The following is a 72089-nucleotide window of genomic DNA, read 5'->3' as shown; positions in this document are numbered from 1 at the left end:
GGCATTCCCTCACACTCCAATCTCTCTGAGTAGCTTGGATGTTGAAGTGGCTATGAACCTCTCTGCAGCTTACTTCCACTGGGGTATTCCAGCCTTCTTGTTGTGCATTGGCTGCTAGTTCAGCACTTGTACTTAAGCCTCGCAAAGGAACAGGCTCTGAGTTTACTAGTACTTCTAGCTTGTGCGCAAACATGCACGGAGCACAAACAAGAGGTGCAGTGATGTTAGCTTTGCCTCTTGCAACAGAAGCACTTGATTTACATTCATATTTTTTCTGAATTTCTCAAAACCAGCTCTAACACAACCATCGTAGTAAAAACAGCATTGCTGTGTTTATGTTGAAGGCCAGATTACTGCACTGGAGAGGATTTTTATAGGTTACTGATTCAGGATTATACTTGAAAAACAGTTAAGTAGATAAAAGATAAAGTTTCCTTCATAGGAGTCCTAGTAATGGCAGGGAACCGATTACTCTTGCCATCTCTAGAAAGTAGATTGTGAACATATTGCCCAGCCTTAACAGAAAGGTTACATGAAGGCCAACTGGACTTGGGGTAGGCCTTTCAAGATGTTTGACCCCTTCCAAGAGAATCTGTCACTTCCAGTTGTTCTTGATTAAACCCTCCAGGTCTATCATGGCTGGAGTGACTAAGAGACTCCACAGATGTACTTTTTTCTTTGTTTTCTCTCTGGGCTGTCTCAGCTACATCATCATTCTTCCGTCATGTTGCTGTTATTAACATAACATTCTTCTACTCTTCACTTGCTCCAGCCCCCCTAGCCGAAGACGCTACTACTATAATAGATCGGATGAAGAAGAAGAGGAAGAAGAAAAAGAAGAGGGTGGAACAACCCAGGGTTCTTACCAATCTCGATACAGATATGGCAGCAATTTGAAAGATGACGATGGGGAAGAAAGGCCATATGAGACGACATCATAGTCTTGGCTGGGTTCACACACACACACACACACACACACACACACACACACACACAGCACCCGCATTCAGAAACACACCGTAATTCACCTGTGACTGTCTTGCATGCACAGTTGACCAAAACACAAAGACACACACACACCTAGAGGTAAACAATGCAGATCCTTTGAGGATTTTTGTCAGATTGATAACTACATGTTATCTGTGACTCAGAACTCATCAGTCTAACCTCACTGCACACACTATAGCACGTCATCAAAACAGACTTTTCTGGTTGCATGCAACCAGCAGTTGCTTGACTTGCGTAGCCGTTCTGTTTAACTTCCATCATGGTGGTAACTGAGCCAAAGAACACCAGGTTGTGACATTACTAGATTATTTCTTCTGTCTTCTCTTCTTTACATATAGTACACATAATAATATATATTGCCACAGTACAATGTATTGCCAAAAAGCCTTTGTTCCATGTTTTTGTGTGTAAACTGTTTTTGTTATTGCCAATTGATGCTTAATCCTGGGAAGAGTCCCAGTTCTTTTCTCTGCAGTCTTTATTTCGGGAAAAGTGCCATTCGATTCAAGTGGGCTCTTGTACAGCTGGCGTCTCTGCAGCTGTGCTGTTTCATGAACTGCTGTGCCGTCTACTAAAGTCGCTCTCATCATCATCTCCTCGCTTTTGTTTGACTGGACGTTTTTCTGCTTTTTTTTTTTTTGCTAGCAAGTTATCCCTGTGTTACAGGGGAAGAGGTGTTGCATCACTAACTGCTCCACGATTAAAGCAAGCATATCTCTCCTTTAGAGTCTTGTGTTTGGATGTTTGACAGATTTGTTTTGCAAAGGACTGCCATCAAGCAAATTAATTTCCATGAGGTTTGAACATACAGTGCCTCTGTGAAATGCCTTGTCTTATTTTTATTTCGACTTGATTTCACCAAGTACTCCCCAGAATTGCTTTTGTGATTAGAAGACCTACATTAGCTTTGTGTGTCGCTCATGTGCCCTCTGTTTTGTTTTCAGTGTGATGTGCTTTTACTTTCCAAAGGGAATGTACTTGACTTTGGGTGCCAGTCTTATGTTGGCTTCTCCCAAAAGCCACTGAACAGATGGTATCCCTAACCAGCATTTTGAAAGAAAAGCTGGCGTTACTCGATCATTTTCAGATTGTCGTCATTTCTCATGGAAAGCCAACAATCTGTTGTGTTGACCTTTGGGAACAGTATGTGTGACAATAAATCTCAATTCAATCCAGGCTTTCAGAGCTTTCAACCCCATCTTCCTCAGAGAGTGGAGCTAGCAACTGCCCAGTCTGTGGCTCTCAGTTCCAAACTCACTGGTTCTTAAGGCAGTCATGAATATTCAAAGAGAACATATGCAGGTTTTTAAAACAAATTGGTCAAGGTGTTGAGGAATAAATTGAAGACAGTGTATACAACAGTAGATTAACGTTCATTCATGTTCATCCTCTCAAGAAATTTGGTGAAACTACCTTCGGGGATAGCTTACTAACTAATGTTGCTGGTAAGCTGATTGATAACATATTAATCAGCCATGAACACAATGGTTTTTCAATCTAGTTGTAGCTAAATTGCTAAATGGACTTGTGATTAACTGGTAAATTGAATTTGAGCTGATTAAATTCTCTGCCAATAAGGTCATGTGATCCCCAGCATTAGTTTTGTTGTTTGTTAGCAGGATAACACAGAAAATTAAAGATTGATTATGATTAAATTAAGCAGGATGATCTAACAATCAACATTTGGTTGAGGAACAATCAGTTGAATATTGGAATTGATCCAAATGCTTCATATTGCTTCAGAGGAGCATGCTAGCAACTTCCCTTTAGTTCCACATTTTATTCCTTACATTCTACAGGTTTTGAAAATGACTTGGTGTTTAAAGCAAAATTAGCTGCTTTGATGTACTTTATGCTTCAAGTAAGGAGCAGCATATTACCAAAAGGCGTAACAAGGACTGAAATGCTAACTTCCTTAGCATGAGCTGTGAGTGAAATGCTCAATGGACAAGTCAGTATGTTTTACATCATTCAAAACCTTGGATCATGACTGAAAGAATACGATTCCTGCAGAGGATGGCTGGTCTCCATGGCTGCTCCACTCTCTCACTAAGCGTGACTCACTGATGCAAGATGGCAGACTGCACTAGCTTGTTCAGCTTAAAATGATCCCTTCACTAGCTGCTTTTCTCCACATATTCATGTTCTCAAAGGTCAGCACTGTCATGAGAGTTGTTGGACATTCGCATCTTTAGTATCAGTCGAACTAATTCTGCAAGTAACTGCTCTTTATGGGCGGTCCATTGAAATGAATGAACTTCATGTTTCTGTTGGATTTGTTGACAATGAGCAGATGGTCAAAGATCACCAGCCTCATCCTTTAAAGCCTCGTTGAGTTCTACAACTGGACACACTACAGCCTGTTAAACCAATACTGTGAACCTGTGTTCAGTGTCCTTGAGGCATGTTTGTCTATCAGGTTGTCTTTCATTTTTGTCTCCAAACACCAAAATAAGTGCATCGCCATCGTTGCGCAGGTATTACATCTCACATTTTAGTCGCTGGTTCTTTCTTCACTGCTATATCTGGAAGCCATTTGAAGTCCAGAGGAACTTGGCGTGGCATTTAGGGCTGAAAAGAATAAATTCTGAGAGAATGTGGTTGAGATTGTACTCTACATGCTCATGTCTTCCTTTGTATTCCCTATGCAGTCTACACACGTGTGGAAATGTGTCTTTGACCCAATAAAAGTGTCTGGCTTCATTAACAGCAGCAGAGCTGACATAACTTTTCTGACTGCACACACTATTTATATATAAATATGTGTATGATTCATGCTAGCTTTGAAAATAGTTCATGTTTATTTTCATTATTGAACGGAATTGACCACTTGTTATAAATTTTGCATTACAATTTAATATATTGTAAATAAATGATGATGATTGTTTAAGGTGAGTGGATCTATTTTTTTCGAGTGTTCTTGCGGTGTCTTTGGACTGTGGGAGGAAGCCGGAGTACCCAGAGAGAACCCATGCAGGCACAGGGGGAACATGCAAACTCCACACAGAAAGATTCTGGGCATAATCAATGGCTCAAACCCAGAACCTTTTTGCTGTGAGGCAACAGTGCTAACCACTGCACCGCCTAGCAGTAATTAGCTCTGCACATAGCAACACATTTAGACAGAGGCAGGAGGTTCATTGTTTGAGAAATCCAGTTCAGATGGAGGAATTTGGAGTCTAGTCTTTTTCATGTGGTTAAAAATTCCCTTTTCTCCTCAAAGTATCTAGATTATATTCACAACTGCTTATGAAAACAATGAAGTAACTGCTGTTGAGTGAGACCCCTATTATTAAGATCATTTTGTGGTGCCCTTCAGCTTTATGTAGCTCTATTGTGAGTTTCAGGCACTCTCTGGCTGCGATGTCTTGCTCAGCAGAAAATGGCAAGCTCTGGAGATAAAGAGTAAATGTTGGACCTCCATTCATCAGCTGAACAGAAACATGACTCAGGATGAATGATCCATGTTGCTGTGTAACTGCTCGATGTGTAGATGAGCAAACGGATCTGCTCTTTCATCTGTCAGTAAGACTAATAATGAGAACACTAGCCATGTTTAAAGTTATGTACTCTAACACCTGTTGTGAAGTTTTGCATCAGAAAAGATTAATGGGAAAAAATTACGCCTCCTCGAGGTGTTTTTAGACTTTTTCAAACTTCCGATCATAAGGGCAGTGATTGATTTTGTTTTGATCTAAAGGTGATTTGACTGAGCGGCTAAAAAATGCTGATCAAAGAAATGACTGATTCATGTAAAAGCAGCAACTTTAGACTTCTTACGTAACAAAGCAACATCTAATCAGGATTTCGATTCTGACTGAAGCTGCGCCTGTGTAGACGCTTTAATAAGCTTTGATATGGACTTAATGAATGAGGGATTGGAACAGTGAGACTCGCCTTGAAGCATCCCAGATTTTCATAGTGATGGATGGAAACATGCGCGTGGTAGTTGTTTCTCTTGCTGATTTCCTGAAAAGTTGATTTAAATGCATGATACATTTGGATTGATACTCAATGCTGTGTTAATATCATATATCCATCCTTTGCTGACAGCTACCCACCATTGCCTCATTTTTTTTTTAAGTCAAGTCAAGTCAATTTTATTTGTATAGCACCAAATCACAACAAAAGTTATCTCATGACACTTTACAGGTAGAGCAGGTCTGGTACCACACTCCTTCAATGAATTTACACCCAACAATTCTCAATGAGCAAGCACATCCTGCAACAACGGCAACGAAAACCTCCCTTTTAACAGACAAGAACGTCGGGCAGATCCAGGCTCAATGGGGACGGCCTTCTGCTTTGACCGGTTGGGGGGAAAGAGAGCAGGAGAGTGGGGCAAAGACAAGGACAGATAATGGAGGAAGACAGATATACAGAAGGAAAGAGAGGGACAGAGATAAAGAGAGAGAGAAAGGGAAGAGACTGATGGACTGACGGGGACGTGAGCAGGTGGAGCTACGGGTGGTAGCTTGAGCCTCTTCAGGTCTGTGGCCTCCTCCAGCAGCACCCAGGATCTGGAAAGCGGGGAGCCCAAAGGCTCCGGAGAAGAAGATGAGTTAGTAATATGTATGAGTATGATTTATGGATGACACATATAGGAGGACAGAGAGGAGTAGAGAGAAGCCCAGTGCACCATGGGAGATCCCCCAGCAGTCTAAGCCTATAGCAGCATATCTAAGGGCAGCCTAGCCTAAGCAGACCAACTATAAGCCTGATCCTGGTCGAGAGGGTGTCTGCATCCCGGACTGAAACTGGGAGATGGTTCCACAGGAGGGGAGCTTGATAGCTGAAGGCTTTGGCTCCCAGTCTACTTTTAGAAACTCTAGGAACCACCAGTAACCCTGCATCCTGGGAGCGAAGGGTTCTAGCTGGATAATAGAGGACTATGAGCTCTGTCAGGTATGAAGGAGCCTGATCGTTGAGGACTTCGTATGTTAGAAGAAGAATTTTGAATTCTGTTCTGAAGTTGACAGGGAGCCATGCAGAGAAGCCAGTACAGGAGAGACATGGTCTCTTCTACCAGTTCTGGTCAACGAGAAAGAAAAAGTAAATAAAGGTTTTTGAGAGGTCTGTGGAAACCATTCATATTGTTTTCAATTTTAAAGACTTGTGGCCAAATTAAGTGCTTCTTGTCTCGAGTCCCAGATTCGTAGTTCCACCACGAAAATATCAACCCTCAAATGATGCCATTGGCGGATGATCAGATATTGCTGGCTGTAGCATAGTGGAAGCCATATTTTGAAATGCAGCAGGTGCTGCAAACTAAGGTTAAGGGGTTAGTCATCATTTAAAAGTGTTAGCTGAGGGGAATATGTAACAGTTCTAGTTGACATTTCAACACTGCTTCCTACAAATTCTACAGAGCAATCTCACATTATAAAGGTGCCTATCATATTGGCATTGCAGAATTCTCAATAGTGTGTCATCTTCATTTTTTTTCAAATGCCAAATTAGATCATTTATTATTTTGATTTGGGGAAAAGAGGGACATATATTACTGAACATTTTCTAAATTTATAGATGGGTTTATGCAAGCACTCGCAGAATGTTCTTGCAATCATTTATAAATAAGAGATCTTGAATATAGATATAGTTTTGTTGAGGAATTTCATTTGTGATGAAGGAATCCGCCATAAGAAACAGGCTGGAGACTCAGAGATGACTTGCACTGGAGCACTTTACTAGACATGTCCATGACAGATGAGGTTGAGGCAGCTCCCCAGAACATCTGTGTCTGGCCTTTGTAAACAGTCATACTTAAAATGTTGGGCAACACCCAGTAATACTGAATTAGAACATTCTGTACAGATGTGACCCACGTGGTCTAAACACAGCTACGCATATAGACAGTGCTGGCACCATGATTGTCAGCTTTACTGTCAGGAAGTGTTCTGATTACAGATTTACTCTTATGAAAGGCACCACAGGTTCACCCTCCGACCAAGGTCAAGGCCCTGGGGTCAGGCCACCTATTAACCTTATGGAGGAATTTCATGGTCTTCTCAAAATAATTGCCTGTCATTTTCTTTCAAGTTTTTCAGGAAACACAAAAAACTGGTGACAAAACATCATAAGGTCCCTCCAAAAAGACAAAAAGTCCATCAATCCATTTTCTGTACCGCTTATCCATTGACACAGGTCACACGGGAGGGCTGGAGCCTATCCCAGCAGGCATCGGGCAAGAGGCAGGGTAAACCCCTGGAAGGGTCGCCAGTCAATAGCAGGGCCATCAGGAGCTCAGTGTCTTGCTCAAGGATACTTCAACATGGTCACCAGGGGAAGCAAGGATTGAACCAGCGACCCTCCGGTTGCTAGACGGCCACTCTACCTCCAAGCCATGCCGCCTCTTTTGTCAACAAATTACATAGTGAATTATTTCAAGAAGGTGACCATTTGGCAGCTGACATGCCAGAGGTAAAACAGAAGATACCAGCTTAAATTCCTTATCAGGTCAATCCACTCATATATGATGAGGAATTGAATGGAAGGTCTTGAGAAGTTTGAATTTGTTTTTATTCATGACATCACCTAAATGCAGAATGTTACATAACTGCTCAGAACCTAGAGCAGAAGGAGCAAACATAATAGGGCCTAACTATCGTGGATAGAAGAACCAGATTATAATTCTAATGTGAATTTGAGTGTATGAAGATATAATCAATGAATGAACATTTTGGTCTAATAAGTCATTACACATTCTTTCAGTGAATTAGGAAAACCAAACGCGGTATTTTTCTGGTAGCTTAAAAGAACAGTGGTTGTGTCCTGTGAGACAAAATACCAGCAGATATTCTTGACTGCACATTTTTGATTCAGTTAATCTTGACAATATATTCTAGTAGCAAATGATGCCTCGCATCTCTGGAGCTTAATTACAAAGAGAACTCTCAAGGCTGAGGCAATTCAGGTAAAAATCAGTGTGAAAACCGCAAACCCACATCTTTGTTTCACTCGTCTCTTTCACTTTGATACATCATTCATCAGTGACCGAGACTCCTGAAAATATCCATGGAAAATATCTAAATTTTCGTTCTCATCAAAACTATAGCAGCTGCTGAGCAGAGAGGCGTGTCCCTCTCATTAGCATCCATCTACCTCAGCGGGGACGTGCACAGTTATTTTGAGGGACTGTTGCTCCACCCCCTGACCCCCCAAATCACTCCTGGCCCATCAGCATGTGTCTGAGTGTTGTAAAAGATGGCCATTTATGACGCAAATGTAACAAGATGACCAGGGGCTCCTGTCTCTGGGCAGCAGCATCGAATAAATGTTTAGGTTATTTAAATGGGGGATTTATTTTTGCCTAATTTCAGCAATTATTGGACAATTTAATTCATGCAGCAACCACAGCTACAACAAGAGGTATTTTTATTTTATTATTCATTTGTCATAATGATATAATGAAGTTATCATAAATAAGAATACGGTGCACTGACCTTGGATCTATAGATGATGACTGATTGTCATAGTGTGGGTATGTGTGTGACTGAAGTGGTCTGAGCTGCAGAAGATCATCTTATAACTTGTCATAACACTGAATGTGTGTGTGTGTGTGTGTGTGTGTGTGTGTGTGTGTGTGTGTGTGTGTGTGTGTGTGTGTGTGTGTGTTCTCAGACCCTTAATTGCATGAAGTGCCCTTGAAGGACATCTGGGAAGAACCAAGATTTAATCTTTCCTGGGGATCAATACTTAATCTAATATTTGGATATTTGTGAGGAAATGTGGTCTGCATTATAACTTGTGACTCATCTCTTTGACTTCAACCATGGATGACATGACCTGATATATTTTCGAGAACATCTTTTAGATTTATTCACTCCTGAGCCTGCATTCACTAAAGATTTGATCTCAGAGTTCTTCAACACGACACAAAAACTTCCTCACTAACTTTCCTTTTCAAAGCTCAACAAAGCACCTTTTACTAATGAATTGGATGAATTCTTAAACTTAGGGGTTGACCCTTTTGCTCTAAATAAGATAATTTTTTCAGGAACAAGTCAACAGTGGCTTGGTTCTAATTTCATTGTCGGGAGAACTATTTTATTCTCACCATGATGGTAACCTTTGGATTTGACTCACGAATGTGATAGAAAACTGGCACATCTTGTGGAGAAATATGTTAACTTATAAATACCAAAAAAGCCTTACAAGCCAATGATAAATGTGTCTTATGTTATCATTAACACATAAGTCTTTATGTGAATTAGGGATGAGTCCTGAGGCCTGGTATTAATTGGTACTCGTAATGATTTGTCTGGTTTTCTGGAACTGATAAACTCCTTGACAAATGGTGCTGCTATCAGTATTTATGGGGTGTCACTTTAATTCACCCTAACCTGGCTGGCAACCTCCCCCAATGATGTTGAAGCTGCCTGTACCACACAGACCTGAGAAGCACTTGTGAAAGACATGCCCTAGCTCCTAAATCTCTCTGATCAATTAATTTATTTCTCAATGTAGCCAAAGTCACAGCACTGCTGTGTGTTTTGTGACGTCACAGCGATTAAATCAGGAGTTTTAGCATCTCCGAGCTGTAGCGTAATCTAATGAGTTAATGTGAAGAGTATTTAGCATTATTGAGCTGAGCCAGATTTAGTAGATATTTCATAAAGTAAATTGTTCCAATGCCTTGACAGATATGGACAAAATGTATCTGAGTACAGTTTTACTGTGAATTCAACTGATAAAAAGACTAACATCAGAAAAGTGCAAATCTCACACCCGCTTTAAAGGCTGCACGTGAGTGAGGGGACATTGTGCTTCGATGGAATCATAAAATGATTGTCTACTCTGCAGATAGGATCATGAAAGGCTCCAATCTAGCCACCATCTCGGACAGGTACGTTTTTGTTTTTATTTATCTATTTATTTTATCAAAGGACAGTTTAATGCTCTCAGTAAAACATTTACATTTCATGACTGACACTAATTCCATCCATCCATTTTCTTCCGCTTATTCCTGTTAAGGGTCGCGGGGGGCTGCAGCCTATCCCAGCGGCTTTTGGGCAAGAGGTGGGGTTCACCCTGGACAGGTCACCAGTCCATCGCAGGGCCAACATATATAGACAAACAACCATTCACACTCACAGTCACACCTACGGTCAATTTAGAGTATCAATCAGCCTCGTCTCCTCTTGATGTCTTTGGACTGTGGGAGGAAGCTGGAGTACCAGAGAGAACCCACACAGGCACAGGGAGAACATGGAGACTCCACACAGAAAGATCCTGTGCCCGAGCCGGGGCTCGAACCCAGAACCTTCTTGCTGTGAGGCGACAGTGCTAACCACTGCACCACCATGCCACTGGGCCGCCTTTACACTTGTTCTGTGTTGTTAACCCTATCCGAATGTAATGTCAACCGAGACTCTGAATCCTGATTCCAGTTGTTCTATGCTAACAGTGCGAACTCAGGACTGTGACTATGATAATGAAGAGCAATTCAGAAATTTACTCAGGAACTCAGATTGCAGTATTTTTTCAACGTTTCATCTGAATGGCTGTCATCCCTCTAAACATTTTGATCGATTACCTCTTAACTTGTGAACATTACACCACGAATTCTTTGTTATTGCTGTGTCAGAAACTGAGTTGTCTGATGTCTCTGTAACTTATGATGAAATCCCATTCGATACTCTAGTACTATAGTGTTGTTCATCACTGTAGAAAAGAAAGAAATGGAGGTGGAGTAAAAATCATTTAATTGAAAAAGGTGATCTGGAGTTAAAATCAGAAGGTACCTTCTTCATTTGGAAGAAAATGAGCATGGGGTGCATATATCGCCCTCCAGACACAAGCATGAGTGCTTTCTGAGATGTTCTTTCATCAACTCTGGATGTCTTAACCAAAGAGGATAAAATCTGCTTTCTATCAGCAGTTTTAATATAGATCTGTCTCGGAATGAAAGTAACTCACAAATAGCAGAGTTCCTTAGTTCTGTCTGTGCCAATTATTTTTATCCACTCATCCCCAAACTATTAAGAATAACAGATAGATCTGCTACCCTCATTGACAACATTTTTGCAAACTCTGAAGGAAATGTGACAAAAACTGGATTGCTTTTACCTGATACCTCTGTCCACTTTCCAGTAGTTCAGCTTATACTATCTATAGTTTCCTTATGAAGAAACTCTTAAATGTAAAACACAGAGTATTTAAGAAAAGTAATTCTGATTGCTTTATTGAAAATTGAGGATTCTTCATGGGACAAGGTGTATATTGTCAAGGTGACACAGACTTGGCATATCAGACTTTTCTTTATTCTACCTTTTACCCTTGTTTTCCACCAGTAAAACCTCTCCAATAGGCAAAAATAAATTCCACAAAAAGCTCCTGTCTTATTCAACATGTATAAACTCTGAAAATTATAAAAGAATATTACTTCATCCCTTTTTTGTACAGTTTAGAAGAAATATTCTGCTAAAGGATTTAAAAAGTCTACTTAAAGCATTAAATCAACATGGAATACCATCAATGAACTGTTAAATGAAGGGAGGTCATATTCAGATCTACCTTCACATTTCACTGATAATGACGGTGCCTTTCTGATGCTTTTGATTCTGCTTGTAAATTTAATGATTTCTTTTGTGCAAATCGATTCTACTTTTGCTGAAAATATGGCAATCACTGCTGGGAGTCACTTAGAACATATTGAAAATTAGTTTCCTGCTGCTCCTAAGTTTGTTCCTCCAGATGTTAATGAAGTTAAGGACTCCTATTGGAAAATGATAAGTTCTTCTATTGCTGAACCCCTAACATATGTAGTCACAAAATGCTTGGAAACTGGTCCTATTCCAGCGGATTTGAAAGTTACCAAAGTTTTCCCACTTTTTAAATTTGGAGGTTCATGCAGTATGCATATTTTACTAATTATTGTCCAATATCTATTCTTTTGTGTTTTCAAAAAAATGTGCAGACTTGTGTATAGTTGAAAACTGAGACATTTGTATGACCATGGTATTCTGTATGAATATCAATATAACTTCCACAAGACAAAAAATATGCCCTGGGTGTATCTCTAGACGTGTCCAAAGCTTTTGATAATATCAATCGTGACATTTTGCTTGCAAAATTGTTCAAGAATGTTTTTCATGATATTACATACAAGTGGTTGTCAGCTTATTTATGTGGCAGGGAACTTTACATTATATTACAAGTTCAACTTCACTAAGATCTTGATTGCTTTGAAGTGCTCCTCAAGGATCCATTCTTGGCCCTTCATTTTTTTATTGTACATCAACGACCTTGCTGCTCAGTCTTAAAATGAATGTTCTTTTCATTTTGCTGATGAAACCAATTTGTCCTCATCACAAAGTAACTTTAATTTCTTTAACAGAGAGGCAAACAAGGACATGGAGAAAAAAAATTCGGAATGGTTTCAACTTAATAAATTGTCAATAAATATGTCTAAAAATAAAATTTCATTGTAGACACTGAAAAGAACAAGAGGTATAAAGTGCAAATTCGAAAATTTTAATCATTGAGAATTAACTCCTTTGGGTCTAATCAGCTTAATTCCTTGGAGTGCTGATTGAAGACAAGCTTAAGTGGAAAACACTTCCATCTTGTTTGTAAAATAATAAAATATTGATGTCACTTGTAAAATATTTATTCATTTAAATGATGCAAAAAAATTGAAAGTTTAGCGACATTCTCTGACCTGCGTGAACCCTCTGCTCCCCTTTTTCACAAGCTCAAAATACTTACCTACTTGTAGAAGTAATAAAATTTAAAGATTAATTCATAAGTATATACTCACTCCAGGCTGCATGGTGGTGCAGTGGTCAGCACTGTCGCCCCACAGCAAGAAGGTTCTGGGTTTGAGTCCCGGCTCGGGCGCAGGATCTTTCTGTGTGGAGTCTCCATGTTCTCCCTGTTAGCTGCGTGGGTTCTCTCTGGTACTCCAGCTTCCTCCCACAGTCCAAAGACATCGAGGGGACGAGGCTGATTGGATTCTCTAAATTGACCGTAGGTATGAATGTGAGTGTGAATGGTTGTTTGTCTCTGTATGTTGGCCCTGCGATGGACTGGCGACCTGTCCAGGGTGAACCCTGCCTCTCGCCCGTAGACGCTGGGATAGGCTCCAGCCCCCCCGCGACCCTTAATAGGATGGATGGATATCCACTCCAGACTCTTTCCCAGCACCATGTAAGACTCTACTAGTTAAACTCATACATAAATGCTCATACTACAAGATACACATATCACTGATATTCCCTCACTGTCACACAAACAGAAGTCAACTCTCAAGTCATTACAGAGGAGGTAGGTGGTGGATGCTCATATCCAATTATCAAACATTCAAAATCTTTCAACACATTCACATCTAAGCTTAGAATCATTCTGTTAAATCAAATAATACACAGCCCATCACAGTTGGACTTCATAACACTTATACACTATACTCACTCACACACACACACACACACACACACACACACACACACACACACACACACACACACACACACACACATATCAAAGATCTCTTTCACAAAGTTTTTTTTTCTAACATCGATATTGATCTACAGTTCCTATTATAATTTCCTGTCATTTTGAGAATTTATGATTGCTTGCTCTCTTAACCCAAATGACCTTGCTGCTCAGTCTTCAAGCACATGTTCTTTTCATTTTGCTCTGGCTTTCATTTTTTTTAGAACACTAATGTTAAAATTAGTAACACCATCACTAACGTCAGGTGTATTTTACCTGATGCAATATTCCTGATAAAATATAGTCTGCATCGAATTGTATTACGGTACAACACTGTATGCCAAATTGAAGTACTCTTCTTTAATTTCCCAATATGCAATGTCATATAAAATGAAAATGAAGTACCATGGGGGACCCTATAAAATGGCATGACAAGAATTGTGTTTATATATATATATATGTATATATGTATATATGTGTATATATATATATATATATATATATATATATATATATATATATATATTGCATGAACTATTGTATTTACTGCTATCTTTTTATTGTATTTTAGGCGTGCCCTGATACAAGCCCCTTCTTATTTTTTTAATAAATTTATCTTCTGTCTGCTATTGAATTCACGCAAAATAAAGAAAAAAATAGCATAACTGTGAGAAAGGACAGCAGCAGAGAGGAGGCTGATTGCCACATCGCTCACATCAACATTGGCTTGATATCCTAAATGTTGCTTCTTTGTTGCTCTGTTCAAGTTTCACTTTTTGACGAACACAATCATACATCATCATGTTGTACTGCAAATACTGCAGCTGGGTACAGCCATCTTTCACCCATACCTGAAAACACCCCTTAATGGCTACTGTTGTCATCTCTACATGTGTCTGAGCAGCAAAAAATAAATCAATAAATAAAGGTGGTACTGATCATACAACAACCAATTTACCTGCACTGCAGCACATGAATAACCAAAACTAAGAAAAGACATCAAGAAAAGAAAGGAGAAACATTTATGGAATATTCTCATATTCAAAAAACATTCTGACCGATCCCTAATAATTTGTCAAAGGAAAATTGAACCGCAATAGCTTATAAGCAATAATAAATGTGTTAATTGTGCTTTTATTAGCCAATATACTGTCCAGTTAATGCTTGTAAACATCTTACAAGGTTTTATCCATGGCTTATTAATTATTAACTAATTTAACACTTATAACAAGGACCTAAATATAAAATGTAAGTGAATTTCCTTATCTTTCATATTTGGGTAAATATATTGAGGTCGGGAGGTCGCTGTCATGCTGCTATGTCTGCATGGGTCTAATATGTTTTGGCCTTCCCACCCCCACCCTTGCACTCCCACTGACATGAAAAAGCCAGCCAAAGCGACTGAAGGTAAGGTAATGTACAAAGAATGTAGCATCCAACAACCTCAAACTGCAGGTTGCTGGCTGCTCAGTTTCACCTCTGGTAGAGCAACATGTTACCACTGCAGGCTGCAGGCTCGGTACACCCAGGACAGGGCACTGCCAGTATCAAGGAATTCTCTCAGGTTTAAGTATCATACTTTGTGCATCAGTCTGTTATGGAATGAAAAAAATCTATAAATCCAAATTCCAATATCAATTCTTTGGCATCTTCCTGTTTTTAAAATATAAATCATTCCAATTCCTTTTCCTCCCTCTCCAGGTGCTGAAGGGTGACCGTCTACCACCTTTGTGTCTTCTCAATCAACAGGACTTGAGGACATTCAGTATTCATGAGACGAGCAATGAAAATTGGCTTTTCAGCCTCTCCAGTCTGAGAGTGCTGGCACGGAGGGTGGGGTGAATCCAGACACTCTGAGTCATGTGACAAGGTGAGTGTAGTTTCTCCCCTGAGAGCGTTGGTGACAAAAATATGCAGTAAAAACATGCTGTGCCTTCACTGTTATCTCCTGGCTGCCTCGCCATGGAGCTCATTACCCTTCCAAATGTGGCTGCTGGTTCCTTTGTCCCACTGGGCTCTTGAGCTGACAGGCCATCTTGTTTTTGGCTGACTTGCAATCGTTGCCTCTGACCTTGTGTCAAGCAAATGGCTGACAGCCCCTCTAAACTGTCACCTGTTTCTGAGGTGGAGCTGCTTGATAGTGGTTTTCAACAAGAGGGGCAAGACCATGGGGGACACACTGCTTTCATGCTGTAGGTCACTGCCTGCAGCAGCGGCGTTCCTGCCAGGTTCAGGTACATAAAAACACGTGTTTTCCACTGTCTATTCTTTTCTGGGTTCCTTATTAGAAAATAGATGGAAGCCATAATGTCATTTTATCAAAATTTTCAGAACACAATGAAGCAAAGCTTCCACATGAGTCATAGCTAGGGATGGGCATCATTAGGACTTTTATGAATCCGATTCTGATTTCGGTTCTGCTTATCGATTCTGGTTCCTAATGTTTCCTTATTCTGATTCCCCCAGAAAAGGTTAAAAATAGAAAGCCAAATGTATATTTAACGAAAGAAAATTCATTGCAAACTAAACTACCAGTTATATTAATTATTAAATGTTAAAATAAATGTTTTGATGATTTGGAAGTGAAACCTGTACTGTAATTTATTAATTTCCCTCATGTGTGGTATTTTCTATGGTCGCTGCTCTCTCTAGAGAAACAGAGCCACACCTTTGATTGCTTACCTTGGTCCATCTCTTATTGCTAGTAGGCTACCTGCTGCTAGCTTCTCTGTTTGCTGTGTTGACAACATATTGCATGCAGCGTCACGTGATGTAGACACACAACAGACAGGTCCTGCTTGCAGATGTCTAAACTCATTCTTTTATGGGTACCCGATACTCACTGTATTTAATTTGGTTCCTATTTGGAACGGAATTTCAGTACCCAGTTCTAGTCAGAGCCGATGCTGATCCACCTCTCTCCTTCCAGTGTGTATCAATGTTCAGACACCTTGATTCACACTGGAGATGTGTCATCCAGAGGTCTAGGTCATCTGAGAGTCATTATCTCCAGCATGTACCTGGACCATGTAGTGGATGGTGGTGATCAGGAGGACTGGTGAAGTGGAGCCAGAGGGGCTGATTGGAAGTTGACCTCATGTCAAGGCTCATCTCTGGGATAAAGCCTGTGAGCTACAGTTCTGCCCTGTGAAGGTCACAGCAGCTCTCCACATCATGCAGCAGTATTATTCACGTCTCACATATTCACATCTATAAGCTGCATGTTGTGTGTTTTAGGCAGAATCCATACAGCTGGTAGTAACACAGCACATGTGCACAATAAGCCTGAAACCAAATATTGTTACTGTGATATATCATGATACTTTACCTTGAAATACTTGGTCGATACAATTAATAATAGCCCTGGTCATTGCTCTGCTTTGGGGAGCACCATGGACTACAACATGCTTCTTCTGTCACATGTGGAGTCCCCCCATCTTGAAATCCTGTGTTTGTGTGTGTGTGTGTGTGCGTGTGTGTGTGTGTGAGAGAGAGAGAGAGAGAGAGAGAGAGATCCTGTCTTTCTAACCATTATTAGGATTAACAATTTAGTAATAATTTCATTGTGCTGACAATTAACCTCAGCTGACCATTTTCACCGGATTCACTTTAAATCCACGTTTAATAATCCACTGTAATCTTTTCCCAAGGAGCTGTACGTCTCAAGTCACTTAGGCTCTGGCTCTTTCTGTAAGATGACTATAACAGACAGCAGTTCCAGTCAGTCACAGTGGAGTTACAAAAAGCGATAAAGGTAAGACAGTGAAATTTAGTTAAAGCTAACATTCAGAGGGCCTGAAAAATCCTGAAAAACACAACATTTCAGAAACTAGAATATTGTTCACTTTGATGCTGGAAGGCACATTTCATTCCAAGTCCTTCAGCTTCCAAACAACACATACTGTATGTAATTTATTAAACTGACTCTTCTGCATCAACAACTCCCTTAATATCCCACAAAAATATCATGACTGTCCTGTTCCTGCGTTTTTTTCTCCATTTCCTATCTTTGATTGTCTCTCCACGTCCTTGATTGATTACTTTGTGATAACTCTGGCAATAAATTATCTTGAGAGACTGAGAGGTTACTCCAGAATTATATTTGCTCCTCACTGTTGGCACACTGGCTCCACTACAGTTGACTTACAGGCCAAATAGATCAACAGGGAATCCTCATCTCACCTGGATCAAAGACAAGGGAACTATATGGGATTCTTTTTCATCAACAACCTGTTCAGCTGTAAATATCACGATCCCCTCCTGACACAATACCTGGGTGGATCCTTGATGTCCTAACCAGGAGACTTCATGTGGGGAGAGTGGGTAATGACTCTTCACCCTCCACCATCCTCCATACTGGGGCATCCCCTCATCAAAGAAGCATTTCAGAGCAGCTCAATGGAGTTTGTGACAAACTTGATTTTGAAGAAAGTGTGAATTAAACGTAAAAAAATGTTGCAGAAACCACAATTCTAAAGTTCTATAAAAAACACATCTTGTTAGAAATGGAAGGAACATGATTTGAGGAGGGCTGCATGGTGCTGCAGTGGTTAGCACTGTGGCCTCACAGCAAGAAGGTTCCGGGTTCGAGTCCCGGCTCGGGCGCAGGATCTTTCTGTGTGGAGTTTGCATGTTCTCCCTGTGCCTGCATGGGTTCTCTCCGGGTACCCCGGCTTTCTCCCACCGTCCAAAGACATGCAATTTGGGGACGAGGCTGATTGGATTCTCTAAATTGACCGTAGGTATGAATGTGAGTGTGAATGGTTGTTTGTCTCTGTATGTTGGCCCTGTGACGGACTGGCAACCTGTCCAGGGTGAACCCCGCCTCTCGCCCGTAGATGCTGGGATAGGCTCCAGCCCCCTCGTGACCCTTACTAGTAAAGAATAAGCGGTAGACGACGATGGATGGATGATTTGAGGAGCATTTTTTTTAATCATTTAAATATCATGCTTTTGTTTATAGTCATAGTAACTGCCATTTAATTCATTGCCATTTTTATTTTAACTTTTGTACATTGTTTTGTCAGTAATTTGGATGCTTTAATGCCTGCTACACCTGCTTATTGTAAGACGGAATAAGAGGCATGTGGAAATTTCTGGCTCCATCGTGTGAGCTGAGAAAACATTTGAGAGGTACTGCTAAAAATAGTTGGTCAGAATGATTGAAACCTCCACTCACGGTTCTCCATCAGTCTAAACAAAGCAGTCTTCTTCCCAACCTTGTGAATATCAAAGCACAATAAAGTGCAGCAAACGGGAACACCAGTGAGCTGAAGATGGTCCCAGAGGGAGCAAAGCCAACAGTAAGAGACATCGCTCAAATCAGTACTTGAAAGATGGGGGGAGAAAAATCAAAGAGTGAGAATGACTGCAAAAGTATTTTCCACTTGGCCAAGCTTACAGCGCTCTGTCACTGTCTGTTCACTCTAACTGCTGTGGATAAAATGTGTCGTCGCTGTCATGGAGGTTTCAGGCTAACTGAAGCTTGAGATCATAAGTGACATTTTCCTCGAATGCAAACAGAGTTGATGAAGTGATGTATTATTTACAGGGGCAGTGGTGACCCTGAGGGTGTCTGTGGAGCAAAACATATGACTGAGTGTGGAGATGTTCACAGAATGTCTGTGCTTGAACTGCAAAAATATGGATGAATACATAAACAAATTCATTACACAAGACAAAACCTGCCTCCCTCAAGTTTAGTAAGCTTGTAGTTGTGGTTTCAGTAAAAAGATAAAAAAAAAATTCAGCTAATGGATGTTTCTGACTAAGCTCTTGACATGCTTAGAAGAGGGATGTGAGAGGTTTCAACTATTCAATACCTTATACTCAAAACTTGTTTGAGTATAACTTTTTTGGGTTTCTACAGCTTTCACCATGGTAACACCTTTTATGTAGCACATGGAATGCAAAATAAAAGAATGACTGAAAACTAAAAGACACAAAATGGCCAGCTGTTATTAATCATTGCCACATTGCATGTCATTCCAGTATATTCTTACTTTATGATTTCTGTCGAATAAAAAGCAACTACATAGAGCAGCACAAGAATGAGCCCAAATACCTGCAGACAATGGTTAAATGGGTTCCTCATCTCCAAGACAATAAATGAATCATGGTCTGTAGTTAACACTAGCTTAAAATATGGCTGTTGTATGGCATAAAGAAAACAAATTGTTGTTCTTGCTGCATGGGGGATTATATACTGTGTGCATACATCTACTGATGCCTCTGGACACATCTTCAGTGATCTTCCTGGAATCATCGGGTGTTTCGGGTCTTTCAACATCATACAGCCTCCTCCAGGTGACCCAACCGGGGCTGATCAGACCCTGGCTTGTGTCCAGATGGCTAGCTACCATGACTCCATGGCTCTCCTCTTTTAAGCCACAACCATCGAGAGGCTCTCTCTGCCGCACTGGTGGTACTGCGGATGGCTCCCCTCTTGCTATCTCCCTCACTGCCTAAACTGCTGAAAGCTCTGGCCAAAGAATGGGCTGCAAAACCCCTGCAACTGACCTCCACCGGACTGCTTGCTCTCCACCCAGCCTGTTGACACTCACTGACCAGTCCCACGTATTTGGAGAGTTTCCTCTCAAAGGCTTCTTCCAAGCAATCTTCCCATGGTACTGTCAGCTCCAGCATCACCACTTGCTTGGTGGACTCTGACACGAGGACAGTGTCTGGCCGCAGGGTGGTAACAGCAATGTGTCTGGGGAACTTCAGCTGTTGTTCGAGAACCACCAGCAGCTGCCAGTCTCTTGCAGAGATCAGGATGCCAGCAGTTTTTCTTCTGGCAGGGGTTGCCTAATCCCCAGCATTGACACAGGTGATTGTTCTCTTGGAGGGTCAGAACTACTTTGCCCAGTCCAGTGCTGATGGCTTCAGCAATGGTCTTAAGGACTTGGTCATGTCTCCAACGGTACCTTCCATCTCCAAGTGCCCTGGTGCAGTGGCTAAGGATATGTTCTAGGGTTCCTCCCTTGGAACACAAGGGGCAAGCTGGAGTCTCTGTCAAGCCCCATGTGTGCAGATTTGATGGGCTTGGAAGCACATTGTAGACTTCCTGAATGAGGAATTGAGGCTTGGCTATCCAGAGCTCCATCCAGGTCACATTCCTCTCCATCGCCTTCTCCCATCTTGTCTAAGCTCCCTGTTGTTTCATCCCCACTGCCTCACAGGATCTTGTCCCCTCCTCTGCTGCTTTCACCTCCTCCTGGACAAGGCACCACCTCTCCTTTACCCTGGTGTTCAATTGAGGAGTTGGGAAGGACCCTAGCCCAGCTCGGCCCTGTGAGACCACTCCCACCAGGTTCCTGTGACGTAGCCTGGCCTCTGCCTCTTGGACAGCATCCTCTGCTCTACACTTCCTGCCAGTCCTCACTTGGATCCCAGCCTTGGCCACCTTTGGGTCACTGGAGTCCCTGTACTGCACCATGTCTCTGGCTCTGGTCACCTTGAATTCCTCCAAGGATCTAAAGGGCAGCTGTAGCTTGTTGTGAGTGTGAGTGATGCTGCTCAGGCTCCTTGGTAACCCAAGCCATCTTGACCTTCCTCTCCAGAGTCTCGACCGCTGTGATTGGGAAACTTCCCAGGGAAGCCTGACATCCACGGTTTTCAGCCAGCCATCCAACTCAGAGCAGTTGGACTGAATTGATGATGTGTCTCTCAGAGAGTTGTCAAAAATCTTGCCCAGGCTCTTGACTGGCTTCTCTGTGATAGTAGGAATGGCTTTGCCTGAGATGTTAAACCGGAACTTGTCCCACCCTCCCTTTCTTCAGCACCATAGATCTTGATTTGGCTGGTTTAAAACACATCCGGGCCCACTCCACCAGCCTCTCGGGACCCTTCAGAATCCACCAGCAGCCTGGGACTGATTCTGTTGTGACCGTGAATTCATCCATGAATGCCCTGATGGGTGGCTGCTATTGACCGGATCTCGATTGAGGCCCTCTGCACTCTGGCTCAGCAGACTTAATGAGCATGCTCATGGCTAGGGAGAACAGCATCACAGAGATAGTGCACCAGTATACTCCATAGAGCCTGGCATTCCTGGAATGCCACCCTTCTGGACTGATGTATCAATATAGGTGTTCTTTACCAGGTAGGTGCTCAGCGGTCTGGAAATGGCACTGAAGAAGACCTTCGCCTCCACACACAGCAGGGACGACGCGGAACTGGTCTAGCTGGGTGGAGTTTTCCTCCTTCAGGATACACACCCCTTCAGCCACTCACCATTGATCTTGGATCATCCTCCTTCTGCAAAACACTAAAAGGAGTTTTCACATGGTCTATGTCTTCCTGTTTCCCCCTGCACTTCTGCCCCAGAAGGTCCTTCATGAACTTGAAGGGGTTGGCAATAAAGGCGGCATGTTTACGTGCCCTCTCACAATGTCGCCTCCGCCTCTCTCACTCTCTCCATATATAAATATATATATACACATATATATGTATATATACTTAGTACCAAACCAACTTCCCCCCCCCGTCCAGTAATTCAACCTCTACACTTGCATGAAAGAAAACACTCTAATATTAGTAATTACTATAGTAATAATATGGCCAAATGGTCATTAGCACCTCTAAACTCATGAGTTTGACTGAGCACCAATCATAAATCTAATCAACCCCAAATTTTGTTCACATGCAGCAGAACAAAAGTTTTCCCAAAGCTTTATGTGGTTTTACAAGCCACATATTGTTCCAGAGAGATGTTTCAGTTGGCCCTGCTTGATGAATCTTGGTGGTTGAATATTTGCATTTGCAAGTTTAATGCACTTGTAATTCTTCCAATTTGCATAATGTCCCTTTTCCATCCATCTGAAGTCACTTAGGGGCAAGGGAGCAAATGGCTTGCTGATCTGCAGCATTGTGCTGAATAATTTTCCCATTGCTGCTGATGGCCTGGGTTGGCAACCATTGTAATAGACTGTCTGATTAGTGATTAAAATGTTTACCAGTACACATGGTAATAGATCCAGGCACCTCACAAGCCTCTACACGTGGGTGACGTCACATGTACTATTGGCTCAGCGGCTGATGTCTTTTTAACAATGTACTTAGCAAAGGCAAAGAATGCAGTAAGAGGGAGGGTTATTGATGCGAGAAATCATACATGCCCGAAAGAATTTAGTTATTGTTTTCATTTAAATTTGTCACTGATGGATGCTTTCTCAATTGCACAATAATTATGTGGCACTGCAGTTGTCAATGTTGGATGACTGGTCAAAGAAGGATTGATTTTCATGAGGTTCAGCTTGCTTTGGAGGATAATTAAATGTCAATTATCCATGTGTAAAACTATATTGGGAGATTAAGACATTATATCGATTAAAAGAATATATAGATAATTGTAGATTCGGTAACATGAAAAACTTAACAATCATGATGAAACTGACAAAATGTTTATCAACCTGTGAAACTCTTATTTTGACTTTCATGGCAACCGGAGGGTTGCTGGTTTGATCCTCACTTCCCCTGGTGACCACGTCAAAGTGTCCTTAAGCAAGATACTGAACCCTGCTCCTGATGAGTAGCTAAAGTGTGTGTGAATGGGTGAATGAGATAACAGTAAAGCGCTTTAAGGGCTGCTAAGGTAGAAAGGCATTATATAAAAATGAGTTCATTTACCATACAACTGTAATTATAGTCAGATCGACTAGTGTCTAATGATGGTTCATGAATGGTCATCAGGTGCCAGGAGATGCCACGTTACACTCTTCACTTGTGTGAAAATCTGGGGTAACAGACTGATGACTGTCATTACACCAGTTATGTGCTATCATAGTCAGTTTAAGAAGAAGACGGGACAAGTGTGACTCATCAATTCAATTTTATTTACCTAGTGTCAATTCATAAAAATTATGTCAGGGTGACCACAATACAGCCACTTCGAAGTGCATCATAATCAACATGTACATGTCCAGCTATGTTGAGACCATGAACTCATGATTCAAATGTCAACTTAAGGGTTTTTCCAAATCCCTATAATTTTTTTTTTTACTTTTTTGAGTGGTCACCGAATATTTTCACAATATTTCCAAAATGTCTAAATAGTTTTAGTTGTTTTTCAAAGAAACTACATTCATAAGGGCAAAGTGTTTCTAAATGAGCCATTGTTTGTTTTTGGCCTGACACAAAATAATCATAACATCATCTCTCCCTCCTGTACCTGTAGTCTTACTTTGGTGGCAGACCTGGCAAGTTTGAGAAATGAACAGTTTTCTTGCTAAGGAAACAACTTAATCAATGCTGAGCTCTTTCCCACCTGGAGAGTTTCCTCTGTCCTCAAGGTTCTTCTTTCCCAACTTTATAACTAAAGGCAGCGTTTAGATGTGCTGGTTAAATGTCCCATCATATTTACTTCTTTTAGGGAGATGAACTCAACCCCCTCAACCACTGAAAACAGCACATCGTCGGAAAAACATCCATTCCTCCATCCATTTTCAACTACTTATCCTGTTAGGGGTCGCGGGGGAACTGGAGCCTATCCCAGCTGCCTTTGGGTGAGAGGATACAGTCCATCACAGGGCCAACATAAACAGACAACCATTCACACTCACAGCCATGCCTGCGGTCAATTTAAGGTATCCAATCAGCCTCGTCCCCTCTTGCATGTCTTTGGACTGTGGGAGGAATCCAGAATACCTGGAGAGAACCCACGCAGGCACAGGGAGAACATGCAGACTCCACACAGAGAGATCCCGTGCTCGAGCTGGGACTTAAACCCAGAACCTTCTTGCTGTGAGGTGACAGTGCTGACCACTGCACTGCCCATTAGGGAAACAATAGTTCTTCAATGAAAAACACAATGACAAAATCACCTGGGCGGCATGGCTCAGGGGTAGAGTGGCTGTCTAGCAACCAAAGGGTCGCTGGTTCAATCCCCGACCCCAGTGACCGTGTCAAGTGTCCTTGAGCAAGACACTGAACCCATAATTGCTCCTGATGAGTAGGTTGGCACCTTGCATGGCAGCCTCCACCATCAGTGTGTGTGTGTGAATGGGTGAATGAGATGACACTGTAAAGCGCTTTAAGTACCGCTAAGGTAGAAAAGCGCTATATAAAATTGAGTCCATTTACCTGTGAACCATGAAACATGCCCATTCAGTCAGATTCATATCATCAATGAAGTTATGCTACTAAGCCTTTTGTGTAAATTTGTATTGGTCTCATTATGATGCAGTAATCATGTGCTGTGAGGAATCGCTGCAGATGTGAAAACATGCTGACCACCTACAGAAGCAGCAGCAATCCAACAGAGTTTTCTGAGTGAAGCAGACATGATGTTCATAATAATAGTTTTTACTGGAATGTTTTTGTTGTGAACCTTCGCATGCACATGTTGTTATGGACCCCCATGTATACACGAACCAGAGCGTGTGTGTGTGTTGTGCATTTACCCACAATGGGAAAATCCTTTAGCTGATAACCAGCTTGACCAGGCTGAGCATCAGCTACCAGCTCCTATTTGGCTTTTTCTATTTTGATTGTATTTGTGTCTGAATCAACAGCAAACAAGGAGTACATTTCAGTATAACCTGCAGGTGCCGTCAAATGCATTACAAAATGTACACAGTTCCACAAGTTACACTAGCTTCAGGTCAAATGATGGCCATATATAATATTGCAGTTATTTTGACTTTGGAGTGAATTTCTTTTCGTACAGACCTGTGCAATTATCTTCCCTCAGTGGCCCAGAAACCGCTAAAACAACTGTAAACGTATTATGTCTCTTTTTATTTTAACTGTACCAGAATTACAGTTACTTTTTTTGAAACATCCTGGATACCCAACGTTTGATTTTGTATTAAATTACTCCTCATGCCTGTAGCTTCTATACAACTTCCTTGTGCAGCCATTAAAATCACTTCCCGCAGACTAGGATCCAAGACACCTGCATTGGCATCACTCCTCAGACTGAGAAGTAATGGCAATGCAATAGAAAGTCAGTGTGTGTGATTGTGGCTGTTGTAGTTTTGTAAAGTCCGCTCACCTTAAGATATCTTGGATATGTTAAGTAGCTCTGTCATACAGACCCCTAGTTATGCGGGTAATTAGAGAATTACTATGTCATCCTTCTTTTCACTGACAGTGTCTTCATGGTCAGAAAATGCCATCAGGACGAATGTAGGAGGGGAGGTCAGGTTCTTTGATCCTGATTCTTGACCACAACTTGTGTTTGGGACTGTTAAGCTGAATATTTTCATGATATCAAATAAAAGGTATATTGATGTAACTCGTCCCACTTACTTTAAGAATGCTGTCTATAATTATAATTGTAACGCGAGTCTGCTTATGCACCTGTATACTGATGTAACTACAGTGAGTGGTTTAATTGTGGAATTCATATAGATTACAATACATGAAAACAAAATTATGATAATTTACTATGTGACTTTTTCTCAAGTCGCAACTAAACCCAGTCCAGACTTATCAATGATTTGCTGACTGCTAAGCTCTATAAAGATGATTTGGTGTTTTTCTGGAAGCGCCTAATACGGAAAGGTGCAAGGTCATAGGAGGGCACTTCTCCCAGGCTGAGTTCAGACAGAAGCTTGCCAATGATGGGTCCAAACTTGAAGCCATGACCTGGGGAGAGGATTCAATACAGTTAAGGCTGTAATAAAACCATTACAGTAATATACTTTGACACAGGTGTATATTTTTTCATGAAAATGTATCGAAAATGTTGCTATGACCTGTCATCTGTGATTTATATGGTTACATATTGTAGCCATATAAATCACAGATGACCGGTCATCAGGTGACGCTGATAAATGAATATCGTCCCATGTGCTGCACCATGCAGTGAAGCGAACCAATGAAGAGCATCTTCAGTTTAATTGTACCGCGTACAACAAAATGGCATGTGACCAAGCTTCCAGCAGGGGGCAGCTGCAATAAAGCCCCCCGGACCACCTCGAGGTATTTCAGGTAGACAGGGGGATCAACTCTGGAGCAGACACAGGGGCTTCGGCCCTCATGAGTAAATACATTAACAAAAATCAGCGCCGTTGTGATACCTGTCAATTAGCATCATTTTCTTTAGTCTCAAGGGACCAAATTTAGGGAGATTTGTACTTTTTCAGTGGGATGCTTTTTCATACTCAAACCTTGAAATGAGGAGAGAGTGGATACTTTCAAAATGCAGCACTCTTAGTTTCTGTTGCTAAGGTCTGAGAGGCAAATTTTAAATGTCAACAGGGCTGGAGGAATGCAGCAGATTGCCATCTGACAAAGGTCTCTGAGCTCCTGTGGATTCTGCCTGGCTTTGAAGCCATAAAAGCTTGGCTCTGACAGTTTGGCCACATGTATTTTCATCTCGCCAAAGAAGGAGAATGGAAAGCCTCAATAGATGGCCCACAGGGTGACTTTGTAGCCATGGCAACCCCCAGTACTTGCTTTAAAGCACTTGTGTCGGGCTTTGATGACAAATGGATGTTGTGATGGAGGGGGAGGAAGGGAACACATTTTGTCTTTATTATGGATAAGCCTTGTGAACTTCTGCCATACTGCTTCAGTTGAGCACATAAAGGACATAGAATGATGATGAGCACTGACAAGGCTACATGCACATTCTGTTTCTCCTAACTTTAAGTACACATCACATCAAAGCTGTAATTAATCAGAGCCGGGAACCTGATTTATTTTATTTTATCCCTGATGAAATAATTATACATAAAGCTTCACAGTGACTGCCTGGTTCAAAGGGAAATTACCCATTCAATTCTTTTATTGACTGAACAAGCAAATTCTTTACATAAAGAGTTTTGCACCATAAACCAAGCCAAACCAACAAGCAGATGAGATCATAAGATATTTGATCGTAAAAAGCGGTACAAAAAGGAAAACAGAGCTAAAGGGAAATATACACAGGTGTACATACTGTACTTATCTTAAGAACTTATGAACAGGTCAGAACATGTTATTGGAAATGATATTTCTGACCCAACTTTGTTTAAAATAACTACATTTAACTTTTGCTAGCTAACTTATCATTGTTTTAATCCATTAATCCATCCATCCATCCATCCATCCATCCATCCATCCATCCATCCATTTTCTTACGCTTATTCCTGTTAAGGGTCACGGGGGGGGGGGCTGGAGCCTATCCCAGCAGCTTCGGGCGAGAGGCAGGGTTCACCCTGCACAGGTCGCCAGTCCATCACAGGGCCAACAGATAGAGACAGACAACCATTCACATTCACAATCACACCTACGGTCAATTTAGAGTATCAATCAGCCTCGTCCCCTCTTGTATGCCTCACCATAAAGACAGTAAATTAAATCTGAAATGATCACAGGACCTTGCTGACATTGAGGAGTTTAGTGAACATCTCCGTGGTACTAGCCCCCCATCAGGAACATTGCTGATACACTTTAGCATTGTGGGTAGCGTACTATTAGATTTAGTAGTAGTGAAACTTAAAGCTTCTACAGGAGCAGATAACATCATTTACAACCTTGCTTGTGGTGAACGACCTCACATGTTACAAGATTATGGCTATAATCAGCTCCTCCATGGAAATCAACATTTTGGAACCCTACTGTTGAACTCTACTGCCTTACAAAGCAAACAAACCATAATCTCTACCTCTAGATTGCCAAAAGTAGTTTTAGATATAGATATATTATTCTATTGACCATAGGGCTACTTTATTTTACATTTTCTGGCCAATCAGTTTTTGAGCATCAAAATTAATTTAATTTTGCCTGCAAAGTGTGTGGATGAATCCTGTACCAACCTTCCTTTTGTGTTGTTGGTGGAAACAGACATTTTAGATCACTAAAATAACATTTTGGCCTACAGCCAGCAAAATTCCATCCATCTATAAGGTGGGTATTGAGTTGTCTTAGCAAGCACTCTGAGTTTAGCTGAAAGCAGGTGATTCAGAACTGGATCTTCCTGACAGATATAATTAGGTGAAGAACATGGTTGAAGCCAAAGAGAGAATGGTGCCAGGAGACACTGAAGTAACTGCAAGAGGAGAGGTGGGGCAGAGGATGCCCTCTGGGTGCCTGCGCCATGTTAATTAAAGAAAAACGTGAGCGTAGACCCAAAGAGCAAATTCTTTCACCTTTAACAATGGACAAGAACACCTCATTAAAAGTTAAAGATCTGTGTCATTGGCCTGCTAAACTCGGTGGACATTCTGCAGTGGGCAACACTGAGGGAGTACATGAGGTTCTAAAACTCTGCTGATAAATTATTTGCATTCTTAAGCTTTGAATTGACTTTGTGGCACCAAAACACTAGAGCGTAACTTTGGAAGTGGAGCTATAAAGAAAATATTATTTTAACACTTGAGGAAATTAGGCAGAAATCCCTGTTTGATAGCACAGTTAAATTATCTTTCTTGTATGCTTAGCTGCAAATAAATACAGATTAATGAGCAATCCAAAACATGAATTGCTATATAAATGCAAGCACTCCCAAACACTAGATTTGCATAAACCTAAATGCTAGCATAGCTCAAATTATTACATTTCTACATTTTCTATGGTCTTACTAGGATGTTCAGCCTGATTACAGTTGCCACAACCTTCGATAAAATTAGAATTGAGGCTGTTTCATCATGCCTAGAACTGTGAACTTGGATTCAATGCAGAGTTAAAACCTACTGTTGACCTCCAACAGAAGATTGCCACCTTTGGCAGAACCACTGCGACACTAAATGGATCAATTATCATGCCGCACAATATCTATCTTTACATTCAGAACAAGAACTGCAATATCTACTCTTGTCAAAGTCAATGTTTGTGTTTTGGAATGTTGTTTGTTGATTGCCTGGCTCCCTTGTCTGATAGTCAATCGTTTTTTGGGGTTAATACCTGAAATTAACTCTTTGATTTAAGTGTAACTTTTCAGTGCTTTTCTGTATAGAATAACATATGTCACTAAATATCAAACTCTTCAATTTCTAAGCTTTCATTTGTCATAAATCTTAGTTGTGGTGACATTGAGGTCATGTCCAATCTTACAGCCCCATTGGCTTTTGGTAAAGGGAACCCTTCATTCCCAGTAGCCTTATTTATAAGTGTATAGAAATGGTATTGGCATCAAGTCAATTTTAAGGGACATTCCAACATTAACAATGGTTTTCATGTCTAAATCATATGTACAAACAGATTTGATATACATTTTTTCATGGAGCATTTGCTTCTTAGGTGAAATTAATATTTAATGTGTAAAGTTTGATAAAAGTCAGATGGATAAATATGAGCACAGAGGGTAGGAGAACAGGAACACCTGATTCTGCAAAAATGATACACAAATATACAAATTAACACATATGATAATCCAGCACCATTTTGTGATTTTTCTTGCAATGGGCTGGAGGCACTTAGAGGAAGCTGTACATATGCTGCAGAGCACAGTACGACCTGCATCATGGCCAGTTTGTAGAGATTGCACTCTTTATCTAGTTAAGTCAATAAGGGTCCAAGTTGCACTGTAGTCTATGCAAAGGCAAATTGTTAAGGATAAAAAAATGAATTGCTTATTGGGTACAAATTGATTAACTGATGCTAAAGTAGAAATTTCTCCCGTTGGTGCATCAAAGTGTAGTCTGCACATGCTTTTGAAGGAAGAGACATTACACCATTAAAAAGACGTGTACACCAAAGTGTTTCATACAGTACATGCACACTCAACCCTCCCATGAATGTATTTGCACGAGGGGAGAGCACAACTAAACCAATCGGTCTGACATACTGCTGCAGGCGGAGTGTATGGTCAGTCATGATTTGTCTGTTTGTACATGACAAACCAATGTCTTTAGCCACACAACTTATTATGTTGTTAAGTACAACTAAACCTGGTGCTACTGTGTTCTTCCCTCTGTCCGTCAGCCTCTGTGATAAAACCATGCACTCAGTGCCCTCATAAATGTTCGAAATGAATTGTCTCAGCTGAAAGGCTGCTGGTTACTAGGCTACAGCCTCTACTTCTTGTCACTCTGATGCTGACAGACAAGTATAGCATGTCTACTCGCCCAAAATATAGACAAGAGTGCAGTTGGATAACTCATCTGAGACACATGGCTTGTCATTAACGATCCCTTTAATAGATTTCATCCATCCATCCATCCATTTTCTACCGCTTATTCTGTTAAATGTCATGGGGCTGGAGCCTATCCCAATAGCCTTCGGGCAAGAGGCAGGGTACACCCTGAATGGGTCGCCGCGCCAACACATATAGACAGAAAACCATTCACACTCACTGCCATGCCTACGGTCAATTTAGAGTATCCAATTAGCCTAGTCTCCTCTTCCATGTCTGTGGACTGTGGGAGGAAGCCTGAGCACCTGGAGAGAACCCACGCAGGCACAGGGAGAACATGCAGACTCCACACAGAAAGATCCCGTGCCCGAGCCAGGGCTCGAACCAGGAACCTTCTTGCTGTGAGGCAACAGTGCTAACAACTGCACCGCCGTGCCCCCCAAGATTTCATTCACTTAAACTAAAAATTATTTGTTGTGTGTTTCTACCTGAGAATCCTGCTCCAATCACAATATTGTTGTAGGCAGGGTGGCAATCCAGCACAAAATGGCGATCTGGTGTTAACTGTGAAAACAACAATAAAACATGAATTCTGAGTAGGCTGACAGATAAAAACCCCAAATGCAAACTGTCTGGTTTGAAAAATAGGTTAGGCGTGATAGACTTTGTTTGTGATCTCACAAAAAAACACATTTGGGCACATTTACTCTTGCTTCCTCTTCCTGGTAACAAGGAGATATGAGCAGTGAGCCGAGCAATTGCCGATTGACGATCACAAGGAGACACAGCTCCCTCCAATTTGAACTTAGTTGGTCAGGTCTTTGTGGAAAGTGTGTGTACAAATATCTCTAACAAAATACAATTATCTATCACATGGTAACATGACCTCAGACAGAGGCAGGACGTGTATCATTTTTTTAGGATTCACAACTAATATGAAAAAACATTTGCTGTTAAGAGAGAAATGAGCATGACTGTCAGGATTTTGGGGCACTGAACAAGGTCACAGGGATGATTTTTTTCCCTGTAGCTTCACTATGTCATCTTGGTAAAAGTGGCTTACTGAGTTGCTGCAGGGCAGAGCAGCTGCACAAGCCCCATCATCCCCATGCATGCACATGTATGCGCACACACACAAAACAGACCCTACCTCCTATAAGTACTATTGGAGGGCAGCTGTAAATTCATACCAGAAACTTTAACTCAACATTTTATATGAAAAAGGTAATTGTTAGAAAAAGCTCAACTATAGTTAATAGTGATGTCCTGGGTGCTTTAAAGAAATGCCTGTAGTATTTCTTCAAGGCTGAAAAAAGTTGAAGAAGAAAGTTGATTTAAGCACCACATTAAACGTAACGAAGTGAGGTGAGGTGGGTGCTACCTAAAATGGTTGTCTTCAGCATGAGGACATGCCTGGCAGGTCAAACATGGTGCAGTACATTCTGACTAACCCTAGAAATCATCAGATACTTTCATAAACCACGGGGACTTCCAGTCTTGGGTTGTCGATACTGACCGTGTACATGCAGCTTTCCACCACGGCAGGTTCGGGGATCAGGCCAGGGAAGCAGCGGGTAATGAAGCGCTTCAGGATGTCAATATCCGACCTGTCTGTCTGCTTGTCTCTCTGGTCTGGGTCTGTCTCACTGCCCATGTGATAGCATATCTAAACCCACACATTTGCAACAGTATTGTTATTGATACATGTCTGCCTGAGCTGGATGTTGAATACCTACAAGCAGTATAAGGCCAATGTACAGTATAATGTGAAGTATACTGTAAATATATTGTGGTGTCATTGTGTAAGGTTTTTCTATACATATACACTGTTATTATCAGCATTCATGACCAATAAATCAGTATAATCATGGAAATCCACAAACATCTATTTTATGTTTGTTACAATTTATTATGAATTTAGCTAATACTAACATAATTTTAGTTATTTAGAATATATATTAAGTCCTTCGATGACAAAAACAATATTATTGTTGTAATTATATACAGTTATGAAATTGCATATTCTATGTTAGTGAAAAAAGATGGTATTGATGGCTCTTTGCCTAGTTTATGGGAATATGTTTATGAGCTTAAATTCGGAAATCAGACTTAGACGTGAAGCTGGTAAAGCTACATGTACAGGGAAGTGTGAGGCAGGAAATTACACGTCTATCAGCCATTGTGTTTGTCTCCAAGTGGCAGCTTGAAAGGCAAATGACAAAAAGGGAAATAGGAGAGACTGCCATAAACACACTCCAAACTTTCAAAGGTGCTTTTATGTGCTGCTCCTGTCAGCCAGCTCTGACACATCCAGTGTCCCTCAGAGACTAGAGGCACAGCAAGGGGGCTGGGGGATTAGAAGAACAGCTGTTATGCTAGTTATAGTGTTAGCTGTTATGTTTTCTGCAGGATTATCTGCTCTAGATGATGTGAATGAATAGAAATATAACACAATTATTTTCTGGATTTAAGATTCAATTAATGTGGCTTTACATTTTTTTTGACTGTAAGATGAAATGTGTAGTCCCTTCATACTAGGTTCAAAACACAGGCATTTTAGAGATGGACTAATAATAGCATGTCATCAATTAAAGTACTTTTTCTCTTCTTTGTTCTATCAAACTACTGTAATTGATCAAACAAACAGTAGCTTCGGTGATGGAACAGCAGAATGAATAATGCTATGTGGCATCGCCATCTGTTCCCCCCACAAACACTACTATGCATGTGGTCTGCTATTAAGATGTGAGCTCCTGCTGGCCCACCACAGCGCCAAAAATAGAGACGTGCCATCAAATGACACCGAGCCCAGCTCAACGAATGAAGATGATGTGACAAATCACATTTCACAGTCGTCTTTACTCAATGTGTTTTTGCTCTAAAGTGGGAGGCTGTCTCTGTGGCAGTTATTATCATTCCTCCTCTCCTCAGTTTATAAATTACAAACAATATCTGTTTCAAACATTCAGACAGAAAATATCTGCATTTTTGTTCAAAATTTCTTTCCTCCCAGCAGCAAAGTACTGACACTCAAATTTAGTCATGTTTCATCAAAAGGCACCTTTTTTCCATGTACCAGAAATTAGTGGAAAAAATATTGTTAATAGTCAGATTTACTTCAATACTGATATTAATCTATGCTAATTGAAAGAAAATAGTTACTTAAAAGAATACTTCATACTTCAATGATAAAAAAATGAACTCAGTATTGACACTGAATCATACTGACTAAAGGAAACTAGTTATTAGTTACGATAAAAAAAAACATTATCATAATAAATTGAAGTCATCGTCCAACATTGAGCTACGGTTAATTGATAGAAAATAGTGTATTAGAAGTAAATCAAGAGGTGAAAAAAGGGGGGAAAAAATACAAAATTATGTTTTATAGTGCTTGATGCTAGAATTGTGATGTTAGCCAACATAAGTTGGTGTGAGTTAAAGTAAAGAATGTGATAGAGTCCAAACAATCGAGATGACAGCGACAAACTCTAAGATTGGATTCAATTCACCTTGAGTAAGTTTTATCAATGTCAAATTTCAAATTTGAGAATAATTATGTTGATTAATGACAACCGTAGTCAAAGATGATGGGCTTTGAGTAAAACTAATGCTTATGTTTGAAAGTGCTGTTAAACATTGCTTCTAGTAGAACAATGTTACAGTCAATCAGACAATGCTTCAGTGTGTGCATGAACCTTAATTTATTAAATGCACTGGCTCTATATTGAATAATGAAGCCAAACCATCAACTATACGACAATATTTGATATAATAACTGATCATTAAGACTATGTTATGTGGAACTGCTGGGAGTATGTGAGGGAGATAGACAGAATCCAGTAGTGTGATGTACCTTCATCAGGCCTGGGTAATCATCTGAAGGTAGGCCATAGATATGTTCTTTGGACTCCTCTCCCTCTGTCACTATGAAGCAGGGGAAACGTCTCTTCACGTTGTATGATCCAGGTTCTCTCTCTGCCCAGTAGCACACATTGATTTTGACCACCTAGACAGTGTGCAGTCATAAATGATAAATGGGAAAAAATATTTTGTTACAGTCCTCCTGTACATTTATATTTTAGGGTTGAACCACAGAGTCCAGGGAGACTGTCAAATGGGAATGAAACTGATCTTTAATTTCATATCTACATTTTAGATTAGATGAAAACTGAGCTACAAACAGTCAGTCAAAGAAATCAACACAATCAACATGCTTATGGGCGGCATAGCTCAGGGGTAGAGTGGCCGTCTAGCAACCAAAGGATCGCTGGTTCGATCCTTGACCCTGGTGATGGTCATGGTGCAAGATACTGGACCCATAATTGCTGCTGATGAGTAGGTTGGTGCCTTGCATGGCAGCCTCCACCATCAGTGTGTGAGTGTGTTTGTGTTTGAGTGAATGAGATGACACTGTAAAGTGCTTTGAGTACCGCTAAGGTAGAAAAGCGCTATATAAAATTGAGTCCATTTTACATGTACAATTACAAGTTTTTTCAAGATGTTAGAGGACAGGACAATCATGACAATCTTTAAGTTAAGTTGATATTTTGGGGAGATGTTGATGCATGAGTCCTTGTGAGTGGATTCTTGTACAACTGATCCGCTTCACATTGATTGTCAGTAAGAAGCACTAAAACTAAAAGGCCAGACATTAACAGCTGGGTGTCAATTCTTAAACCCAGTCACGGAATCTGACTAAGCTAACATGCAAATCCTCCTGTACTCTATTGTCCTCTTCCAGTAAAAGTGCAATTACAAAAGTAGCTTGTCGATTTTGAGATGAAAATCAAGCCAGGTTAAGTTTTGTTAGGTTTATCGTCCCAATAGGGGACATTTGAAATTAAGATTTAATGAAATGTACACATGCTTTTACAAATTAAATCCATCTGAGGGCGGCAATAATAAGGACACATCGGGAGCATTCAGTGTAATGAACTAACCGGCTGTGCACTCATTCCCAAGAACCATAAAAATTCACAGCAGCACTCTGGCAAGCCAATGAGCTCCAAGCCTGCACTTCTCTACCAGTTCACTCAGGCATGGTATTCCCCTGGTCCCCCAGCCCGCTACTAGCCTGAATAATGCAATTCCAATATCACCTCCAATTCTCCACTCTTAACAACTGTCTGCTTTGTTTCCTCATCACCTTCTCTTTTCAGGCTCTGTGGCATAATGCAGGATGGAGGAAACTCTGCTGACTAAGGCCTCTCAGCTGTTTAAATATGGAGGACGACTGCTTTGGGTTATGGTTAAAGGTGAGAGAAACATCTCCACGTTTGTGTCGATCTGATGGAGAAGCTTGATTACAGTGCAAACAAGTATAAATGATATTAAGTCTCCATATTTCAAAAATTACACCAAAGAGGTATCAGCTAAATTTATGGTTTATGAGGGTCTTTTATAAGGACTATATACACACACATATATATATACATACACATACTATATACACACACACATATATATATACATACACATACTATATACACACACATATATATACATACACATACATATATATGTATATATGTGTGTATATATGTATATATACACATATATATACACATATATATGTATATATACATATATATACATATATACATACATATATATATATATATACATATATATATACATATACATATATATATATATATACACACACACACACACACACACACACACACACACACACACACACACACACACACACACACACACACACACATACACAATTGGAAACAAGAGACCTGAATAAATCAAAATCATGTTCTTGGTCAGATGTTTTCCATACAAATTTTGTGTCCAGCGTTCATTCACAATCATTTTGTGAACTATCATTTGGGTTTTCAGGATAATAAGCCGATTGAACTACTTTCACAGCTGGTGGTACATACAAATCTCCCTCTCTTTTATTTTAACAAACTTTTCCCATTGGGTCTTAGTACATCTTCTAGGTGAGTACCTCTAGTGGAAGCTGTAGGCTCGTGTGGGCCAGCAGTTGGTTTGCCCAGGGTCCCGCTGTGATCACCAAACTCTTGGCTCGATGAACACCAGAGGACGTGGAAACTGTAACGACAGCACCTGGCTTGATGTCTGTTACCTTCTCTTTGTCTCGGATGATGCCACCCAGCTTCTGAAACTCGTACTGGTAAATAAGAAAGAAGGATATGTTAGTGAGCATTCAGCACAAGCAATACCTGTGATAAGACTATTCTCTGAAAATTTTAATTTCTCAGGTGATAAATCCAACATATTCTCTAAATTTAATTAAATTATGTTTATAGTATATATCCCAAAAACACAAATCAGAAATTGCCCCACAGGTTTTACAATATGTACATTACAGTGAAAACTCCATCTATCCATTCAACCTGTTAAGGTTCGCAGCGGGTCTGAAGCCTATCCCAGCAGCTTTTGGGTGTGAGGCAGGGTTCACCCTGGACGGGTCACCAGTCCATCGCAGGGCCAACACATAGAGACAGACAACCATTCACACTCACAGTCACACCTACAGTCAATTTAGAGTATCAATCAGCCTCGTCCCCTCTTGATGTCTTTGGACGGTGGGAGGAAGCTGGAGTACCAGAGAGAACCCACACAGGAACAGGGAGAACATGGAGACTCCACACAGAAAGATCCCGTGCCTGAGCCGGGACTCGAACCCGCAACCTTCTTGCTGTGAGGCGCCTCACAATGAAAACTATAAAATTAAAAAAATTTGACAAGAATATAATTTTTTTTTTTAATCTCAATATTCAAATAGCATATATTAAAATAATGAAATGTTTCTCTTGAATTGGTATATACCTATCAAAATCATCAGGTGAAGTGTGATGTTTTTAAAAACAATAAGACTTTCAAAGAGCAACAGAAAATTCAGTATATGTACAATGAGATCCTTTCAGTCAAATATAAAAAGTATGCTAATGCTGTTTATGTTTCACAGAAACACAGTCTCTATATAATAGTCTTTATCTGGGATTTAGAGGGCAAGTGAACTAACATAAGTGGCAACTTGTTCCTTCAGAATTTTTTGTTTGATTAAATACATTATTTTTGATTTAATGAAATCTTGTGCAATCGTAAAAGCAACAGGAAACTGTTGGGGCACAATGTGATTGAAATACAGTCATCTTGTGAATGACACATGTCTGTGTATCGCCACAGCTACTGTTATCTGTTCAACACATGCTTCCATGCAAATATAGTACAAAATAATTACAATAGAGAGAGTAAGACTTTTATTCAAAATGTTTATACTCTAAAGAATTGGAAGTAATAAGTACTACATTTGTAAATGAATAAATTAATAAACACGTGAATGAATTCAGATGTAACAGCTTGAACTAAGTAACACTGTAGAATTATTCCCCTGACTAACTACCTTGGTAATTAAGCTTCATGTAAGGCAGATACATTTTGGCAAACAGCCTTTTTTATTCAAATGTCAATAAATTAAACAAGCATCCGCACATGGCTTCAGTGTGAGGTAACTGCCTCAGCAATAACAATAGCTTGCTGCGGGGGAAGCAGAAACGAAGAGATGCTACCAGAGCTGCAATGTAGAAAATAGTTTTGATTGCAATTTTGTCAGGAATAAAAAAGATTGGTGATGAGGTGTAAAGGTGGGGCCCTGAACTGACATGTGCCTGTGTGAAGGTCAAACATAAACAACATAGGGCAGCTGTTTTGATTTGTGATATTCAGAGCTTAAACCCATGAGGGTGTTTCAGAACAGAATGTCAACTGGAAATGATACAAGGACTTACACGGATGCTTTGTACTTGATCAAGAATGCTGGTCTGTGATAATCAAATTGCTTAGGTCTTCCAAAAGGGCTGGCCCACAAGAACACTAACATCGGGTGATTTTCACCCACACAATTCTTGTCATGTCATTTTATAGGGTCCTCCGTGGTACCTTTTTTGCATTTTATGTACAAACATTGCATGCTTGGAAATTGAAGATGAGTACTTCGGTTTGGCATACAGGGTTGTTCCTTCATATATTTTGATGAAAACTGTATTTTATCAGGAATACTGTATCAGATAAAATGTACCCAACATTAGTCATGTTCCTAATTTTAACGTTAGTGTCCTAGGGTAAAGACAGCAGAGGGAGATGATATTAAAATAAAAGCTGAGAAAATGTAATGCAGAAAGTCTATTATGATGTGTAAGAAGACATAACATTAAGGATAGGAGGCTGTTACAGCCACGCCATGAAAATGCACAAACATCTGCTATGCATTGAGCTTTTATGTTGAACTACCTGCTGCTTCAGTACCAGAGTGCAACAATCTGTCCAGTCAGAGTTGACATCATGAGATGGCTGGAGTAACTTCGCCAAGACCAGGCACAAGGTCTTAATCACAGCTTCCCAAATCTTACCATTATGATGTGGGTATGGATGATGCTGTCAGTGTCATGTTTTGTTTTTGTTTTTTTAATGTTCCAGAGTCTTTAATACTATCAAACCTATTGGAGGAGAAGCTGCACAGCTACTATCTATCCAAATTTATGCAGCCGATGCAATAGGCAATATAGGCCAAAGGAAATGTTGTCTGTCCTCTTCACTCTGTACATCTCAGATTTCCAGAACAACCTTGAATCCTGGCGCCTATAGACATTCTCTGATGACTCGGCAGTGTTGGGGTGTGTTATGGTAGGCACAGGCAGGAGTCAGAGGATCTAGAGACTAACTTTGAGGTTGAGTGCATCAGGAATCATTGGCTCCTAAATATTAATGAAACCAATAAGTATTTTGGAACCATGTGCAGTATTTGTGTGTAAACAACCAATGCTATATACAATACAGGAATGACCATATTATGAGGAAGCTCGGATCAGTTTTGTGGATCTGCTTTGAATCTGTTATATTTACACTGATACTATATACAATTGCTGTAATAATTTCCCTCAAAAGAATCTCTCTATTTGTCCCTCTGTCCATCTGTGCAAGTGCCACCTTCTTGAAAGAACACAGCTTTGTTTTGTGCTTGACCTGGCAGCCATGGACCAGTCCGTTCTCCTTCACTGACTTCTTTCAGTGCTGACTGAGTCCAGTAATGGGAAGTTACAGCTGAATATATTCCTGGGGTGAGCTATTATTGGATGAAAATAATGGGCAGGAAATGTGCTCAGGTAGGCCATTCTTTGTATTTTTCAGCCCTGATACCTGACCAGGTTTTTACAGGATCAAATCGGAAAATGTTTGCATCTTTAATTTTTTTATTATTTCCATATATGTTGATGCCGTTTTGTTCTCTGCAGTTGAATTCAGAGGGACAGTTTTTATGGGAAACAACCTTCTGACAAATGTTAAAGTCAGTTTATGTTGTACTAGAAACAGCATACTGTTATATTCCTTTCAGACATTTCAAAAAGACTTGAGAGGGATTTAAACATGTATTTTCACCCTTAAAACCCTTGTGCTGGACCGTTTTTAACTGGAACTTGTAATGTGCAGTGATATTGCTTAAAAATACTTGTATGGGACATATATTTTTGAAACAAAAGCAGACAGGTTTTAACAAACCAACATTTTAGTTTAGTCAGACGAACTTGATCTGAAATCCGTAATGAAACTTTCAGGACAGTTGTAATGCTGCTAATAAACTTTTATTTAAAAAACTGGTAAACTGAGTGTGCATATTTGCAACCAGTGGGGCTGTATCCAACTCAAACTATTTGGTTCAGCAAAAAAAAGTTAATCTCTGGTCTTCATGAGACACACAATTCCATCCATCCATCCATTTTCTACCGCTTATTCTGTTAAGGGTCACGGGGGGGCTGAGGCCTATCCCATCTACCTTCGTGTTAGAGGCGGCGTTCAGCCTGGATGGGTGACCAGTCCATCGCAGGGCCAACACATATAGACAGACAACCATTTGCTATCACAGCCACACCTACAGTCAGTTTGGAGTAACTGATTAACCTAGTTACCTCTTGTATGTCTTTGGACTGTGGGGGGGTTAGGGTTAGGGTTAGCCAGACTACGTGGAGAGAAACCGAGCTGGGGCTCGAACCCTGAACCTTCTTGCTGTGAGGTGACAGTGCTAATCACTGCACCACCATGCCACCAAAATAATTCTATGAAAACCCCTTTTTGGAAGAAGTTCTTCAAGGATTTTTTTCAATGTAAAGGATGCCATGTACTATTTCTCTCTGTTTGCTAAGACAGCAGCAACATTGTTTTATGAATAAATAGAGAAACAGACACTTAATGCACACATCATTTTTGAAGCAGACCTGCAGCTGTTTTATAGATACCTGATACAAGGACACAGCAGAAAAATGGAGCGAGAGATACTTATGTTATCTGTGGCCCCAGTGATCGGATTGCAATTGGATAGCACTAGGATCACATGAAAGTACAAGTGTAAATGGACCCAAGATGCACTGAGGACATATTGTGATCTGACCACCTTCAGAGGTGATCAGGGACACATTCTGATCTGACTGCTTTGAATAAAATGTAAATGCAAATGCATCTTAAATCTGCATTCAACAACTCGATAGGCATAAATATGTCATTTAAAGGCAGCAATATCTGCACAGTTAAAAGGTAACAAAGAAAAAAAAGCCAAACTTGCAATTTATTTAGGTAATTAGTGTTCATAGGGAATCTAAAACAAGTGGATATGTCTAATGTGAATATCTGACATTCTGAATCAAAGTTAGTAGCCAAATAAAAACTCAATGAACAGTCACTGCTTTGGCTGAATATTTTCAGTTTTGACAGTTGTAGGGACTTGGAAACATGCTTCATCCACCATGTACTGCATTTGCCCATTCCAGTAAAATCTGTGAGCCTGTGATCAACCACTGCATATTGGGGGCAAATTTAAAAATTGAATCATATAGAAATTTTGAAAGATACATAATAAACAGTGATCTTTTGCCATGTTATTAATCTTTCTTGTTTAGCTACTGTCTTGTTCAGTGAAAATACTCCAAATTCACCTTCTGAGGAGCCTGATGTTTGATGTTTTCCTACCGTCAAGATTGAAATGATGGCTGATCATAACATAAAATATTAGACTTTTAATAATGAGAAACACTGCCCGCCATTCATGTGAAATTTTGTTATAATAACTGTGTGAATTCAAGAATTACAGGTCAGCCTGAAAACATCATACCTCAAGCCAAGCTATCCTGTTCATGAAATGTCTGATACCAGAGCGGCCCACCTGTACAGTCTTGAGCACCCGGTCTGCATACAACACACCAGCATTTATCTCCACCAGCGCTCCATCCCCATCAGCCAGTTTGACATTAGGTATATGCTGGTTGAAGTTGTCACGGGTCAGAGCCAGCATGGGAGTGTTGCTTTTCAGGAGGGTGTTCTTAAACAAGTGGTAGCTTTGACTGTTCTCCGGTCCCATCACCAGCAGTCCTGTTTGTCTGGGAGGGAAAAGCAAGAGATTTGCTTAAGGGTCTGCAGTCTAGTGTTGATTTGATATACAGAGGAGATGCTAGCTGGAAAATATAGACACCTGAAATGTTATTCAAATCTCACTGATCAGACAACTTCTGTACACAACTATAGTATGCACAGTAGATCAAATTTCAATTAAACGGATGAAATTTTTGCCCACCAGGACTTCTCTCAGACCTTGTTTTCCTAAAAAAAAAAAATCTTATTAGCATATTGTGATACACATGTAACTGCATAGAGATAATAGAACAAGAGTGCAATGCAAAGATGCCAAGATAAAAAGAAGAAATAATCATATATTCTGATGTTACAGTATGTATACCAAAAGTGTCATTTTATCTCCGCTGTAGCCATTTCAGCACTGCCTTTGCTCTTTTCACCCACAATTATGACACTGATTAACTAAATAAGCTGACGGAGGACATCCAGAGCTAACGTCAAGGTCGAGGACAATGCTGCACTGCAGACCCAGGGTGATGACAGCACAAGCAGTTATGTAATAGTCAGGTGCAGGTCATGAAAAGAGTGGGACAAGGAGGGACAGTTGACAGCTTTACAAACCACATATTACAATTCTGTTTGTTTTACTTACATTAGCTAACTGCATCACTGTGCCCCCCCCCCCCCCCCCCGCCGTCATTGTGACAAACAATAGCGCTAAAAGTACAGTTTCACCAACATTCCAACATGACTGATACAATAAACAATGATGGCTCAGTAAATGGTTGTCAAAAAGTTGTTGGCCTAACCCCCACTTTTGATTCTTAAAGCACAAGTAATCCCTATCACAGCCTTCAGACCTGAGGAACTTCAGACAGCAGAGTTTCTGTTGAGAGGATAATACTTTGGTCAGAAATATGTTTACTTGGATGCTCCTGCCGTTCTACAAACTTAGAAAAGACAAGCTATATCTTCCTGTCATGTTACAGCCTTGATAGGTATCTTTTAATATAAGTCCAAAAAGCTATGCCCTTAATTTCTTTTTCATTTTTTGTGGTATTGAAGATTTTTCAAAGTCTTAGAGATCTGAGTATTGCAGCAACATTGATACATACCGCCAAGGATGAATGGCTGTGTGTGCTTGAATTGACATATTATGGTTCAGCCCAATAATTTGTCACTACTGCTTTAAGTGCCAGCCTCTCCACACTTACTGGGCCGCTGCTGAGACAGATGGCCAGTGGCACCAGGACTAGTTTGTGTTCAGCTCTCTCATGTATGGGCATATAGATAAAGAGGAAGTGAACGTAACACCTCTTGAAGCAGAATGTTTATATTAACTCAGAGAAGAATACAACCACACACAAGGTGCATAGATTTAGTGAAGCATTTGAAGGTTTACTTTAGGTACCGTCAAATTAGCTGTGAGTGTCCCGCCTCCTCCTCATCCTCCTCACCCTCCCGCTGGCTGGTACTCACATTCCCCCACACTGACCTGACCTGTGCATGCTTACGTCATCACAGAGTCGTACATTAGAGCCTGACTTTTGGTCAGAATTTCTGCATTATTATGCTTTATGGAGCTGCAGTAGAGAGATGGCTGTAATACTGCAGGGGAAATAGGATGGGAGTGAGAAGGCATTCCCGTGTCAGGCTCTACTGTGATCACTGTAACATATACTGAGGTGACATACCTGGGGGACAGGTACTTGAACATGGTATGGATTGCCCAGTGTGAGTAGACCCTCAATATGGTTAAATTAAGAGTACTTGATGCATTGCTATGTCCTGTGTGACTTTCATACTTGAACTGTACATATCATGGGAATATTATCACCTTTGTCAAGAGTGGAAATGTGAGGTTGACTCAAGTCAATTTTAGCTTGTATAGCATCACAATAAAAGAGATGAAATGACACTTTACAAGTAGCACAGGTGTAGACCCACACTCAAAATTCATTTAGTTAGAAAAGGCTTCCCATTGAGCAAGCACATTTGGGACAGTGGATTAAAAAAACTCCTTTTGACAGAAAAACATTGAGCAGACCCAGGCACCATGGGGCGGCCATCTGCTTTGACCGTTTGGGGTGAAAGAGAACAGGAAAGAGCTGGAGAGAGACGGAAAGGGTGAGAGATTACCAAACTGACAGACGATGGCTAAGAGGGAGCATACCTCGTCATCTTACACCAAAAGGTCAAGGCGCCCTAGTAAGCCAAAACAAATTTGCAATTTTTCTGACAGATATGTGATTGCAATTTGATTTGTATTTATTTTTTCCTCCAAACTTCAGTTCAATAACAGTTTAAAACATGATGAAGCATTAACTCATGGAACTAGCATGTTTATATCTCCTCTATATTCCAATACAAGGATTAAACATTAAGACTAGAAGCAAGAAAAGATCACTTTCTTTGTTAAAGTAATAACAATAGCAAAAAGTTAAAAATATAAACAGGGAGAAGGTGGAAACACATTGAAAATTATTAAAAAAAAAAACAAATCAGATGTGATCCATCTTGAATATCACAACATGACAGGTTTTGATCTGTGATGCCAGGTGAGCTAGGTACTTCAGCCTGATTTATCCACCATTTTACAGCCAAAAACAATCATTGTTAAAGAGAAACAGTGAAGGGAACTATTGCCAGGTAGCCCTCCCATGATCAGAATGTTCATGAAAATTTTAATCGCGTGAATAACTTCCACGTGTTCTTGCAAATGAAGCAAAATGAGCATATGGTTGATACAGTGATAAGATAATGACAGAAGACAGTTTATCTGTAATCCATATATGTGTGCATGTGTAAATGTGAGTGTTTATGTGAGCAAAGGGTTTTTTTGTGAATAGGACTGACCACTAAAATTTACCAAGTTAATCTTTGAGTCCAAGTGAACATGGGAACCAAAACCACAAACTATAATTAAGCACACATCAACACATATTCCCCTGATATCTATTACAGTAACACACACTTTCATTATGAGATACACACAAGCAGTTGGTAGAACCTATTAATAATTAAAAACGCTACTGATAAAAGGACTGTTTTGAACTGTGACGTCTTGAAGGAAATTACACCAAAAGCTGACTGGCAACCACTAAAGCATGTATGGCAAGAACATAATAAGACAATGGCCCCTCTGAGGGTGAAACAGCTGGCCTTTTTATGACAAATTAATGTTTGTAGTATATGAGCTCACAGATGGACCCCGTACTGCACTCCAGAGTTCAAGTGCACGATCCCTGAGTTCAGCACACGGGATGGGTCAGGTAAAATCACTGCTGAGTAGTGGACTGCTCAAATGCATCTAGGGGAGTGAGGGACGGTGTTGTCATGATCCCTTGGTCAGATGTGGGGGAGGAGGTCCTTCAGTAGATTTTTTTCAGGCCTCTTTACTTTGCGTAAGTATTTATTCTGTGGACACACTTTTATGTTTCCTACATACCATTACATTTTAACACAAATATATGTTCCTTACTTTAAAAACAGACTTGATACGTTGGTATGCACGACAGAACAGAAACTACAAAACATAACCAGAGCTAAAGTCAAGAACTTTGTTTAAGGGCACATGACATTTTCACTCGTTTGTCACTTGCCAAAAACATATAAAAGGAGGAAGGAGAAGACACCCAACAAATGCTAAAATTTAAAGAAGACACCCACCATATTCACAACAACTGTGGAGAGGTAGTGTATATTGTAGAAAAGAATAAATAGAGCTTCAACAATAACAAGCTTCGTGGGGATGAAGGTCATGATTTCATCCCCATTAACAGGACCGCTCCTGTAATAAAATCTATACGGACGTTTGTATCATGCACCCTGATGAAGACGAAGCAGACATTTGTTGGTTTTAACATGCACCATGTAGATCGAAGCGAAGTAAAATCTGGTCAACTGGACGTAAGTTTATCTTGAAGACGTTTCACCTCTCATCCGAGAGGCTTCTTCAGTTCTAGTGAAGAGTGTGGAAACTCCAGCTTATAAACCTATGTGGGAGTGGTCAGTGCTATTGTGGTGGAAACGACCCTCCCGAGACTCACCTGGCCTCTCCAAACGACAGTCGTTGTGCGGTCTTTGGGGAAGCTTTGAAAGCTTCCCCAAAGAGTTCAGCTGAAAGACCCATGTGGAACGGCTGATGCCAGCACAGCCCATTAGCATCTGAGTGGTCGGTGAAACCCCCTAACGACCACCCCTGAAACTCCCTGACACCGCACAACGACTGTCGTTTGGAGAGGCCAGGTGAGTCTCGGGAGGGTCGTTTCCACCACAATAGCACTGACCACTCCCACATAGGTTTATAAGCTGGAGTTTCCACACTCTTCACTAGAACTGAAGAAGCCTCTCGGATGAGAGGTGAAACGTCTTCAAGATAAACTTACGTCCAGTTGACCAGATTTTACTTCGCTTCGATCTATGATGACCTGGATGAATGAGAACCTACACAGACATGCACCATGTACCAACAAAGGATTTTCATCATACCAGAGTAATTCCAAACCCTCCCTGACTGCCATCAACACATGAAAGTCATGTGTCTTCAAAGTGTGCTTGACAGTCCCTGGGTTTTACCTTTTTATTTATTACAACTGAAACTGTAGAACCAGAGGAGAGTTCTCAGGTACATTCCAGCAGCTGTGACCAGAGTTAAGTTACTGAGAGCTAAAGTAAGAGGTTTTAGTCCATAGGCTCGAATTCAGTAATCTGCCTGATAGATTGACTGACCCACCCTTTGCCAGCAGTGTTTTCAGTGACATCTGTCAGCGTCCATAAGGCACAGCTAACCCCAGCGAAAGGCTTCAGCCATTAATCAGAAAATTTTATGACTGCATCCTCATGTGCTTTACGAGTGCATGACAGAGGACGGAAAAGGCATGTGAGTGTATGTGCCACATCTGTCACAGCAACTACTTGATGGTGTGTCAGTGGACAAAGTAAAAAGGTTGGTAGAGTTCAGCTTTGTGCCAACTCATTCACCTGTCCCAGAAGGACAGAGGCAGGAAGAGACATTGCCAAAAGAGAGTCCATCTGGACATTCATTCCTCAGTGTTATGTTGACATTTGTTACCAGCTCAAGGGCACACGTGGCCTAAAGGTGTGGATCCATCAGTCATGTGCTTGTGGACAGATGCAATTGGGACAGGGAGGGGTACACTGTTTCTAGGCAATAGAATGTGGATGTGGCTTGGTGTAATGAAATAATCCCCTCAGATGTGCGTAATAGATCAATGTGCTTTTGCTCTGACAAAACACAGGAATCTTAAAGGGTAATAGCAGTTTCCTGCCGCAGTTATATTTATAAACAGACAAACTCTTCCTCGCTCTGTGAATGAAAATCCAAGGTTTGGCAAGATGAAAACACCCGCTGTTCCACAGTCAAAGGCGTGGAAGCTGTCTGTGGTTGTTTCAGCGATGCTGGAGGTAATGAGAAAGTCATGCGTTTATGTCTCCTGTAGATTGAGTTGCTGCTTGTGTGTGCACGTAGCACCTTGAATGTGACAAATCTGTACTCTGCCAAAGCTTTTGTTATGTTCTATTTAATGGCTTTTCTCTCTCTCTGTGTTTCTGCTGACTGCTCACCTGTACAGTTTGACACCAGACTCCCTCTCCAGCTGCGCCCACAGGTCGTAGCACTCCCCCAACATTTGGGCATAGAATTCATGGTCGTAGGCCTTGCGGATGATGCGGGTCTGGCCATGGGAGCTTCCTCGTGTGTGAGGCAGAACAAACTAAAAGGAAATAAATGCGACATATTTGTGGCTTTCTAATAGTCAACAGTCTTTGTAATAACAATAATAAAATACAACTTTATAAAAGTAATGTTTATATCATAATCCAGTCTCGCTGACAAGATCAGAAATCCAGCTGATTGTGTCAGGGATTTTTTTTTAAGGAAGTGCAGAAGAAGGGTTGTGATAGTTTCAATTCACAATACATACTAAAAATTTAAACACAGTCCAAATATACACTACAAAAACAATAATACATACACATATAAACACTAATACACTGGCACACAGAAAGTTCCATTTTCAGGTCTTTTTGAAAATTTCAGTAAATGCTGTGGCAATATGTATCACATGATTAGTATCACACGATATTGTGATAAAATGGGATTGTGACCCATGTATCATGATACCTCGCCAACACCCAGGCTATGACAGTACACTCCCAACCACCACATCAGCACACTAAAGTCTCTAAACAATGTAATTGCTCAATATCTTATTCCAAAATCCTTGACTGCTGCAGCCTCCAGTCTCCCCAGAAGAGTCTCGTCCAGATGTTGCCGACTGATTGCGAGGATTCACTCCCATTCATTCATAAGAACAACAGTGTGCTCCAACACTTATTTGCCAAAGACTGTAAATGATCTATTTGTCATTTAACCTGTGTTATAAGAGCAGACGTCACAGCAGCTGAAGTTACATAAAGAAATCATTCACACCAGTTTACAACAGAGACAAGGAAAAAGGGCAGCTGATTAATTTGTTATCCTGCTTGTTGTGTGGCTGTCCAACTGAGAATGTCCCAGTTCCACACATCACAAGCGCACATTCACTTTGTATATGTGGCAGTGTGAATACAAGAATGTGCACAAAAATCAAATCTTACTTCATAATAATTCTCTGAATTGTGAATTGTTTTGCGGAGTAGGGCCCATAAAAGAGAGCATTTAAAAATAAAAGGGAAAACATTCATTCATTCATTCTTTTGAAAAAACAAAAAACAAAAAACAAAACTCCGGACCTGAAATTGTACGACTATGCAAGCTATGTCTCTTTGCCCTGCTCCGGCTTGTTTGTATCCACAATCTTAATTTTTCAGTTGCTACACCGAATTGTTGACCAAATTTTTTTACTTAGTTCATTATGAATCCAAAATTCCCTTATTCTTCTTCCCAACATTGGGAAGAAGAATGGACATGCCATCACTCTGGTAAAGTGCTGCCCCACCTAATGTGGCCAGTGAAATATAAGACACCGGCTTCCTTACATAAACTGTTAATTATAATTTTAAAGCCACACCTGCATTCTTGGTCCATATTGAGGCCCTGTTTGAGAGAAAATCTGAATTACAAATTTAAATGCACTCTTCAGTTTAAATCATGCTTCCATGGTACAGTTTCTACATACAGTATTGCTTATGATGTCGCTACTTACTCATTCATACGCAACAAAGCTGAAGCCAATTTCAAGTCAGTAAAAATACAGTTGATTGCCAACTATTTTGATCATATATTAAGTATTTAATGGTTCTAGACTGAGGATATGGTGCTTTCATTTATAATAGGAAATCAAGCTTTGGCTTGAACTGTTGGATGAACACAAGAAAAATTTTGGAGTGGTTTCTGTATAACAACTGCAACACTAGCCCTGATTTGTTTTTCAATGTAGGTATGCATAAGTGTTAAACTTGATCTTGAACACACCTGCTCCAGCAGAAGAGTCCTCTTGTTCTTTTTAACCAGCTGATAGGCGGTGAAGGAGCCCTGGACACCGGCCCCGATTACTATGCAGTCATAGTCCTCTGAACTCGACATGTTCACTATGTTTAGCACTCACAGACACACGTAACACTCTGGGTCAAAGCACTTGCTTTTAATATACTTACACACTCAGCTATTCAACAGTGGAGGAGGAAGGGGAGGAGGATGAGAAAAGTACTTTCCTACCCCGAACTGAAACTAGCAGAGTCGAAGCGCAAGACACGTGCCCAGGAGTTGGAGTGAGTGACGTTGGTGCATGTACCTGACAGTCCAAATTCAGGGCAGGCGAGTATCCTCATGTACACGCCTACTTTTACATAATACCTTCTATCTTTGGGGCTCTGGTCACAGAGGCGTAAAAAAATATTTTCTTTCAGTTAACTTTCAACTCTCTTTGAGCAGCCCGCCCAACTTCTCTCTTACCTGTTTTGAGTTTAGTTTAATTACATGTTGAATAAGGCGATTTATTCTCCAGCAGTTCCTTCAGTGTTCCTGCAGCAGCTTTTTTTCTTCCCTTTTTTTCTAAAAGTGACACGCACATTCAATGGATCGTTATTGTTCAAGGAGCTCAAATCAGGTGGTATGTAATGGGAGAGTCAACACCACGGCAAGAACTCAGTAAGCAAAAAATTCTTAATAAACAAAAGCCCTCAGGGCATGTCCATGCCCCTCAGGCCATGTCAAAGACACACAAAAATATTCTTCAAATACAATAATCCTGGACCCAGAGGCTTTAAAGTTCCTCACAACACTTGTGAATTTTGGACCAGTATCAGCTTCCAAAATATAACATGCTTGTAAGACTGTCTCTTAAAATTAATTTTTTATTGATCTCAGAAATATTGTACTTTCACCAATGAATGTGAAAAAAGGAAGCATTCATACAATTTCAGAGCAGATCTTTTTTAAAAAGGTACCATTCATGATATTTATACATGTAGTGGAAAATCACACTCCACCGTGTCGAGATCGAGGTAAGCCTTCTTACAAAAACATTTTCTACTTATGTACTTTTGCTGCTGAGAAAGGTGAATTTCAATGAAGAAAATTGTATTAAATGAAGAATGAGCACAAATTTTACTCCAAAACAATTTTTTTTTATTTGTACAATTTGTGGAGAACTCGCTTTAAAATGCTCAAGTATTTCCAAACTGCATTCTCTTTTCAGTATCAACACATTGCTTTGTGGTTTTCACAAAGCATATACACTCTCATAGCTCTCTGAAGCATCTACTATTTTTTATTCCAAAGATTGAACAGGTATACAGATACAAATTCCCAACAAACCAAACTACAAGTACCAGTACAAAAAATTGTACAATCAAAGAGATAAGCAGTAGATGTGTAAACCATATTCAACAAATGAATAGAGAAATAAAACAAAAGCATATATATTAATGACGATAACAACAATAATAACAATATGTCAGTGGCCAACATAAATATTGCTTTGTTAAAAAATGTTCAAGTGAGAGCATAAGTTCATATTCCTGTGGTTTTAGCAGCTTCTTTGTTTTAGCACCGGTTCTTTCACTGAAACATCGAGTATGAATGTTGTTTTTTTGGAACCACAGTGCTACACATATGAAAACATCAGCCTAGAATTACACCAGAATCAACAGTGAATGAATTGGATATCAGTTGGTTTGCTCTTCAGTGAGGAAAACAGCTTGTAGGAAAACAGTCTTTTGTTGTTCAAGGTCCAATTACTAATTTAAGATGAATAAAATTAAATTAAATTAAGAAATAGATTAATCTATCAGCTGATTTTGACGATATTTTAAAACCATTTTTCAGAGTCTCAAATGTTTGTAGTTTTATATAAATCTGTATAGAATAAACTAAAATGTTAAAAAAAAGCTAGTGGAAAAACACACTTGCTCTTGAAATGTTGTACGGGAAAAATCACTGTAAATTGAGGGATTCAGAGAGGAGAAAACAGTCAAGAGTGAAGGCGTTCATAAAGTGGAAATATTTGAATATAGATTGTTAAAATTGGGTGACAGCTTGACAAAATAACAAGGTTTCTCTGAGTAGTAACTGGATTAATTTGCTAATGCTGTCAAAGCAAACACGGGCGTCATGGTGGTGTAGTGGTCAGCACTGTCACCTCACAGCAAGAAGGTTCTGGGTTTGAGTCCCGGCACAGGATCTTTCTGTGTGGAGTTTGCATGTTCTCCCAGTGCCTGTGTGGGTTCTCTCCAGGTACTCTGGCTTCTTCTCACCGTCCAAAGATATGCAATTGGGGACTAGGCTGATTGATACTCTAAATTGACCGGAGGTGTGACTGTGAGTGTGAATGGTTGTCTGTCTCTATGTGTTGGCCCTGCTATGGTCTGACGACCTGTCCAGGGTGAACCCTGCCTCTCGCCCGTAGCCACTGGGATAGGCTCCAGCCCCCCCACGACCCTTAATGTAGGAATAAGCAGAAGACAATGGATGGATGTCAAAGCAAACATATGTGTATGAATGATTAATAGTATGTTTTCCATCATAAAGTAATGAAAGGTTCAATTGAACTTTATTTACCTGCAAATTACATAGGTGATCAGTGGTAGAGTTCCTCCAGTTGAATCCCCTTTCACTTCAGCTCTGCTGCTCCTCCATCCTTCCAAACAGACCAAAGTGCAGCTGTTACATAACCAGGAGGTGAGTTCACTCCTCCACAGTTCCACAAACTGAGATGGCAGGGTCACATGAAAAAATCTCACATTTCTACCATGGTATCATTTACCACCTTCAAAATTGTGAATAAACATTAATCTAGATAAAACCAGTTTTGGGTAGGTGCTGAGCTGAAAGTAAATTGAAAATTTAGAAAAATCAGCTCAACCAGCACAGACTTCCAGTTGCCAATGTTTTTTTCATTATACCAACATGTCTAGAAGGCACATCATGTCAAGTCAACATCATTTCCCAGAAAGGTGTTTCATATTAGAGTCAAATGGGGACAGCTGACCCATGGTGCAGTCTCTGGCATTTACTGTTATTGCATACAAATCATGTAAATAATGACACAATATTTGATTTTGAATAACTAAAAAGGGAATTTGACAACTTTTCACGGATGAAAAATAGATAAAAAGCGTAATTTAGCTTCCTCTGTGAGAAGTTTAACTGGCAATGGCATTTCAAAGTTGCTGTGACTCATGCTCCTGTTTAAAATAGTTAAGTACCTTTGACATCGCTCTAATAAAGATAAATCTTTGCCTTGCTTATTGAAGAGAAAAGGAACAGGTCCTGAGTCTATCAACTCAAGATGTGAGAGGTAAACATGTACAGATAATGACAGATCAAACTAAGTAAATTGGACAAAATTTCACATCACATTTCATCAAAACAGTCTCATGCTACGATGGCATTTTTAGACAACAAATAGTTAAACATTTTTTGTCAGTCTTTGCAACACATATCTCAATGCTGAACTGTTGGTCGAGATGGTTTGCTTCCATTTTTCAAAAGCGAATGGTTTTGGAAGTTTATGGTCACTCAAACATAATGCATAATAAATCATAATCAAGCTTGGATCCTCTACCAGAGGCCTTTGAGTTTGAAGGTTCTGCACAGTATCTTAGCTGTTCCTAGGACTGCAGTCTTCTGGACAGAGACCTCAGATATTCTACCTGGACTCTGCTGGAGCCACTCTCCCAGTTTGGGGGTCACAGCCTCTGTACTCTGATGACTACTGGCACCACTTTTGCCTTTACTCCCCACATCTTCTATAGCTTCTCTTTCAGCCCATGGGATTTATCAAGCTATTCATATTCCTTCTTCTCATGTTGCTTGGGATCACTACATCTATCACCATTAACTTCTTCGATTGTTTGTCCATCAACACAATGTCCGGTCATAGCCATTACCATTTTGTTAGTCTGGATCTTGAAGTTCCATAGGATTTTAGCTAAGTTGTTCTCCACCATATTAGGAGGAGGCTTTCATTCTAACCTTGAGACTTCCAGCCCACACTCAGTGCAGATCTTCCTGTACAATTTGCCAGCTCCTTGGTTATGTTGTTCTATGTGCTCTCTTCCTGCCTGCATCTTACACCCTGCTACTATGCTCCACTGCTACTGTCTCAAGGGCATCTTTGCACAGCCTGCATCTGGGGTCCTCTCTGGTTTGGTAGACCCTGGTCTCTATCAGTCTTGTACTAAGGGCCTGCTCTCATGCTGCCACAAGTTTCAGTTCAGCCTTCTCCAGCCACTGGTGGGATTTCTTGATATCAGCCACTTCTTCTATCTGTTGGTGGTACATGCAAAGCAGGTGCTTGTCCCTCCATTATGGTTCATCCACCTCTTCTTCTGCATTGCAAAGTGTCTCCTAATCAAGGTTATTCACTCAGCATTCCATCTTTGGGAGCCATATTCCTGATGTATTCTTGGATATTGGTTGTTTCATCCTGGACAGTGGCTTTGATGCTGCCAGACCTTAGCCTCACTCTCTCTGCTAAGAGTACAGTCTCAGGGTACTGGACTTAGGGTGAAAGCCGATATGATGCCTGTCAAGAGTTTCCATGTTGTGCGGAAGCAAGTTATTGGTTGGTAGTTGGATGGGATTGCACCCTTGCGGGGGTCCTTCATGATCAGGACTGTCCGTCCTTGGGTTGACCTTCTGGGTGAGTCCCATCTATCAGCAGCTGGTTGATTTTCTGCTGCCAGACATTCATGGAGTGCAGCTGGTTTCTTCAGAGGGTAGGTGTGGACTGCAGAAAGGACTGGATAAAAAGAGGAGACATCTGCTATGCAATAAAAGACAGGAGTGACATATTTGGAAGTGTGTATGTGTATGTTTTACTGAGTAACAAAATGTAATGTAGATGCAATTTTGTTTACAAGAACACCACAGGTCAGCTAACACTGTAAAAAAAAAAAGTTGTGTAACCCACATGGTTACTAAACCAATATTTGTGATTTAGATGTAGTACCTCAGTTCACTACTTGGTGGCGCATCACCCCTATGCATAACGTCAGACACATTGAACGTGATCTCGGTTTGACCTGTACGTGGTCAAGGTCTGCACCGAGCGCCGTCTTAGTCAGAGCTGAGCCACTGAACAGAGCACTCGCACATGGAACGAGCTGACGAACCGGGGAAAAGTCGTGTGAGTGTGAGTGTGAGTGAACGAGAGCGGAGCCGAGTTTCACCGTGTAAGCCTCTGAGAACTCCGGTTAGAGAAATGCTATGTTACTGGCTAAGCCTCAGGTTAGCTGTTGGTATTAGCATGATATGAGGAAATTCCTGTTACTGAAGCATGTTCATAAAACCAGTCGGAGTCCATGATATGTTTCCTTAATGTCTTAAACCTACTCTGGTACCTGTGGTATCATTGTATACTCTGTAAACAAGCTGTAAAAAGATCACTAATGACCTAGCGCGAAGCTAACGGTAATCGCGGCTAATCGCCGCTAAGCTAACTCTGGATTTTACCTGCAAAAGGTGATGTGAATGCTAATTGTGAGGCTATACAAGCTAACGTGCTATTAGCTTGTTAAGCTAACGAGCCTTTACTGTGATTAATGATGAGAAATGGAGACAGCTATGGTACAGAAATATGGTTTTTTGGTACCAGTTCATGTTAATTATTTTCATGGTCATTGAAATGAATGTTTTGAGGGTTTTGCACTAAAGTTGGTTAAATATGTATGCTGTTAAAAAGAATAAGTTAATATTGTAACTTCATGGTTAAAAAGAGATAAAATTCATGGTTAAAAAGATAAGTACTGTTGTTGGAAAGATAAATATTGATTCAAAGAGCTGTTTCGAAAAATAAGAGCTTTACTGAAATAAATAAGTTTATTTATGTTGAAATATAAGTTCATGATAAATAATAGTCATGGTAAAAATACTTAAATTGTACTGCAAAAACATGTAGACTCATTTAAATGCAGTGTATCCTTTATTTGGGTATATATATGGAAGAAGTAGAGTGAAAAGTGAAAGTAAAAAGATGTCATTGAATAGAGAGTAATGATTATTTGTTCTACACTCTATGTGTAGACTGGTTTTTCCTTTTGGGTTTTATTGATGGATTGAGACTTCATTCCGATTCCGGACCGAGGAGGTTCGGTGGCGAGCCATAAGGACGAGCGATTCAGACGGAACGGTGCACGGTCTGGCCAGCTGTGGGATCCACTCCGAGGAGCTTCTGACATTTACTCACTTCACTTGTGATGCAGATAAGAACATAACACAAAAATCTACCCGGGTAGTAACCTTAGGGACTGAACATTGAACATTACACACACAGAACACAAACGGAAACTGAACCGAACTCTAACCTTCTACAAAGAAGGAAGGACATTTTCTTTTGAATTTTTTTATTTTATTATTTTTCTACCATTTTGAAAGAGCTCTATTTTTCTGTATATTATATTATATTTTCATTCATTGCAAAATAATTACTGTTGTTGCAATAAATTGTCGACTGTTAACCTCATGGTATCGTACTCGTCTAACTCTTACCAGCTCTCCGAACCTAGCAAGAATGTTAGTGTCATTTGTCGTTGCTAATTCGACTACAGGCGCTACATTTTGTTTTTACGGAAAAAAAACTGGCAGCTGTGGTTGCCAGAAAAATACTGTAAAAAATACTGTAGAATGTAAACCATATTACAGAACCAACTGTAAATTTTACAACTTAAAACTGTTATCATTTACAAAAAAACATCATAAAACTGACGCACTGAACTGGTAAATTCAACATCCCTTTTCAGCCAAATTAACATGACCATGCCATTATTTACAGCCATTTTTACTGTACAATTTACATTTGGTGGTTGCTTATTTTACATGTAATCTCGTTTAATTTCACTGAAAAACTTTGGTCACAAGACATTATTAAACTGTAAAAGCCTCATTATAAGGTAGTAATTTTACTTTACACTGTAAGAAAAAAATCTGTAAAATATACGGTGAAATACTGGCAGCTGTGATCGCCAGAAATTCACCGTAAAAATTATGGCGACAATGTAGAGGACTTTACGGTATGCTGTTTTGGCAACTGTAAATTTTGCAGAACAGAACTGTATTACTGTAAAAAATACAATTTTTACATTTTAAGAAAACCTTGTTTTACCTGAAAATTTGTATTTATTTTGCAATAAAACACCGGCAGCTGTGGTTGCCATAACTCTATTGTTAAATTACGGTAAAATATTTTCTTCTTTTATGGTAAAAAATGTATTGATACTGTTTATTTAATGGTTAAAAAATGTACTTAATAAAAGTAATAAAAAAGAAAATATCAGATTCTAAATATACTTTTAATATTCAGCCAAATTAGCATTTCAATTGTCAGATGCAGAACTTGCCAGACAGTGTATACTGTCATTCATTCTATTCTGTAAACTTAATAGACAGAGCATGAATTAATATTGTCAAATTACTTCATGTACCACAACAGCTAGAAAAAATATCCACCTTAAAATTTTTCAAATATAGAAAATATTTATTTTATATTTGTTATGTTGTAACCATCAAATATTTGAACATATCACAAAATATCTAAGAATGAGAACAACATTATGTAAGAAATGTTAACAAGTTCACTTTCTGTTCCAACGTCAAAACCACTGTAGTAAACTGAACACACTTTACTTACAAACTGTAACAAGAAACCTTTACAATTAAGTTGAGAAAATTTAAGTGCATATTTTTGTACAAATCTGACCACAAAGTGCTATCAGTGTACATACAGTAACATTCACATCAAAATAAAATAATCTCTAAAGGGAAACTTCAGTTAATTTCAACCTGTCTCCTATCATCTTAAATGTGCTTCATGTGTCTAGTGAGGTTAAAATATTAGTTGTCATATTAGTCGTTGTCCAGATACAGCTGGAGCGCTGCTAATAGCAGACCTGTTACAAGGTAAGTGAACAGGCACACTTTCACCGGCAAAGTTAGTCCACTAAACAAGCTTTTTTCCCCCCACGTTGTTAGTATAAATGTCAGAGAAGATATAGAAACCACATGTAAATGTGTTATGTTAGCTTACCCGTTTTAAGCCATCTTTGTTTACATGTTTGAGCTACTTACCTCCACTCGGTCTGTATTAAAGCTGCACCAGCTAACAGGTAAGCTACCAACACATTTACATGTCTGATTGAAAAGAAACACCTTCATATATACGAGAGAGAGAATCTCAGATGGATATCAAATGCCTTGCATTTTCTAATGTTATAAAAAGAAAAAAAAATTACCGTTGGAGGAACTCCAGTGTAGACCGTAGTTCCACTGGGTAGTGTATGTTGAGGCAGTAGTAACTGCCAAACATCAGGCAGATGGCAGATGTGAAGGAAGTGATGTGGTCGTTGACAATCTCTGTCGATGCTCAGCATAAATGTCTCAGCAGCAAAGCAGGAGGACCCTAAGAATTAACGAACAAAAAAATAAACTTTAATGACAAGGTCTTCAATAACAGCCATAAATTCAATGGAACTTATTTCAATATAGGATGAGAGTCATACAATCTACTGTTAGCAGAACTTGTTATCAGGTAAAATGTTAGCCACTGTCTCAAAATGGTCTACAAGCTAACATGAAAATAAACAAGTAAAAGTACATGTGGGTGTTAGTATACCGATAGAGAAAGCTTGCAGGTTTGGTTCAGTTTACTTACCACACACAATAAGGCAGGGTGTTGGTGGCACATTCTCCATCTGAACCTCCGCAGCAGTGCTGGTCTTCTCAACGAAATGGAACAGATGCTCTTCCTTCGCATCAAAATGAGCCAGTAAAAGAAGCACCATCTGTATGACCTCTTCAAACTCACACCAGTCATTTCCTGGAAGTGTGCTATCATACCAACTTGGAGTGAATGGAGTCTGTAAAAGTATAACAAAAGAGACTTGAGATCATGAAACCTTTAATGTTTTTCTCCTCTTAGAGAAATTAAACTATTACATTACTTGTGCAGCTCTATAAGAGAAGTGTGCTGTGTAGTGGTGTCAATGTTTTACACTCACCCTTTTGGGCCCAGGCAGCAACCAGTCTTCTGGCTTGTATGGGCTTCAATACTGGCAGTATTAAGTGAGCAATCAGCGGTTTAGTTCCCTCACACTGGTGTTGACAAAGTGAGACGGTGCATTTTAACGGAGTCATGGTCACATCCTGAGTTTGGTCGGTGAACTGTTGTGGTGGCGGGAGAAGTGCGACTTTAAAGCCGTATAGCCTGAAAACACCTGCTTACAACTTCCTCCAACACATTTAAAAATATGTCGGGTTCATTTCGGTGCAGTTTGCAATGCAAAACATTTGCTTTTACAGACTGAACGTTTTCTCCACATACGGTACAAGAATACATCTTCAATACACAAATACGCCGCTGTTATAACCACAATGAGCTCCAGCACATAGACTGATCCTACTTTAGCCCGCCAAGTGGGTAAACACACGCAGGCTAACCACATGCTCCAGCACATAGACGGATCCTACTTTAGCCCGCCAAGTGGATAAACCCACACCGCATTTTTAAAAAGTAGTCAAAGGAATGAAAGGATGACTAATAAGACACCCTGTCTCCTAAACACGTCGACACCTGTATGATAGGTGTTTCCAGGCTGTTATGAGAGTCGAATGTAGTTAAACGTAAAGCTACACAATGTTAGCTGTCTGCAATGCAACCCTGTTGATAACCCTAATAAACACAATTCAACGAAAAGTATTTAACTTGTGTTCATTTACTTACCGAAGTATCTTCTGGCTGAGGCAAAGTCCTAAAAGTCCACCGGTGAGGACCGTGGATTCTGACGGTGAAGTCCATGGCGACGTCAAGTCCGAGGGATGCTCGGAGGGTCCCAGAGGGAGGCGGATACCGTGCGCTGATTGGCTGATTTGAAATGTCAACTAACGCACAATCCTCAAACTGTAGAGGGGAAATACAACTTCTGCTCAGTTTTGAGCAGGTTTTGAGACAGTTTTAAAATAATTCCCATAATTTAAGATGCTTTTAAATGTAGCAGTTTTGAGATGCTATTAGAATCCATCAGCTTTTTTTCAGATGCTTGTAAAAAAATGTTTTGAGATGCCTTTAAAATCAGTCAGATGTTTGGAGATGCTTTTAAAATCATTCAAATGGTTTCCCTTATATAAATTGAATTTACCTCTGGACCATATTAACATAACATGTTCTTCCTGTAAAAATGAAGGTATGATTTTGCAGAATTTTTTACAGTTTTATACTGTAAATTAAAATGTAAACATCAGCAAAATCTTTAATTTAAGCAGAATAATGCTGTCAATTTTACATTGATTTCTCTTCTGTGACTCTACGGTATTTCCCCATGAATTTTACCATGTTTGTAAATTTTCACAGAAAGAATCTGTGTTTTCTACATATTATGACTGTAAAAATTACAGTTATCTATTGTTCCTTGATTTACAGTTATTCAATGTATTTACTAGCTACTACTACTAATGTATATACTATTTTAGATTTTATGGCCTTTAACTGTTGCCATTTGACAGTTTTTTTTACAGTGATATCTGCATTATCCTTGTCAATACCACAGATATGCAATGTTTACTTTGCGCTAGAGGACAATTAGAATGATCATTCCCCATTGCCTGCTCAATAGCAAAAAGCGAATAAACACATTTAGTGACATAGTGGATCAATTTGCAACTAAAGGGACAAATATTTCCCAGAATTAGAACAAGGCAAAACAGAAAACTAGCAAAAAAATCAACAGAAATTATCTGCAGGTAAAATGAATTTGACATGTAATTTGATTTCACGGTTTATCCCAAGGTCCCTCAGCTAACATGGAGGGGGCAGGATTTATGATAATTCTAGGATTTGAACCATCCTTTCATCAGTGCTATGTACAAGTCTTTTTTGTCCTCTTTCCTCTGTTTAAGAGGCCTAAATGCCATTAATTGGCACATGAGAATTAGAAAACAGTTATGGTTTCATTAAATTTGACCCTGCGCACCTCAAATTACCACAAATTGTTTGTTTCCACAAATAGCTAGATTTATGAAGCATGTAACGGCTAAGCTTTGTATGATTATAACTTCAGACTGTAGCGAGGCTATTCATTTAAGAAGCTTATGATATTAATCCATTTGTCAAGGTTCCAATGAATGTCTTGACCCAAGAGGCAGACACAGACACTTGAATTAGGTTTCAACAGCAAGGAGAGTTTATTAAATTTATTGAAGTAAGGTGAAGATTGCAGAGTGGGTTGAGGTCCTGAGGTGACAGCACAGAGGCTGGTTGAGGATCACAGGGAGATAGAGGCAAGGGGTGAAGAACCAGTTTTGAGGGAGGAAAGCTGGGTGAATCTGGTAGTTGAACCCAGACGATCACACGGGGGTAATAGACGATCTGGCAATAATTGGAGGAATAAACTGATCTTGTATAAAGCAGGGTAGAAAGGTGACTTGATTGCTAGATTAGAGGCAGATGTGTGATGAACAGCAGGTAAGAGATAAAGGCCTGAAGCATCTCCAGCTCCATCCAAACTCCAGACACACAAACGCAGAACAAAAAGACATGGGAGACAAACACACACGAGGGAACAGAGAGAACAGAGAAAACAAAGGGACAAATACACTGAGCCCCAACACCATTATTTTTACTGTAAAAACTTTGAAATAGCAAGTTAATTTGCCTGTTACATTGACATGTTTATCTGTTCTGTTTTCATTCCTATCACTATGGTACAGTATCCTCCCTGATCGGATACCTGTCAAATCAATGCAGTTTTCTGCCCCACATCAACAAAGTCCTCTAGTGAATGGGCAATGGGGCAGCATGTCTTGGAGATAAAGCAGCCATCTAGCAACCAAAGGGTTGCTAGTTTCACCCTCACTTCCCCTGGTGACCATGTCAGAGTATCCTTGAGAATGATACTGAACCCCTGATTGCTCCCGATGGCCTGCAATGGACTGTCGACCTGTCCAGGGTGAACCCCGCCTCTCGCACAATGTCAGGTGCTCTGATCATACCTAACAACCTGAACTGTGTTGGTTGGTGAATGAAAATTATGTTAAATGCATATTACAACATTAGTGTAGCATATTAAGTGCTCATCTGCTTTACCTGTGTTTGGCCCAATTATTCTTATGGTTACACTGCAATAACATAATATATATCTGATGTGTGTTCTTTCAGCTACCTAATCAACACAAGAAGCAATATTAGGTACTGCTCCATCATGCAAAATCAATATATGACAGAGTTTAACCTTCCTCTTGCTTAGCAGAACACCACACACTGCAACATGTGTAGGGGGTAGTGGTGGCCCACTCATCTTTGCTTGCAGCATTTACTCAGGGACTCAGCACGAAAGTGCCGAATGTTTGACTTCATGGACGTTTGCGCATTTCTAGTTGTTTATGTGGTGCATAACTCCCCAAACAAAAACTATGACAGTAACTATTTCCAACAGAGGTCGTTTTCAAATGTACTTTCTTCATTCTGGTTCAGCAATCTACAATGAGCAATACAAACACAAAGACATCCCAACTGTAGATGTTTTCTTTTACAAAAGGAATGTGATAACAGATGCTTTCCTCGTAACAGGTCCAGTTTGAGTTGGAGAATCAAATGAAGGGAAGAGCTGTTATATTTCTTGAAAATCACTTCTATGACAAGTCATGTCAATTCAGTCTCATTTGATTAGTGCCAAATCACATCAAAAGTTATCTCATGGCACTCTACAAGCAGAGTAGTTCTAGAACCACATTCTTTCAATTAATTTACACCCTACAATTCTCCAATGAGAAATCAAAAGGAGTCCAGCGAAGAAGTCAAGTTAGTAACAAAAATGTAAGGGGTTTTGAATGAGTACAGCAGGACAGAGAGGGGAGCAGCGCTTAGTACATCATAGGAGATCCCCTTGAAGTCTCAGCCTAAAGCAGCATATCTAAGGGCTAGCCTAATCCAATCCTGACTATAGCCTTTAGCAAAAAAAAAAAGAATGTCTTAAGTCTACTCTTAAATGTATGGAAGGCAGCTGCCTCCCGACCAAAACTGGGAGACAAGTCCATAGGACAGGAGACTAATAACTGAAGGCTCTGGCTCCTTTTCTACCTTACGGAACCACAAGTAATCTAAGTGTAGGATTCTAGCTGGAAAGAGGGGAACGATGAGCTCTGTGTGGTAGGAAGGTGCATGATTGTTGAGGGCTTTGTATGTTAGAAGAAACATTTTTAAGTCTGTTTGAAATTTTGACAAGGAGCCATGATAGGAGAGATATCTCTGAAGATCTGTTCAAAGACAACATACAGATGATGGTGCTGGAGGCCAAGGTAATGCCATCGTTGAACTTGCCACATTAGATAAGGTGTTTCTAATGTGTTTTGGGCCAAGCACAATACCTTCAGTTTTGTCAGAATGTAGTAATAGGAAACTGTGGGTCATGTTTTATGTCCTTTAGACAGACCTCAAGTTTAGTTGGCTGAATGGTTTTATTTAAATACATAAATAACACAGCTGCATATCGTCTGCATAAGGATGAGTGTTTTCCACTGGCCTAATGTGACCTAATGGAAGAAGATATGGAGTGAAGACTACTGCTCAAGGCACAGACATTTGTGGAACACCATAGCTAACTAGTGGTCACAAAAGAATCATCATTAATGAGTGCAAACTGAGATCCACCTATTAAATATGACTTAAACTAGTGTAGTTCCTTTAATACCAATCGCATGTTCCTGTCTATGCAGTAGGATATGATGGTCGATGGGATCAAAAGCTGTACTAAGATCTAACAAGAACAGTAGAGGGTCATTAGTAACTTTGACTAATGCTGTTTCTGTGCTATGATGAACCCCTAAAACCTGACTGGAAATCCTCAAATAAGCTGTTGCTTTGAAGAAATTCCCAAAGCTGTTTAGCAACTGCTTTCTCAATAATTTTGGAGAGAAGGGAAGCGTAGATATTAGTGGTTAGTTGGCAAAAACTTATGATTCTGGATTAGCTTTTTGAGAAGAGGTGAAATTATTGCTGTTTTAAGGGATTATGAAATGTAACCAGATGACAGGGACAACTTGAAGATATTTACGAGAGAGGCACTAACTAGGGGTAAACTGTCTTTCATAAAGTCATTACTAGGCAAGGCAAGGCAAGGCAATTTTATTTGTATAGCCCGTTTTCACAAACAGTTTGTCTCAAAGGGCTTCACATGGCATCATTACAACATCCTCTGCCCTTAGACCCTCACATCGACTGAGGAAAAACTCCATAGAAAACCCTTTTAACAGGGAAAAATCTGAGAAACCTCAGGGTGAGCAACAGAGGAGGGATCCCTCACCCAGGACGGACAGACGTGCAGTAGATGTTGTGACAGACAACAAAACAGTTTACAATACAAAATGTGGGAAACATGGAAATGTTAATAACAGCTGAAGAAGGAAGCTTCTGGTAGGGGAGGCAGGGAGAGCAAGCCAACTTGATGGGGGACTGGACGGTACACTGGTTCATGGGAGGGGAGCGCAGGCCGGTGTAACAGTGGGGAATAAGGAGTGGGGGGGGGGGGGGGGGCGATGCAGGCGGCGGTTGGGGCTCTGGTGGATCTGTGGAAACACAGAGAGACTGCGAGACACCAAGGCCAAACTACAAAGTGCAACAAGTAGTGGTAGTGACAGTTCCAAAATGTGCAGGGAGGAGAGGAGGAGGGAAACAGGAATACTTGGCTCAATAGAGCTGTGGCTCTCTGGAAGTCTGGCTATTGTGCATTTGGGTAAACATTGTAGGGTAAACATTGTATTGGCACTGCCCTAGGATGGACTGGCTACCTGTCCAGGAATTACCCTGCTTCTTACCAGGTGACAGCTGGGAGACACTCAGGCCCCCAGCTACCATGAAACAGATTAGACAATGGATGGTGGTGACACTAACAGTTGATGTCATTATGCATTCAGTTAAATAACATTTTCTTATTCCAGATATTTAAAACAAAATCTGATTCTTCCCCGAAAAAAAAATTCTTGGTTGGCCATTCAAGCATTCACTCATTGATTTTTTTTTTCTACTCCAATTCTGTGGACAGCTGGTGCATCAGCCTGAGCAGTTCTCATTTGCAATCGATCCCTGCTGAGATAGCTCATCCCCATTGACTTCTGCAACTCTGGAATACTAAAGTAAAGCAGAGTCTCCTCTAAATCACTTACTTGCTTAGAGATGTTGTGCTGAACTTCATACTAGATTTTCTTCATTTGTATATAATATAAGCACATCCAATACCCTTCATATTCATTGGTTAACCTGTAAATAAGCCAAATTCTTTATTAATAAACCATATTTTGGCCATAAGACATCTGACATCTAATCAATGCAAATTCTAAAATTTCTGTATTTATAAAGACATTCAACTTAAGGATATAAATTTAGTAATATTTGACCAGGGAATAGCTTAATGTCATTACCATTGTAATCAGTAATAACCACCTCCCCTAAAAGAGAATTACAGTGATACAGCATGGAAGCTACAGACTCAGTAATTATGCCTTTATTGGATTGTTCTGTTTTTATTGGCAACATTCAGTTTCAATGTATTGTTTCTCTTTTGTAGCTGCATGCAAGGCAAGTTTGAAGGTATATTTTGGATTTATGCAAGTGGGGTTGTATGATGTAATCACGCATGGTAGATGTTAGCATTTCAAAGGTCGTAATAACTGATGTTGCTCTGTCCGATCATACCTGTGTTTTCTTTGAGTGCGCTATTTCTGTGCACACAAATGTTCACTAAACGATGCATCCTTGAAAACACGCTGGAAGATTTAATCAGGTTTTCTCTCTAACACCTGTCCTGCCATGGGCCTCCATTGATGAACTGGTAAATGGTTTCACCTCTAAAATTACAAATTTTATTGATGCTATTTCTCCCAGTAAGTGAAGGCTGTCCCTGAGAAGATGAGATCTCCCTAGAGAAATGCTACACTGGTGAGAGCTGAAAAAATACCTCCAGGTGCATTAAGAGATTTACAAAGAGAAGCTTCTTTTCTGACATCACCAGAAACAAGACCAACACACACCTTGTCTGTCACCATTTAAAGGCTAATTAATCCTCCTGTGTCAGTAGCTCCTGAAAAGCTGTCTACTCAGGCCAGCAATAAATTTTCCTGCCTTTTTTACCAACAAAATTGAGAATATTAGACAAGCTGTCAATGCCTCCACATCAAATCTAGGATACATGTGTTCACCTAAAACCAGTTTAAATATCATGGCACAGTTTTATCCATTTAACCATAGAAACCTGGAGGACATTATACAACCTCTGAAATCTTCCTCCTGCTGTCCTTATATTCTGCCCATATGCCTCCACACAAAAGTCTCTAGTGTCATGATCCTAGATCTGACACAGAACGAAAACATGTGTCTTCTCTCAGATGTTTTCCCACAGGCCTTGAAAAATGCAGTTCTCAAACCACTACCAAAAAAAAAAGAACAATCAGGAGAAGTGTGTAATGCAAAATTATAGACCCATATCAAACCTCCTACTCTCAGGTAAAACCATTGAAAAAGCTATGTTGCGGCACCCGAAGTCTTCATGGAACTGAACAACTGTTTTGATGTCTTCCAGCACTGCAGTTGGTCTTGCTCAGGTGTTAAATGACATCTGTTGAGCACAGACAGTGGAAAAATTTCACTTTTGGTATTTTAGGACCTGAGTGTTGTATTTGATGCGGTCAACCACAAGAATACGAGACTGTCTGACACAACTCTGAACTGGTCTGAATCATACATTAAAAAAAGACTACTTTCTAACTATAGGCAACTACACATCTGAGCGGAAACATTTCAGGTGGAATTCTCCAAGGCTACTTTCTGGGTTCTCTTCTGTTTAACATCTACATGCTTCCACCAGTTCAGATTATGGAAGCAACAAAATAAGTTACCATAAATATGCAGAGGGCACACAAATCTATATAACCATATCGCCTATACAAACACTAAGTACCTGCATTTATCAAATCGATGACTGGATGTACAGGAATTTTCTTCAGTTAAACACAAACAAAACTGAGGTGATTGTTTTTGGTGTCGGAGAGACGTAATTAAAAGTCAGTGCCCTGCTTTAATCAGTAATGTTTAAAACAACGATCAAGCAAGAAATCTGGATGTAGTTATGGATTAAGACCTAAATCTGGACAGTCACATGAAGACAATTATAAAGTCAACATACTATCACCTAAAAAACATCCATCCATCCATCCATCCATCCATTTTTTACCGCTTATCCGGTTAAGGGTCATGGGGGGCTGGAGCCTGCTGCCTCAGGTGAGAGGTGGGGTACACCCTGGATGGGTCGCCAGTCCATTGCAGAGCCAACACGTATAAACATTCAACCATTCACACTCACAGCCACACCTACGGTCAATTTAGAGTATCAATCAGCCTCGTCCCCTCTTGATGTCTTTGGACTGTGGGAGGAAGCCGGAGTACCAGAGAGAACCCATGCAGGTACAGGGAGAACATGCAGACTCCACACAGAAAGATCCCATGCTCAAGCCGGGGCTCAAACCTGGAACCTTCTTGCTGTGTGAGGTGACAGTGCAAACCACTGCAGCACCGTGCCACCCCTAAAAAAACATATGAAGGATGAAAAGACTCATGTCTCTGTGGGATTTGGATAAACGTATCCATACATTTATCTTCAGCACGCTCGACTATTGTGATGATGTCTCTACCAGTCTCCCAGAACAATGCATTAGACAGCTGCAGTTGATTCAAAACGCCACTGCTCGAGTCCTCACTTATGACAAGAAAATGGACCACATCACTCTAGTTCTCAGGTCTTTATACTAGCTTCTAGTCTCCCAGAGACTATGTTTCAAAATACTCCTGCTGGTTTATAAAGCATTAAATAGTTTAAGGGCCAAAATACATTTCTGAGGACTTACTAAACAATGAACCATTCAGACCTCTCAGATCATCTGGGATAGGTCCACTGTCTGTACCCAGAGTCAGAGGTAAACATGGTGAGGCAGCATTTAGTCTCTATGCACCAAATATCTTGAATAAAGTCAGAGAAAAATTCAGGTCTGCAAAAACCCTCAGTGCCTTTAAATCAAGACTCACATTTATGTTTGCCACTGCTTTTTTACTGAGTTATTATTTCTACATTGCACTATAAGATCATTTTACTATTTTGGACTGTGTCTGTTTTTGCTCCTGTCTTGACTGTCTTATTCTGTTTTCTTTTCTTTTCTCATATTTCAGCTGTTTTATTTCCTTCTCCTGTTTTGTAATATTTCATATGTAAGTATTTTTTCATTATGCTCTTCTTTTGCACTAAACATAAAGCACCCTGAGTTCCCTTGTTGCAGAAATGTGCTACACTAAATTTGCCTTGCCTTGCCTTACCTTCAGTAGGTGTGAGTGGCAGTAGCTCATGACACCCAGCATTGCACTGCTGATGATGGGGTCTAATGCAATATGTTCTCTCTCCCCCAAATAAACTCCTACCTCAAAAATCAGTATCTGTTCACGTCTGCTTTTTCCTACTGACTGCCCTCTATTTAGGTTCTAAAGTTTTCAATTGCAGCATTCCCTGGCATTCCTACATATGCTGCACAGTCTGTGATTCCACAGCAGCACTTTCCATTTCAAAAGGGTGATCTGACAAAGAAGGGGATGTCTCTGAGGGTGAATGTAATATAGCTACAATGTTGAAGATACTGTGGATAGGTAAACGGATATTGCTTTTACTTAGGTGGGAATTTAAAATTCACAGTGCTTAGGAGCACCTCAGTCATACACTACTGTTGGTTCTCTACAGGGACATCACTCTGACCCAAATCTACTGAAGTTAAGACCCCTGCAATATATTACTACCCCATACATCCTTGCTTAAATAAATCTGAAATGTGCCTTCAAGATTGGGTGGTAGATGTGTATGCAGTATACATTACTGTTACAGACCTGCAATAAACATTATTGAAACCACCACAAACAATCCCCCCCCAAACTACAATATAAAGAAAACTAAACTACTACTATAAAGATAAACTATTACGAAATTTGGAAAAGTCAAAACCTTTTACTGACCTTTGGTATGCCAATGTTCCATGTGCAGATATCGTAAAACAAATGAGGAACCACACAACACAACGATATACACCACGGGTCTGGGGGTATGTTTTCCCATTTATAGCAGCTATAGGCTCTATTTTTCAAGCCAATGGATTCAGTGCACTGTTAGGTGAAGAAATAATGGGTTTCAGAGCACAGTGGTGCTGTAATGTTGTTTCTGAAAGCTTCGTGTTTTATAATGTATCAGCACTGTGGTTATAACTTCTGCCCCATTGAGATGCTGCTGCAGTCAAAGAAACAAAGGGAAATGACACAAAGTTGAAGTTATTTTAAAAATCTCAAAGATTCAGCCTTTTGAGAAAACATTAAGGGCTGGAGCCCCAAGACACAACCCGCCACCTCCTGCTCTGCTGTTGTCATAGGGATAAGGAATAGTAAAACACAGGCAAGAGACGTGATGAACATTGTAATTGCCGTGCTTACAAGTCAGATCTGAAACATTCCATATTTGGTCATTTGAAGTAGTATGATTTAGTTTTGCCAAGAAGCAGCAGCCTCTACTCAGTTAGACAGAAGTTACTTTCTATTGTACCATGAACAGATTCTGACAAGACTGGAAGGAACTGAGATTACATAGACTTATTTTATTGTTATTATTTACATTAACAACAATGGTCCAAGGAGGGAACAAAGTCAAAAAGGCTTGTACATAACTTACACCCCTTTCAATAATCATAATCAAATTAGCTTTATAAGGCTAACAAATAAACTATAGCAAATAAAGAAACACAATATATAAATAATCAGTGAAAGATTTATACCATCATGCCCTGGGGCAGAATTCTTTAATTCCGTGATGATGTTGTGTACTTCCAGTGTAGTTGGAGGATCGAAGGCATTTTTCACCAAGACACTTGATGCCAGATCAGAGGCAACATTAACAAAAAAAACTGTTAAAGCCATCAGCTATTTCATTAGGGTTTGATAAGATCCACTCTCTCCCATGCATCTCTGCAGGTGCAGTTGCTGCTGATTTCTTGCAAATACAACAAATGATTAATGAGGTTCCAGGTTGACTATATTTTTTGAAGTTTGTGTGAATTTGTCTGCATAGTGCTTTTCTCTCTCCTTACATCAGCCATACATTTGTTTTCACATTTCTTATACGTTTCTATGTTAACAGGGGTGGAGTTAGTAACAGCTGTCTTATAGAGTTCATTTTTTTACGTGAGCGTGTCTTTAGATCTTCAGTGATCCTGGGTCTCCCTTTAGAAAGATCTATTTTAAACTTAGAGTTGATCAAAGGAAAGGATGATTCTAGAGCAGAATTAATCATTTCTATGAACAGGTGATAAGCTGCATTAACATCTTGTAGCCTGAGAACCTCTTCTCAAGAGATGTACCCAATGGCTGTTTTGAAGTATTCCAGGTTATTTTTAGTGAACTTGCGAAATTTGAGTTGGCCACAAGGGGAACTGGCATTTATAGATTTAGGAGGATCTATAGTGTGAACAATATGGAATACTGGGAGATGATCTGAAATGCTGCACATCAACAGACCCAAAGTGGTTTTGAAATCCAGAGAATTAAAGAGGATATTGTTAATTAGTGAGGCTGATGAGCTAGTGATACAAGATGGCTTAGTAATTAAAGGATAAAGATATACAGAGTAAACTGTAGTCAGGAAGTCTGTTGTGGATGCCAGATCATCTTTGAGCAAGCTAATTTTGAAATAATGCACACAATTTGTGTTCCTTGTTTATGATTTCTAATGTAGAGTATCATGCATCATTAAATGTATTTATATCTGAATAGGGTGGTCTATAAATATATCCAACTTTTATCATTTTTCTCCCTAATGCAATGTCAATGAATACAGATTCCACAAATGTCATGTAAAATCAACACTTAAATCCTTTCATGTGGTGAAATTATAAACATTTGACACGTACAAAGAAACTCTTCCTCCTGTCCTGCTGTTTCTGCTTAAGTGAGTGGAATTATAGTTCCACATAGGATAAAAACTGATAATATTGTCATTTAACCATGTTTCAGAAAAAGATAAGACCGAAAATGAGTGTGACAGGGTTGATAAATAAAGTTTCAGACATAGTTTTAGACAGACTGCTTATCTTTAAACGAAGAGCAGAAAAGACATTCTGTCAGGTCCATTCACGTCAAGAAACACAAAAGATGATAATGAGCTTGATTTGTTTATTATAGTACAAATTGGCGGTATGGCTCTGTTCAGAGGAGTCCCCTGCGAAATTTTTCATGAGCACCATGAAACAGGGGACCAGCAGCGTGAGGGAAGGTTCTCCCAGTTTAAGACTGGAAGAGCAAACATACCCCGTGAACAGAGCAGCAACATGACATGGAACGAACTATGCCATGTATACACGACAAGGTGGAGCTGGGGAGGTGGAGGGTAGCAAGTTGCAGCAGCAGCAGATAGCAGATAGCAGCAGCAGGCTGCAGTAGATAGCAGCAGCAGCAGGCTGCAGTAGATAGCAGCAGCAGATTGCAGCAGATAGCAGCAGATTGCAGTAGGTAGCAGCAGATAGCACCAGATAGCACCAGATAGCAGCAGATTGCAGTAGGTAGCAGCAGGTAGCAGCAGATAGCAGCGATGACGCAGGTAGAGCAGCAGCCAGAAGCTAGCAGAGCCGGAGTTGAGGCCGGGTGATATTTAAGTTGAGAGGGGCCAATCAGAAGCAAGGGATTTGATCAGCTGATGCTGAGCAGCTGTGATCAGCTGATTGATCAGTTTGATTGATGGACGGGAAGCCAATAGCGCTTGACTACCACGGCCTGACAGAACTAACGCTAACGCTCGATTTGTGTCACCCAATTGTGACAATTTTGCAGAGCTTGCGTCAATATAAATCATATCAGGATTAAAAAAAGTCTCATAAATTCTCTCATTGTCCATATCGAGCTCAAATGGACTGAATGTATGCGCTGTGATGGCAGTCGCCCCAAAGTTTAAGTCAGTAGAGGACATAGAGTAGAAAAAGTTCCATACCTGTGGGGCAGGTCTTTTTGAGTGAAAAAGAAAACTTTTGACCAGAAACTGGTGAAGACCCGGTCCATACCAAAATAAAGTGTAGGCCTAAAATAGATTCTGATGATCGTGGTAGGCCTGCAATGACAGACAAGACATCATGTTTTCTCATATTGCTGCAAATCCTTGGTCTCTCTTATGTCAATAACCTTTTCTCCCTCTGGTGATGCTCCATTAAGTCTAATTAAGACTTTACAATTCCTTGTTCATGTTGACTTGAGATTTTTTTCTTTTCTGAGTCGGTGGGCTTCTCTGGTGATATCAGCATTTTTTTTTGTGTGAGGTGCTCGTTCAGGTAAACACCGGTCCCCTTCAGTTTGCGTCCTTGCTTCAGTAACTCGGATTTGTATTTTCTATTAACAAATCGTATTGTGACCACTGGAAGCTGCTGGATGTTAATTTGTTTGCGAGGCAGAAGGTGACAAGCTGTGATGTGTTGGTGTTGAATGGGAAAATCCCTGCTACTGAGGAATTGGATGACCTGGGTCTCCAGTGTCTCCAGTTCAACCTGCGGGGGATCATCTCCAGGTTCATCCAAGGCTGTGACATTTGCTTAGGAGCAGTGTCTGGTCTTCAAACCAGTGATTACCACATCATCAGTGCAGGAGTATTGTTCCAATTCATCAATTCTTCCTTTCAGGTTTAGTATTGCCTGATCCTTCTCTTTGTTCATGTTCTTAAGACGAGAAGAAAAGAAGCTTTTGGAGACTGT

The 72089-nt window shown here is 40.2% G+C and overlaps 3 protein-coding genes and 1 pseudogene across 18 annotated transcripts in view; 1 reads left to right on the top strand and 3 right to left on the bottom strand.

Annotated features, from left to right (window-relative positions):
- myo18ab (myosin XVIIIA b) overlaps positions 1–1728 on the top strand; it is a 148144-nt gene extending 146416 nt beyond the window's left edge. For 10 of the 11 annotated variants that reach the window (XM_086216186.1, XM_086216185.1, XM_086216182.1 and 7 more), the window contains one exon: positions 773–1728. In XM_086216186.1, coding sequence (XP_086072312.1) covers positions 773–941 — 169 coding nt within the window. In that variant the 3' untranslated portion in view covers positions 942–1728. Of the gene's footprint in view, positions 736–772 lie in introns of those variants that run through there. The other variant, XM_086216184.1, reaches the window with a different exon arrangement.
- Positions 1729–19731: 18003 nt separating this feature from the next.
- LOC147254534 (uncharacterized) lies at positions 19732–21695 on the bottom strand (annotated as a pseudogene).
- A 1594-nt stretch (positions 21696–23289) lies between these two features.
- pipox (pipecolic acid oxidase) lies at positions 23290–49556 on the bottom strand. 3 transcript variants are annotated; one of them, XM_086215162.1, is made up of 9 exons: positions 49454–49532; positions 49272–49331; positions 47420–47568; positions 41646–41859; positions 36417–36599; positions 34305–34457; positions 31965–32114; positions 30937–31012; positions 23290–26034 (listed from the first exon to the last, which is right to left on the bottom strand). In XM_086215162.1, the coding sequence occupies exons 3-9, from the start codon at positions 47482–47484 to the stop codon at positions 25904–25906; spliced, it is 972 nt and encodes a 323-aa protein (XP_086071288.1). In that variant the 5' UTR covers positions 47485–47568; positions 49272–49331; positions 49454–49532; the 3' UTR covers positions 23290–25903. The 3 variants fall into 3 exon arrangements, with proteins under 3 accessions (XP_086071288.1, XP_086071286.1, XP_086071287.1); XM_086215160.1 differs by having other exon boundaries at positions 49272–49556; XM_086215161.1 differs by lacking the exons at positions 49272–49331; positions 49454–49532 and adding an exon at positions 48868–48882.
- An 866-nt stretch (positions 49557–50422) lies between these two features.
- On the bottom strand, positions 50423–59101 carry LOC147254532 (uncharacterized). 4 transcript variants are annotated; one of them, XR_015118062.1, is made up of 7 exons: positions 59017–59101; positions 58295–58457; positions 58134–58153; positions 57949–58042; positions 57530–57696; positions 51858–51936; positions 50423–51737 (listed from the first exon to the last, which is right to left on the bottom strand). XR_015118062.1 is itself a non-coding variant. In XM_086215159.1 (6 exons), the coding sequence occupies exons 1-6, from the start codon at positions 59089–59091 to the stop codon at positions 54013–54015; spliced, it is 549 nt and encodes a 182-aa protein (XP_086071285.1). In that variant the 5' UTR covers positions 59092–59101; the 3' UTR covers positions 53830–54012. The 4 variants fall into 4 exon arrangements, 2 of the variants coding, with proteins under 2 accessions (XP_086071285.1, XP_086071284.1); XM_086215159.1 differs by lacking the exons at positions 50423–51737; positions 51858–51936 and adding an exon at positions 53830–54042; XM_086215158.1 differs by lacking the exons at positions 50423–51737; positions 51858–51936 and having other exon boundaries at positions 56522–57696.
- Positions 59102–72089: the final 12988 nt, after the last annotated feature.

This window comes from Aulostomus chinensis, chromosome 10 (genome assembly GCF_037954235.1).
Source record: "Aulostomus chinensis isolate RoL2024-O1b breed Wild chromosome 10, RoL_Achi_v1.0, whole genome shotgun sequence".
NCBI lineage: Eukaryota > Metazoa > Chordata > Actinopteri > Syngnathiformes > Aulostomidae > Aulostomus > Aulostomus chinensis.
The sequence above is the reverse complement of the archived record's forward strand: the minus strand, read 5'-3'. Positions and strand labels throughout refer to the sequence as shown.

Excerpts from the sequence above, each read along its gene's own strand:
- LOC147254532 (XM_086215158.1), bottom strand. The coding sequence starts at position 59,091 with ATGGACTTCACCGTCAGAATCCACGGTCCTCACCGGTGGACTTTTAGG. Across the intron at positions 58,458-59,016 it reads CTCAGCCAGAAGATACTTCG|TTCACCGACCAAACTCAGGA; the intron begins GTAAGTAAATGA and ends CCACCACAACAG. Across the intron at positions 58,043-58,133 it reads ACTCCATTCACTCCAAGTTG|GAAGAGCATCTGTTCCATTT; the intron begins GTATGATAGCAC and ends TTTGATGCGAAG.
- pipox (XM_086215160.1), bottom strand. The coding sequence starts at position 49,382 with ATGTCGAGTTCAGAGGACTATGACTGCATAGTAATCGGGGCCGGTGTC. Across the intron at positions 36,600-41,645 it reads GGGTGCTCAAGACTGTACAG|TACGAGTTTCAGAAGCTGGG; the intron begins GTGGGCCGCTCT and ends CTTATTTACCAG. Across the intron at positions 26,035-30,936 it reads GATTGGAGCAGGATTCTCAG|GTCATGGCTTCAAGTTTGGA; the intron begins GTAGAAACACAC and ends TCCTCTCCCCAG.